Source organism: Seriola aureovittata, chromosome 2 (assembly GCF_021018895.1).
Source record: "Seriola aureovittata isolate HTS-2021-v1 ecotype China chromosome 2, ASM2101889v1, whole genome shotgun sequence".
Lineage (NCBI taxonomy): Eukaryota > Metazoa > Chordata > Actinopteri > Carangiformes > Carangidae > Seriola > Seriola aureovittata.
In genome coordinates this window covers 28,323,073-28,395,161 of record NC_079365.1, presented here as the reverse complement: position 1 = coordinate 28,395,161, position 72,089 = coordinate 28,323,073, and the positions used below count along the sequence as shown (strand labels likewise).

Genomic DNA, 72,089 nt, shown 5'->3' with positions numbered 1-72,089 from the left:
CATAGTATAGTAAGGCATAATAATTCATAAAAACGTCATAGTATAGGAAGGCATAAAAAGTCATAAAAATGTCATAGTATAGTAAGGCATAAAAAGTCATAGAAACGTCATAGTATAGTAAGGCATAAAAAACAATAGTATATTGAGGCATAAAAAGTCATAAAAAGTCATAAAAACGTCATAGTATAGTAAGGCAATAAAAAGTAATAGAAACGTCATAGTATAGTAAGGCATTAAAAGTCATAAAAACACCATAGTATAGTAAGGCATAAAAAGTCATAGTATAGTAAGGCAAAAAAAGTCATAAAAACGTCATAGTATAGTAAGGCATAAAAAGTCATAAAAACGTCATAGTATTAGTAAGGCATAAAAAGTTATAAAAACAACATAGTATAGTAAGGCATAATAATTCATAAAAAAGTCATAGTATAGTAAGGCATAAAAAGTCATTAAAAACGTCATATTATAGTAAGGCATTAAAAGTAATAAAAACGTCATAGTATAGTAGGCATAAAAAGTCATAGAAACGTCATAGTATAGTAAGGCATAAAAAGTCATAGAAACGTCATAGTATAGTAAGGCAATAAAAAGTCATAAAGACAACATATTATAGTAAGGCGTGAAAAATCATAGTATAGTAAGGCATAAAAAGTCATAGTATAGTAAGGCATAAAAAGTCACAAAAACGTCATAGTATAGTAAGGCATAAAAAGTCTTAGTATAGTAAGGCATAAAAAGTCATAAAAACATCATAGTATAGTAAGGCACAAAAAGTCATAGTATAGTAAGGCATAAAAAGTCATAGAAACGTCATAGTATAGTAAGGCATAAAAAGTCATAAAAAGTCATAGTATAGTAAGGCATAATAATTCATAAAAACGTCATAGTATAGGAAGGCATAAAAAGTCATAAAAATGTCATAGTATAGTAAGGCATAAAAAGTCATAGAAACGTCATAGTAATAGTAAGGCACAAAAAGTCATAAAAACGTCATAGTATAGTGAAGCATAAAAAGTCATAAAAACGTCATAGTATATAAGGCATAAAAAGTAATAGAAACGTCCATAGTATAGTAAGGCATAAAAAATAATAGTATAGTAAGGTATAAAAAGTCACAAAAACGTCATAGTATAGTAAGGCATAAAAAGTCATAGTATAGTAAGGCATAAAAAGTCATAAAAACATCATAGTATAGTAAGGCACAAAAAGTCATAGTATAGTAAGGCATAAAAAGTCATAGAAAGGTCATAGTATAGTAAGGCATAAAAAGTCATAGTATAGTAAGGCATAAAAAGTAATAAAAACGTCATAGTATAGTAAGTCATAAAAACGTCATAGTTATAGTAAGGCATAAAAAGTCATAGTTATAGTAAGGCAAAAAAAATAATAGTATAGTAAGGCATAAAAAGTCATAGTATAGTAAGGCAAAAAAAATAATAGTATAGTAAGGCATAAAAAGTCATAAAAACGTCATAGTATAGTAAGTCATAAAAAGTCATAGAAACGTCATAGTATAGTAAGTCATAAAAAATAATAGTATAGTAAGGCATAAAAAGTCATAAAAACGTCATAGTATAGTAAGGCATAAAAGTCATAAAAACGTCATAGTGTAGTAAGGCATAAAAAGTCATAAAAACGTCATAGTAAAGTAAGGCATAAAAAGTCATAAAAACGACATATTATAGTAAGGCATGAAAAATCATAGTATAGTAAGGCATAAAAAGTCATACTATATTGAGGCATAAAAAGTCATAAAAAGTCATAGTGTAGTAAGGCATAAAAAGTCATACAAACGTCATAGTATAGTAAGGTATAAAAAGTCATAAAAACGTCATAGTATAGTAAGGCATAAAAAGTAATAGAAACGTCATAGTATAGTAAGGCATAAAAAGTCATAGTATAGTAAGGCATAAAAAGTCATAAAAACGTCATAGTATAGTGAGGCATAAAAAGTCATAAAAACGACATAGTATAGTAAGGCATAAAAAATCATAGTATAGTAAGGCATAAAAAGTCATAAAAACGTCATAGTATAGTAAGGCATGAAAAATCATAGTATAGTAAGGCATAAAAACTCATATTGTAGTAAGGCATAAAAACCTCATAAAAACGACATAGTATAGTAAGGCATAAAAAGTTATAAAAACCTCATAGTATAGTAAGGCATAAAAAGTCATAAAAACGTCATAGTATAGTAAGGCATAAAAAGTCATAAAAACGTCATAGTATAGTAAGGCATAAAAAGTAATAGAAACGTCATAGTATAGTAAGGCATAAAAAATAATAGTATAGTAAGGCATAAAAAGTCATAGTATAGTAAGGCATAAAAAGTTATAAAAACAACATAGTATAGTAAGGCATAAAAAGTCATAGAAACGTCATAGTATAGTAAGTCATAAAAACGTCATAGTATAGTAAGGCATAAAAAGTCATAAAAACGTCATAGTATAGTAAGGCATAAAAAGTCATAAAAACGTCATAGTATAGTAAGGCATTAAAAGTCATAAAAACACCATAGTAAGTAAGGCATAAAAAGTCATAGTATAGTAAGGCAAAAAAAGTCATAAAAACGTCATAGTATAGTAAGGCATAAAAAGTCATAAAAACGTCATAGTATAGTAAGGCATAAAAAGTTATAAAAACAACATAGTATAGTAAGGCATAATAATTCATAAAAACGTCATAGTATAGTAAGGCATAAAAAGTCATAGAAACGTCATAGTATAGTAAGGCATAAAAAACAATAGTATATTGAGGCATAAAAAGTCATAAAAACGTCATAGTATAGTAAGGCATAAAAAGTCATAAAAAAGTCATAGTATAGTAAGGCATAAAAAGTCATAAAAACGTCATAGTATAGTAAGGCATAAAAAGTCATAAAAAGTCATAAAAACATCATAGTATTGTAAGGCATAAAAAAGTAATAGTATAGTAAAGCATAAAAAGTCATAAAAAAGTTTTGGTATAGTAAGGCATAAAAACGTCATAGTATAGTAAGGCATAAAAAGTCATAAAAACGTCATAGTATAGTAAGGCATAAAAAGTAATAGAAACGTCATAGTATAGTAAGGCATAAAAAATAATAGTATAGTAAGGCATAAAAAGTCACAAAAACGTCATAGTATAGTAAGGCATAAAAAGTCATAGTATAGTAAGGCATAAAAAGTCATAAAAACATCATAGTATAGTAAGGCACAAAAAGTCATAGTATAGTAAGGCATAAAAAGTCATAGAAACGTCATAGTATAGTAAGGCATAAAAAGTCATAAAAAGTCATAGTATAGTAAGGCATAATAATTCATAAAAACGTCATAGTATAGGAAGGCATAAAAAGTCATAAAAATGTCATAGTATAGTAAGGCATAAAAAGTCATAGAAACGTCATAGTATAGTAAGGCATAAAAAACAATAGTATAGTAAGGCATAAAAAGTCATAGTATAGTAAGGCATAAAAAGTCATAGAAACGTCATAGTATAGTAAGTCATAAAAAATAATAGTATAGTAAGGCATAAAAAGTCATAGTATAGTAAGGCAAAAAAAATAATAGTATAGTAAGGCATAAAAAGTCATAGTATAGTAAGGCAAAAAAAATAATAGTATAGTAAGGCATAAAAAGTCATAAAAACGTCATAGTATAGTAAGTCATAAAAAGTCATAGAAACGTCATAGTATAGTAAGTCATAAAAAATAATAGTATAGTAAGGCATAAAAAGTCATAAAAACGTCATAGTATAGTAAGGCATAAAAGTCATAAAAACGTATTGGTATAGTAAGGCATAAAAAGTCATAGTATAGTAAGGCATAAAAAGTCATAGAAACGTCATAGTATAGTAAGGCATAAAAAGCAATAGTGTAGTAAGGCAAAAAAATTCATAAAAACGTCATAGTATAGTAAGGCATAAAAAGTCATAAAAACGTCATAGTTTAGTAAGGCATAAAAAGTCATAGAAACGTCATAGTATAGTAAGGCATAAAAACTCATAGTATAGTAAGACATAAAAAAGTCATAGTATAGTAAGGCATAAAAAGTCATAAAAACGTCATAGTATAGTAAGGCATAAAAAGTCACAGTATAGTAAGGCAAAAAAAGTCATAAAAACATCATAGTAAAGTAAGGTATAAAAAGTCATAAAAACGACATATTATAGTAAGGCGTGAAAAATCATTAGTATAGTAAGGCATAAAAAGTCATACTATATTGAGGAATAAAAAGTCATAAAAACGTCATAGTATGGTAAGGCATAAAAAATCATAGTATAGTAAGGCATAAAAAGTCATAGTATAGTAAGGCACAAAAAAACATAGTATAGTAAGGCATAAAAAGTCATAAAAACGTCATAGTATAGTAAGGCATAAAAAGCCATAATATAGTAAGGCATGAAAAGTCATAAACATGTCATAGTATAGTAAGGCATAAAAAGTCATAAAAACGTCATAGTATAGTAAGGCATAAAAAGTCATAGAAACGTCATAGTATTGTAAGGCATAAAAAATAATAGTAAGGCATAAAAAGTCATAGTATAGTAAGGCATAAAAAGTCATAAAAACGTCATAGTAAAGTAAGGCATAAAAAGTCATAAAAACGTCATAGTATAGTAAGTCATAAAAAGTCATAGAAACGTCATAGTGTAGTAAGGCAAAAAAAGTCATAAAAAAGTCATAAAAAGTCATAAAAAAGTCATAGTATATTGAGGCATAAAAAGTCATAAAAACGTCATAGTATAGTAAGGCATAAAAAGTCATAAAAAAGTCATAGTATAGTAAGGCATAAAAAGTCATAAAAACGTCATAGTATAGTGAGGCATAAAAAGTCATAAAAACATCATAGTATTGTAAGGCATAAAAAATAATAGTACAGTAAGGCATAAAAAGTCATAAAAACGTCATAGTAAAGTAAGGCATAAAAAATCATAGTATAGTAAGGTATAAAAAGTCATAAAAACGTCATAGTATAGTAAGGCATAAAAAGTAATAGAAACGTCATAGTATAGTAAGGCATAAAAAGTCATAGTATAGTAAGGCATAAAAAGTCATAAAAACGTCATAGTATAGTGAAGCATAAAAAGTCATAAAAACGACATAGTATAGTAAGGCATAAAAAATCATAGTATAGTAAGGCATAAAAAGTCATAAAAACGTCATAGTAAAGTAAGGCATGAAAAATTGTAGTATAGTAAGGCATAAAAACTCATTGTAGTAAGGCATAAAAACCTCATAAAAATGACATAGTATAGTAAGGCATAAAAAGTTACAAAAACCTCATAGTATAATAACGCATAAAAAGTCATAAAAACATCATAGTATAGTAAGGCATAAAAAGTCATAAAAACGTCATAGTATAGTAAGGCATAAAAAATAATAGAAACGTCATAGTATAGTAAGGCATAAAAAATAATAGTATAGTAAGGATAAAAAGTCATAGTATAGTAAGGCATAAAAAGTTACAAAAACAACATAGTATAGTAAGGCATAAAAAGTCATAAAAAGTCATAGTATAGTAAGGCAAAAAAAGTCATAGTATAGTAAGGCATAAAAAGTCATAAAAATGACATAGTATAGTAAGGCATAAAAAGTCATAGTATAGTAAGCATAAAAAGTCATAAAAAAGTCATAGTATAGTAAGGCATTAAAAGTCATAAAAACACCATAGTATAGTAAGGCATAAAAAGTCATAGTATAGTAAGGCAAAAAAAGTCATAAAAACGTCATAGTATAGTAAGGCATAAAAAGTCATAAAAACGTCATAGTATAGTAAGGCATAAAAAGTTATAAAAACAACATAGTATAGTAAGGCATAATAAGTCATAAAAAAGTCATAGTATAGTAAGGCATAAAAAGTCATAAAAACGTCATAGTATAGTAAGGCATTAAAAGTAATAAAAACGTCATAGTATAGTAAGGCATAAAAAGTCATAAAAACTCATAGTATAGTAAGGCATAAAAAGTCATAGAAACGTCATAGTAAAGTAAGGTATAAAAAGTCATAAAGACAACATATTATAGTAAGGCGTGAAAAATCATAGTATAGTAAGGCATAAAAAGTCATAGTATAGTAAGGCATAAAAAGTCACAAAAACGTCATAGTATAGTAAGGCATAAAAAGTCATAGTATAGTAAGGCATAAAAAGTCATAAAAAAATCATAGTATAGTAAGGCATAAAAAGTCATAGTATAGTAAGGCATAAAAAGTCATAAAAACGTCATAGTATAGTAAGGCATAAAAAGTCATAAAAAAGTCATAGTATAGTAAGGCATTAAAAGTCATAAAAACGTCATAGTATAGTAAGGCATAAAAAGTCATAAAAATGTCATAGTATAGTAAGGCATAAAAAGTCATAGAAAGTCATAGTATAGTAAGGCATAAAAAACAATAGTATATAAGGCATAAAAAGTCATAAAAACGTGATAGTATAGTAAGGCATAAAAAGTAATAGAAACGTCATAGTATAGTAAGGCATAAAAAATAATAGTATAGTAAGGTATAAAAAGTCATAAAAACGTCATAGTATAGTAAGGCATAAAAAGTCATAGTATAGTAAGGCATAAAAAGTCATAAAAACGTCATAGTATAGTAAGGCATAAAAAGTCATAGTATAGTAAGGCATAAAAAGTCATAAAAACGTCATAGTATAGTAAGGCAAAAAAAGTCATAAAAACGTCATAGTATAGTAAGGCATAAAAAGTCATAAAAACGTCATAGTATAGTAAGGCATAAAAACGTCATAGTTTAGTAAGGCATAAAAAATCATAGTATAGTAAGTCATAAAAACGTCATAGTATAGTAAGGCATAAAAAGTCATAAAAACGTCATAGTATAGTAAGGCATTAAAAGTCATAAAAAGTCATAGTATAGTAAGGCATAAAAAATCATAAAAACGTCATAGTATTGTAAGGCATAAAAAGTCATAAAAACGTCATATTATAGTAAGGCATTAAAAGTAATAAAAACGTCATAGTATAGTAAGGCATAAAAAGTCATAGTAAAGTAAGGCATAAAAAGTCTTAGTATAGTAAGGCATAAAAAGTCATAGAAACGTCATAGTATAGTAAGTCATAAAAAGTCATAAAGACAACATATTATAGTAAGGCGTGAAAAATCATAGTATAGTAAGGCATAAAAACGTCATAGTTTAGTAAGGCATAAAAAGTCACAAAAACGTCATAGTATAGTAAGGCATAAAAAGTCTTAGTATAGTAAGGCATAAAAAGTCATAAAAACGACATAGTATAGTAAGGCATAAAAAATCATAGTATAGTAAGGCATAAAAAGTCATAGAAACGTCATAGTATAGTAAGGCATAAAAACCTCATAAAAACGACATAGTATAGTAAGGCATAAAAAGTCATAAAAACGTCATAGTATAGTAAGGCATAAAAAGTCATGAAAAATGTCATAGTATAGTAAGGCATAAAAAGTCATAAAAACGTCATAGTATAGTAAGGCATAAAAAACAATAGTATATTGAGGCATAAAAAGTCATAAAAACGTCTAGTATAGTAAGGCATAAAAAGTAATAGAAACGTCATAGTATAGTAAGGCATAAAAAATAATTGTATAGTAAGGCATAAAAAGTCACAAAAACGTCATAGTATAGTAAGCATAAAAAGTCATAGTATAGTAAGCATAAAAAGTCATAAAAACATCATAGTATAGTAAGGCACAAAAAGTCATAGTATAGTAAGGCATAAAAAGTCATAGAAACGTCATAGTATAGTAAGGCATAAAAAGTCATAGTAAAGTAAGGCATGAAAAATTGTAGTATAGTAAGGCATAAAAAATCATAAAAACGTCATAGTATAGGAAGGCATAAAAAGTCATAAAAATGTCATAGTATAGTAAGGCATAAAAAGTCATAGTATAGTAAGGCATAAAAAACAATAGTATAGTAAGGCATAAAAAGTCATAGTATAGTAAGGCATAAAAAGTCATAGAAACGTCATAGTATAGTAAGTCATAAAAAATAATAGTATAGTAAGGCATAAAAAGTCATAGTATAGTAAGGCAAAAAAAATAATAGTATAGTAAGGCATAAAAAGTCATAGTATAGTAAGGCAAAAAAAATAATAGTATAGTAAGGCATAAAAAGTAATAGAAACGTCATAGTATAGTAAGGCATAAAAAGTCATAGTATAGTAAGGCATAAAAAGTCATAAAAACGTCATAGTATAGGAAGGCATAAAAAGCATAAAAAGTAATAAAAAAGTCATAAAAAGTCATAAAAAGTCATAGTATAGTAAGGCATAAAAAAAATCATAGTATAGTAAGGCATAAAAAGTCATAAAAACGTCATAGTAAAGTAAGGCATGAAAAATTGTAGTATAGTAAGGCATAAAAACTCATTGTAGTAAGGCATAAAAACCTCATAAAAATGACATAGTATAGTAAGGCATAAAAAGTTATAAAAACCTCATAGTATAATAACGCATAAAAAGTCATAAAAACGTCATAGTATAGTAAGGCATAAAAAGTCATAAAAACGTCATAGTTATAGTAAGGCATAAAAAATAATAGAAACGTCATAGTATAGTAAGGCATAAAAAATAATAGTATATAAGGCATAAAAAGTCTAGTATAGTAAGGTATAAAAAGTCATAAAAACGACATAGTATAGTAAGGCATAAAAAGTCATAGAAACGTCATAGTATAGTAAGTCATAAAAACGTCATAGTATAGTAAGGCATAAAAAGTCATAAAAACGTCATAGTATAGTAAGGCATAAAAGGTCATAAAGACGTCATAGTATATAGTAAGGCATTAAAAGTCATAAAAACACCATAGTATAGTAAGGCATAAAAAGTCATTAGTATAGTAAGGCAAAAAAAGTCATAAAAACGTCATAGTATAGTAAGGCATAAAAAGTCATAAAAACGTCATAGTATAGTAAGGCATAAAAAGTTATAAAAACAACATAGTATAGTAAGGCATAATAATTCATAAAAACGTCATAGTATAGTAAGGCATAAAAAGTCATAAAAAGTCATAAACATGTCATAGTATAGTAAGGCATTAAAAGTAATAAAAACGTCATAGTATAGTAAGGCATAAAAAGTCATAGAAACGTCATAGTATAGTAAGGCATAAAAAGTCATAGAAACGTCATAGTAAAGTAAGGTATAAAAAGTCATAAAGACAACATATTATAGTAAGGCGTGAAAAATCATAGTATAGTAAGGCATAAAAAGTCATAGTTAGTAAGGCATAAAAAGTCATAAAAACGTCATATATAGTAAGGCATAAAAAGTCATAGTATAGTTAAGGCATAAAAAGTCATAAAAACATCATAGTATAGTAAGGCACAAAAAGTCATACTATAGTAAGGCATAAAAAGTCATAGAAACGTCATAGTATAGTAAGGCATAAAAAGTCATAAAAAGTCATAGTATAGTAAGGCATAATAATTCATAAAAACGTCATAGTATAGTAAGCATAAAAAGTCATAAAAATGTCATAGTATAGTAAGGCATAAAAAGTCATAGAAACGTCATAGTATAGTAAGGCATAAAAAACAATAGTATATTGAGGCATAAAAAGTCATAAAAACGTCATAGTATAGTAAGGCATAAAAAGTAATAGAAACGTCATAGTATAGTAAGGCATAAAAAATAAAAGTCATAGTATAGTAAGGTATAAAAAGTCACAAAAACGTCATAGTATAGTAAGGCATAAAAAGTCATAGTATAGTAAGGCATAAAAAGTCATAAAAACATCATAGTATAGTAAGGCACAAAAAGTCATAGTATAGTAAGGCATAAAAAGTCATAGAAACGTCATAGTATAGTAAGGCATAAAAAGTCATAAAAAGTCATAGTATAGTAGGCATAATAATTCATAAAAACGTCATAGTATAGGAAGGCATAAAAAGTCATAAAGATGACATATTATAGTAAGGCATAAAAAGTCATAGAAACGTCATAGTATAGTAAGGCATAAAAAACAATAGTATATTGAGGCATAAAAAGTCATAAAAACGTCATAGTTATAGTAAGGCATAAAAAGTCATAAAAACGTCATAGTATAGTAAGGCATAAAAAATAATAGTATAGTAAGGCATAAAAAGTCACAAAAACGTCATAGTATAGTAAGGCATAAAAAGTCATAGTATAGTAAGGCATAAAAAGTCATAAAAACGTCATTAGTATAGTAAGGCACAAAAAGTCATAGTATGTAAGGCATAAAAAGTCATAGAAACGTCATAGTATAGTAAGGCATAAAAAGTCATAAAAAGTCATAGTATAGTAAGGCATAATAATTCATAAAAACGTCATAGTATAGGAAGGCATAAAAAGTCATAAAAATGTCATAGTATAGTAAGGCATAAAAAGTCATAGTATAGTAAGGCATAAAAAACAATAGTATAGTAAGGCATAAAAAGTCATATTATAGTAAGCATAAAAAGTCATATTATAGTAAGGCGTAAAATCGTCATAATTTAGTAAGTTATTAAAACGAAATAGAATAGTAAGGCATAAAAAGTCATAGTATAGTAAGGCAAAAAAAATAATAGTATAGTAAGCATAAAAAGTCCATAGTATAGTAAGGCAAAAAAAATAATAGTATAGTAAGGCATAAAAAGTCATAAAAACGTTCATAGTATAGTAAGTCATAAAAAGTCATAGAAACGTCATAGTATAGTAAGTGATAAAAAATAATAGTATAGTAAGGCATAAAAAGTCATAAAAACGTCCATAGTATAGTAAGGCATAAAAAGTCATAAAAACGTCATAGTGTAGTAAGGCATAAAAAGTCATAAAAACGTCATAGTAAAGTAAGGCATAAAAAGTCATAAAAACGACATATTATAGTAAGGCATGAAAAATCATAGTATAGTAAGGCATAAAAAGTCATACTATATTGAGGCATAAAAAGTCATAAAAAGTCATAGTGTAGTAAGGCATAAAAAGTCATACAAACGTCATAGTATAGTAAGGCATAAAAAGTCATAGAAACGTCATAGTATAGTAAGTGATAAAAAATAATAGTATAGTAAGGCATAAAAAGTCATAGTATAGTAAGGCTTAAAAAGTCATAAAAACGTCATAGTATAGTAAGGCATAAAAAGTCACAGTATAGTAAGTGATAAAAAATAATAGTATAGTAAGGCATAAAAAGTCATAGTATAGTAAGGCAAAAAAAGTCATAAAAACATCATAGTAAAGTAAGGTATAAAAAGTCATAAAGATGACATATTATAGTAAGGCGTGAAAAATCATAGTATAGTAAGGCATAAAAAGTCATAGTATAGTAAGGCATAAAAAGTCATAAAAACGTCATAGTATAGTAAGGCATAAAAAGTCATAGTATAGTAAGGCATAAAAAGTCATAAAAACATCATAGTATAGTAAGGCACAAAAAGTCATAGTATAGTAACGCATAAAAAGTCATAAAAACTTCATAATATATTAAGGTATAAAAAGTCATAAAAACGTCATAGTACAGTAAGGCACAAAAAGTCATAAAAAGTCATAGTGTAGTAAGGCATAAAAAGTCATAAAAACGTCATAGTAAAGTAAGGCATAAAAAGTCATAAAAACGACATATTATAGTAAGGCATGAAAAATCATAGTAAAGTAAGGCATAAAAAGTCATACTATATTGAGGCATAAAAAGTCATAAAAAGTCATAAAAAGTCATAGTGTAGTAAGGCATAAATAATAATAGTATAGTAAGGCATAAAAAGTCATAGTATATTAAGGCATAAAAAGTCATAAAAACATCATAGTATAGTAAGGCACAAAAAGTCATAGTATAGTAAGGCATAAAAAGTCATACTATATTGAGGCATAAAAAGTCATAAAAACATCATAGTATAGTAAGGCACAAAAAGTCTTAGTATAGTAAGGCATAAAAAGTCATACTATATTGAGGCATAAAAAGTCATAAAAACATCATAGTATAGTAAGGCACAAAAAGTCTTAGTATAGTAAGGCATAAAAATTCATAAAAACGTCATAGTATAGTTAGGCATAAAACGTCAAAAATGTCATAGTACAGTAAGTCATAAAAAACTTCATATAACTGGACATGAATCTGTCCTCACATTGATAATCCTTATTTGGTATTGTCTATATAAATTCCTCATCAGGTACTATGGATCTGTTCTTACCTGTGCACTCGTTATTTGGTACTTTCTGTTACAAACTAGGAGGTCTTTGTCCTTGAGCACGCAGCTGCTTCTTTTGACAGTTAGCTTCCATAATTGTTCACACACACACACACACACACACATATCCTGACCACGCCTCCTTCTTCACTCTTTATATAAAATTCAGGTACACTCTTCGTTTGATATCAGTCTGCAATTATACTCTGTGTGACTGTATCCTTTGCAAAGCTCTTATTAAAATATATAAAGAAAACTTGATCATTTTGTCAACTGTTCATTTTCAGATTTCTATCACAGTATAACAAGGAATAAAAACATCATAGTATAGTAAGGCATCAAAAACGTCATAAAAACGTTATAGTATAGTAAGGTATAAAAGAACGTCATAGTATAAGGCATTAAACCATCATAGGCAAAAAAACGACACAGTAAAGTAAGCAATAAATACATCATAGTATACAAAGGCAGAAAAACGTCAAAGTTTACATAGTATAGTACGGCATAAAAACTTAATATCATATAAGGCATAAAAAGCGTCAGTAAAAATTCATAGTATAGTAAGTTATAAAATCGCCATATTATAGTAAGGTAGAAAAATGTAAAAAAAATGCTATAGTATAGTAAGGCACAAAAACGTCATAAAAACGTCTTGGTATAGTAAGGCGTAAAATCGTCATAATTTAGTAAGTTATTAAAACGAAATAGAATAGTAAGGCATGATCTTCCAGTCGTTTTTGCCTGTATTAATGCTTTGGTGTCCTGTGCTCCAGAAGACTTCCTGATTTGTGGGCTGCTGATTCTGCCACACTCCACTGTCGCCACCCCACACCACCTACCTGCTTTTGGTCTCCAGCTGTCCCTCGTGTTTCCAGAGTTGGTAACTCACCTGTCTCTGGCCTCCTGTGTCTTTCATACTCCAGCTTCATGTCAACATCGGACACGAGGATTCCCTGGACCCACTCTCCCTCCAGATTCACCATCACCACTGCCTTCTCCCCAATAAACTCTGTTGCATTGTTATTGCTTGTGTGTTTTGTGTTCTGTCTCTGCTCTGGGTTCCAACATCACTTCTGACAAATATGTACCACATAGTATAGTGAGGCATAAAAAAAGTCATAGTATAGTACGGCATAAAACCGTCATAGGCAAAAAAGCGACACAGTAAAGTAAGTAATAAATACGTCATAGTATACTAAGGCATAAAAACGTCATAGTATATTAAAGTACAAATCTGACATAGTATTGTTTTAAAAAAATCATATTCTGCACTTTGTATTACCTGGTTTTGCCCTTTGTATGGTCTGACTTAGTATAACTGGACATGAATCTCTCCTCACATTGATAATCCTTAATTGGTATTGTCTATGTAAATTCCTCATCACGTACTGTGGATCTGTTCTTACCTGTGCACTCGTTATTTGGTACTTTCTGTTACAAACTAGGAGGTTTTTGTCCTAGAGCACGCAGCTGCTTGTTTTGACAGTTAGCCTCCGTAATTGTTTATACACACACATATCCTGACCACGCCTCCTTCTTCACTCTTCATATAAAGTTCAGGTACACTCTTTGTTTGATATCAGTCTGCAATTACACTCTGTGTGACTGTACAATGATCCTTTCCAAAGCTCTTATATTATATATAAAGACAAATTGATAATTTTGTCAACCTTTCATTTTCAGATTTCCATCACAGTATAGTAAGGCATAAAAAACTTCATAGTATATTAAGTCCAAAACATCATAGTAAGTCATAAAAACAAAATAGTATAATGAGGCATAAAATGTCATGGTATAGTAAGGTATAAAAACATCATAGTATAGTAAGGCTTTAAAAAATGTCACAGTATCATAAGGCATATAAACGTCATAGTATAGTAAGTTATAAAAATGTAATAATATAGTAAGGTATAAAAGACGACATAGTATTTTAAGGCTTAAAAAAATCAGATAGCCTTCTATTTAGAAGCAAGCATGCTAGTTTGGTCTCGTCCACACTCATTACTCCAGGGGACTCAGGGTCACAGGTGAAATGCCTCCACGTCTGAAAACAAACTTCATGGTTTATAGAAACACTGGAGAAAGTTTCATGCTTTAGTCATACAATTCACAATACCCTCCATATACAAGGTCATCTGCTGCACTATTATCCTTTGTTGCAGCCATAGCCCACATCTAACGACCAGAACATAAAGGTAATTCAATCAAAAGCACTGTGTCACAAAGGCATCAGAACAAGTGAGTGAACACCACAACTCCTCTTCAGTGTCTGCTTGTCCTTTATCTTCGCTTTGCTTCTTCCTTAAAACATAATTAAGACATCCAGGCTTGTAACTGCATGACGTTACAAGAGAATGATATTTAACTTCTAAAATTAACGCTCCCACATCATCTTCAGACTCAGTAGTGAGTATTGTGGATATGAATTCATTGACCATCTAAGGTGTTAATTGAGACATTTCCTCAAACGTTACTGTACAGTCTGTACAATCCTGTGTCCCTCCTTATCCATGTTGAGTTTAATCATTATCTAGTATCTGACAAGAGGAACATTAGAACTGGGTATCCAGGGAACATGGAGTCAATGTTAAGTGTTCATGTGTCATGTTGACTGATAATTGATCCTACTCTATTCTGAGAAGTATTCCTATTCTTTCCAAGAATAGTTCTGCAATTCTGAATGGCTTCAGAAAGCACAAACCGTAGTTCCCCACAGAAACCTTGCAATTGTGCTGCAGCCTTTGTAAACTGTAACAAACAGCTGTCATTGCTGCTTGTGTGCAGAGAACATATCAGGTGCCAGATGCAACTGGGTGTAGATTCATGACTATGTGTAAGCGCAAAACCAGAAATATGTATGAAAAATTGGACACAAGCCGTATTTCCACTCCCACGATTAGCCATGAATGGATGAAGACACTCCCTTAATCAGTTTATGTACAAAAACACTGTCTGCGCCTCAGGTTATCAGGCATGGCACAGAAAAGAATGACAAAAAAGGAGGGCAAATTTGAACGTGAAATTGAGACTGAAAATTGAAAAAAGGAAAATGTGTGTCTTTTGGTGGACTTAGTTCTGGGATCACGAACAGGCACAAAAACAGGTACAGCATGGCAGAGGTAACAGAGATAATCAATTCAGTGAGTTCCAAACAAAGGATTGTGAAGAAGTAAAGAAAAATGGTCAGATTGCAATCGGGAGGCAAAAAAGCGCAACAGTATACACAAAGAAAGATCTGATCTTCACCACTTATAGTTTTCATTTTACCTCAAATTCTAGAAGAAAGGAAGTTGACTTTTAGAGATGTGATGTCGCTGCAGGATGCAGACTACATGGCACTACAAATCATTTTAGCACCGTCCCTGTGATAGATTGAGCTTGTCTGGCGCTTTGAAGGCGACTGATTAGACCCTGAAAACGCAAACTCAGCACATCCGTAATATGCCAGAATCCCCAATCAGATTACCTCTACATTTGAGATGAGAAGTTACTCATGCAATCCTAAACTTACTGCACTCCCATTGTAAATGGAGTTATGCTATAGGTCCAGATTCTTAAATGATCAAACTGGTCTGTAGGATTTCAGTACAATCCAATACATATAATCAGTTTTCATAAAGACTCAGGCCTGACGTGTTGATTCAACCCCTTTTACCTTGTAAATGAGCATATTGCTGATTTTATTTAGAAAAATGAGGACCTTGACATGTAAACATTCAGCCACCACAATCAATTAATCAATCATTTACTCATCACTATGATCTGTTTATCCACTTTAGCAACTAGCAGTGTCTTGGGAATACATTGATCATTGCTTCCCCTACTTTCAACTTCCACTGTGTCATGAATTATAACAGAGGTACAACAGTGCTGGCAAATTGTTTACATCTAATCAATATTCTGAGCAATCAATGCAAATTATCTGTGTGCAATGTGTGGACAGAGAGATGGAGCTGAGAGACTGTTTTCACAGCATAGCCTTTTTAATGGGCAGAGCTTTCAAACTGAGTTGTCCAACCAGTCATTCAATAGCAGAATAATTTAGTACAAAAAGGACAGCAGTACGACCGTTCCAATGAGTCCAAAGACCAAAGATGGTTGCCAGGCAGCAAGCCGTCTAGGGAGGTAAAACCTCTCATGGACTTGAGACGGATTGATTTATCAATTCAAGGCTAAGTGGGAGCAGTAGAAAAGTGACAGTGACCAAAAACCTCATCAGTCAGGTTTTGATATGGGGGGGGGGGGTATGACAGGATAAGACATTTTGCACAGGCAGGAAAACTCCCAACAGAACCAGCACGGAGAAGTTAAATCAGATACATGAATGAAGAAGGATTGATTTTTATCGTACCAGTTGGTTTTATTATGACAATGCACACTTGATAAGCAAAAGCCTTGGCATCCTGCAAAAAACCAACAATATTATGACAATACGAGTCACTCGCTTTGAGCCTGCATCGACCAGTCACTGAGCGGACTGAGCCTTACATTATTATTGCAAAGGGTCACTTTCAGTTGAAACTCATCAGCAAACATAAGGACATAAAAATAAAATTTGTGATTACATAAAATATGGGTCATTTCATCTTTTTATAGTGGGAGATACATTTTGATATGCAAACACACACAATAAAATAAAACACTTGAAATATGTGACCCATGACAAAAAAAAAGAAAAAAAAAGAAAAAAGAAATGAAATAAAATAAAAGTGTACATAATTGAATCATAATGGAACTTCTAGGCTAAGATTTTACAAATCACAGAAGACTAATCATTAATCATGTTTTCTTTTAATAATCAAACAATTTGAGGCTGTATAAAAAACTTTGTAAAAAAAAAAAATATTCGAGGGAGATTTTCTTTGACCGCTTTTCTGTGAGCTAATTACTGGAAATTTGGGGTTCTTTCTCTGCCTCCATCTTCTCCTCTGTGACCTCTAAAATGTGAATATTTGTACAATCCCATCTGGGACAGACTCCATTGGCACACAATGTTTTCTCTTCAGACTGGAGAGAAGAACTGCCTCGTTACACTAAAACAAAATAATTATCCCTGGACCAAAATAAGCTGTCGGGCTCTTTTTTTTCCGTTCAGGTACATGTTGGAGGTGGAAAAGGGGCAAAAATGGCATTCCACCGAAGTCTCACTGTGGTTTTGTTAACTTGGAGTAACAACGGTGCCACAGTGAGGTCAAATTGGATGAACGGAAATCCACATACAGCTATTAATTGTGGATTCAAATCCACATTAAACTCTGCATTTACAAGTTAGTTAACTTATTTAAGTTCGTCATGAAAACAGTAGCTCATTATTTCCTTGTTGCTTATACCTTATTGACCCTGTTAGATCTGTTGAGGAAGGTAGGCATTTGAATCTAATGACCTGTTATTGACATATTATCAGAACAGGAATAAAAAGCTCCTGCAGGTTACTTTAGTGAGGCAGTCTCTTTCCTCTCTCTTTCTTCCACCACCAAAAAAATAAAACACAATCTATCAGAACATCTTCCAGTGAATTTTAAAAACCAATGAAACAAACAAATTATTTATTATTCATCTCTAAATCTTTTTTTTTAGGCTACCTTGTTATTGTCATCTTTACTAGACATTGTGAATAAGGATAGAAACAGACAACTAGTGTTAAAAGGCAAACCGTACTGAATCTGAATAAACACACCCACTCATTCACACACGCACACACCCACCCACCCAGACACACACACAGACACACACACACACAGACAGACACACAGACAGACACACACACACACACACCTTGGCCTCCGATTCTCTTGTGTCGTCTGCAGGGGTGATTTCCTTGTGATAAGCTTTTTTTTCATATTCAGAGAATCTCACTCTCATTAAAAACACGAGTTGTCGCCTGCAGTGGTCTGATGGCAGTTCACTGTCTTCTCGTATTATTTAAAAACAAGACAAAAGACGAGTTGTTAGGCAAACGATTCAGTCCAAAAAAAAAAAGAAAAAAAGAAAAGAAAAAGAATAATAATCTTGGGATAAAGATGAATTCAAAATAAAAGCCTGTATCCAAATAAACAGAGGGAAAAAAAATGAAATGCTGGGATGGGAGAGCACGTCTCCCAATTGTCACTTCTGACCAACTGGTCGACCCGAAAAGCCAGTGTGATGAGAATTTGTTTGTCTTAGGCCACTGTAGTAGCTGGGCTACCACTAAAACAGTAGTCCCTCCCAGCTGTTTCAACCAATCATCCCATCTGTCTACTGTAAAACCCCACCCGACTCATCGCTTCCCCCTCCCCAACCTAAATCCCTTGTAGCTGTTTTGTACTTTAGCACCTCTTGTCATCTCTCCCTGTAAATGTCCAGACAGACACCAGAATGGAAACCGTTACAGTTCCTCAGGCATCCTCTCCCTCCGCCCTATGAGGGGAGGGTTAAACAAGTCTTAGGGCGGCACGTAGGGGGGTGGTGATCTATAGGGAGTCATGTTCTTGGGACGGGAGCCCTTGCCCTCCATGGGAGTTGTGAAAGGAGGCGGTGGCTGGTAGGGAGGTGCGTTGGGGTCCTCATCCCGCAGAGCTGTGTACTCCCCAAGCAGTTCCTGGTTGAGGGGAGTGGTCTCTGGTGTGGCCATGTTAGGGTACTCAGGGGGTGGAAGTGGGGGCTTTTCTTCCTGGAGGATCAGGGGCATACTGGAAGAAGGCGGCGGCTTAGAGTCATCTAGTTCGTCAGCAAAGATAATTGGCACACCTTTTTTGATGAAGGTGGCCTGGTCTTCAATGGTCAGCTTGCCCTTTCGCTTCTTCCGATAGCAGATCATCGCAATGATACCTGCTATTAACAGGATTGCTGCAACCACCACAGCAGGAATGACTGTGTGGAGATAGACATCATCTGTGCTTTGCCGCCCTGTTCCCAGAGCTGGAGTGACCGCTGGAGGTTCTGTTGTGTCGATCTCTTCTGGTGGGATGAAGGAATATGTTTTGCAGCTTGCCCTTCCCTTGACCATGAGGTCCAGTGCTCTAAATTCAGGCTCCATAGAGTACCTGAAGGTCGCCGTGGGCCTCCCATCAGGAGTGGCGAGCCTTTTGCTCATGGCCGTGATTTGCTCCTTTGGACACGGATGCTGAGGGAGGCTGGTGTTCGTCCACTCCACCACAATGGAGCCTTTGCTGATATTCCGTAGACTCACTGTACTGCTGTTGCGGTCCCCCAGGGCATATGCCAGCTTTTTGACCAGAAGGATTTTCTTGTGGATGTCATTGGTTACGGAACGTGGCTCCCCTTCGAATCGGGCTGTGAAGATCACAGGGGTTTTGTCATTGATGGGCCAGCGGTTCACACGGACCTCAAAAGCATCGATTGCATTCAGGCCTCCTTTATCAGTTGCGTGCATGAAATATTCATGTTTTCCCACATGCTGGACATCAGGCAGGCCATAGAGAAGTTGGCTGGTGGTGTTGAACTGGATCCAGGAGCCCTCTTGAACCACGTCATTGTGGTTCTGTCTCAGGGTGAGACGCAGTTTGTCTGTTGTCCCATCCTCTGTATCAAAGAATGTATCAGGAGGGATCTTAACCTCGAAATATGTGCCAACCAATGCATTGACCTGGTCGATGGGGTTACGCAAGACAGGCTTCTTATTGTATGGATCCGGAATTACACCAGGTGATGGGGTGGTGCGCGTGGGCGGCTTCGCTGTGGAGGTCTTTGGCTCTCTGGGTACCGGTGTGGATTTAGGCCTCTTAGGTTTCTTGGTAGGTCTTCTGGTAGGTGTGGGTGGTGTGGCAGTGGCTTCCACATATATAGGCCTGGTCATGGTTGGCTGGATGGGAATGGTGCTGGTGGTCTCCATTACCCTTGTTGGTTGAGGAGGTCCCAAGGTTGGAGTGTGGGCGATAGGGTCGCGGACTCTGATCGTAGGCTTGCCTGGTAGAGGAACGGGGCCTCTTACAGGTGGAGCGGAGCTTTCAGTTGGTGCGGAAATAAAGGGAGAGGAGAGGGTTGGAATAATCCTCACTGGAGGCTCCACTACTGTTGTTGGAGGAAGCACTGCCAGAACAGGTGTTGGAGTATTGGTTAATTGGCGCCTCACCCGCTTAGGGACATGGGGTTTCTTGTTGGCAATGTGCCATCCCACTACGGGGTAGCCCAGCTTGGCCGACATCGTGCCTTCCTTTGCAGGACCCTGGACACTGCTGATATTTGGGACTGTGCTCTGATCCAGCGAGCAGCCAAGCTTCCAGGACAACAGAGCGCCATTCTCTACCACCTAGAGACACATTGAGACATTAATTAGCCGTCAAATTAGATATATTAAATAATTCACTAACAAGTATTTATTTATCCACAAAACCATATGTGCATGAATTTATTAACACTCATTCTCATTAACTCTCTCACTTGTTTGTACATTCACTCACCTTTTTAGCATTCCCTGGCCCAGCCATGAATGCAGACATGTCAAACAGCCTGTTGTTGACCACGGGGAGTATCTTCATGTGTTGGAGCCCCACCCCAGAGAAGCTCCTCATGTGATCCAGGAGCCCCACCCTCTGTTCTGAGCTCATCTTGGTTAGATCGGCATCCAGGATCACCGTCAGTACTGTGACCGGTTCCTCGTTGCCACACATGAATGGCTGGACGTCATCTTCAGCAGAGGCTTGGCTGGATGTCAGCTGGGCCGAATCTGTGTCCAAATGATCTTCTGGGTGTACCTCAATGGAAAACACCTCAGAAGAAGAGGATTTTGTGTGGTTTGAGATGGACACGGAGATGTAATGGACACCTTTGTCCTCCTCCAAAGGTAGACCCTGCAGGATTCGGCTGCTGGCATCCCAGTGCAGCCAGGCAGGGAGGGAATCCTTACCCATCTCAGTAATCTGAAACAGAAAGCAAAATGACGTGTGAGTCAGGAAACAGTTTTAATAGGACAAAACAATTACAGAAAAAATTTCAAACGTTGCTCTTCAAGCAAATAGTTTAAAGAAAGAAAATAAGTGAAGGCTTCATAGACCTTAAAACGCTTTCATAAGCAGAACGTTTGGTAACTTAATTATGAAAATGGTCATGCTCTGCTTCTGAAAGGTAAAGCAGTTGACAGCTGCATGTAAAAGAAAGGGACTGATGGAGGCTGGATTAAAAAAAAAAATACGCAAGGGAAACTTTTACTCCAACAAGGTATGAAGCTTTTTGTTGACTGCACAACAATTTAACAGATTCAAGGGCAGGTGCTTTTATAGCAAAGGCTGTGGAATGCACCGATGAAACTTTGCTTTTGTAGCTGTTAATCTTTAGTTTAGTTGCCCCTTTGTCTTTTAGAGGTGTCACCCACACAATTTGTATTTCTCATTTCTCGTTTTTGTCTCCTATTTTTATCGTTTGACTAAATTTAACTAATTTTGCAAGGGAGGGAAGATGGATGCACACACGGGGTGAATGCTAAAAACAATATGAATAGGTTCATAAAAAACAATATGAACAGGATTCACTGCTGTGGCTATAAACTGCCATCCACTAAGCCCCTACTCCTTACACACAAAGACACATACAGACGTGCTCAAAAGCAGTGCTCTGAATTGTAATTTAAATGCGACTAAAATTAAAATAACTTGGCCAATTATACGGCTGGGGACGCCCCCATGGCAGGAGGCTGATGGAGAGAAATGGATCACAGGGGAGTGACAATGCATCCACACACATAAATCCAAAAACAAGAACAAATGCATCCTGTGCTCCCCAGCCCCTACAAGTTAATTCTGCGGCTAATAAATCCTGGTTGATAAATTATGTAGAGGCAGTGCTCCCTAGACACATCATTAATGCTCTAACCAGCACACAGGCAGCACCGGGGGAAAACACACACACACACACACACACACACACACACACACACACACACACACACACACACACACACACAAGCATGCAGTCATAGACCAGAAATGGACACACGCACATATACAAGGCCACAGACAGACACACAAGGCTAAACATAGAAAGCTGTGTGTGCATTTTCCCTCGGACATACTGTACACATGGCCACCTAGACAAAATCAAATGCACACACACACACACACACACACACACACACACACACACACAAACAATTATCCCCTCGAGGAGAGCAATTCCCTTAAAAACCCTCCCCCCTGGATAAGCGTCCACACCTCCTCAAGCCTATTCCCTTTTTTTTTTCTTAGAAATACTTGGATCTCTCCCTTTTCCAGAAGCAGAGGAACATAGTGGAAACAAGCTATCACAATGATTTTAATTATTTTTTATTTCCTTTTTCCTATTTTCCCATTTCACGTTCGTCTTTCCCTGTTCCTCTCCCTCTTTCTTCTTCTGACACCTCGCCCCTCCTTTGTGCCCCTGCTTCCGTCTTTCCTGCTGCCATTATTTCAAAAATGACATTATCAAAATGTGACAGTCTTTTTCAGTGGTAGATAAAAGCTAATTTCAGGGGCGGTGATGTACGAAGATGTCATGATTCTTGTCTAAGATTATAAATCTGGCTTGAAAATTAGTTTCAAAATAGTGAGTTTCCACAATTCAATTTGATTACTGGAAAACATACAGGACCGTTATAACCAAGGTCAATCTCTTTTTTCAACAGCCATTTATAGTACTATCTGTTACTGTCCATTACTGGGAACTATGGGTGGGCGATCTGGTCTTTACTGTGAAGGTCCTGACCGGGAAGTTGTGATTCGTATCTTTCCGCCGCTTCTTTCAGACATTTGTGAGCTCCGCCTACTACTTATCCTACTTGCTGGACTGTCGCTACGCCAAGGTCACCAAGGCTGCAGAGCAGAACACAGCGTGCCGTGCCGTTAGCGGGCTAGCTGTAGAACAGTTAACAATGGGCTGGTTAGCAGTTAAATACATGAATATAGCACCTTTTAATGACACGATCTGTACGATTCATCTGAGAAGCAGATCATATGCCAACGAATGATCGTCAACGCCTACTGGGATCTAATACTGTCCACTACTGGGAACAGAAAAAAACCCAAAGTATCACAGAAAGTGTTGATGACACATATTTGCCTGTACAGAAAAACCAAGAAACAAAAATCCTCTGTCTTCAGATGTGGGCTCCTCCAGCAATGTTTGATTTAATTTGTCACAGTGTTCCACTGCCTCAAAACTTCAAACTGAGTGCCTCTTGACACGGCATTGCAAATTAAATCACAAAGAGACAATGAAGGACAAGTGAGTTGCCAGGCAGTAATCTCATCATAACTGTCATAATTGCTCTGTAAATTACTCAATTGTGTCCTGAAAGCACAAGGATGATCGCTTTCTTATCTGCTGCCAATTAAATATGGGTAAGAGGGAAGAAATAGGTGACATGTGTATTCGTATTTTCACAATATCGTAAGCTTCCAACACAGCTGTTCCACACGACGACGTTTGGCTCATAGGCGGCGACTTCTAAATAACTAGGGGAAGACAAAAATAAGCAGGCCTTTGAATCCCTCCTAAAAGATAAATGCAGAAGCGATGCATAAGAAATGGTCGCTCCTGAACTGAACAACACAGGACGACCTCTGGGCAGGACTGGATAGCTTTCAGTTGCAAAAGGCTGTATCTAAATGTGACTGCAAATTCTTTAGGCTCGCCAAATCTATGGACCCAAAGCAATGTTCTCTAAGTCAATGTCCCTGGCTCAGTAAGTGTTAACAAACAAAAACACAGTAGCGCCTTTTAAAAAAACCAAAAAAAACACTCCTACATAAACCCAGCAGAGAGCTTGTCTCCTGCCTCCCAAAAAAAGAACATGAAAAATACATCAAATCCCCCCAAAATGTCAAGAAAAATATTTCATATCTTTTCCTGGCACAAGGCTTCAGCGCAAGAGAGCTTGATGTTTTGGCCCTAAAGGTTATCGTGTGCTCTCACAGACTCCTCTAGCCTCCCTTTCCCTCCCATACAACATATACCACTGGCAAGGTTACAGCGGAAGCCCTTCTAAAACAGCCACGAGAAAAAAAATAAAAAACCCTGCATGCTGGAAGAAGCACAGAAGAGCCAGGCTGTAAGAATGAAGGAGTCTGAACCGCTTTCTGGGAAGCTATTAAGACGGTTCCGAGGGCAACTTAAGGGCAAAGGCGTAACATATAGAAGCAACAATCAGAGTAACTTTACCGAGCGGTATGATAATCTTTCAAAGCACCTGTTAAATGGCTTGTTCGAGAACTTTACAGCAGGGAAATCACGTCTTATTCACCTTCTGAAAAGACTCCAAGTCGGACCAGTTTTGAGTAATATGGCTTTTGAGGAGGAACACAATTACTTTAAGTACCATGTACAATGAATGTTAGCGTTGACGGCATTAAAAACCCAAAGCACCGAGAGATAAGAGCCTTATGGATGGTTTTAAAGAATGAATTGCTGACATGTATAAAGAGGCCTGAGCATTGGCTGTCACCCACAGTGCCAGTACAGCAGAAAGCCAAATCCATTTTGCCCGTCCAACCCCCCCCCCCCTTGACATAAAAGACTTGTTAATTAGAATCAAATAAATGATAATCTCATCAAAGTTAGGGCTTGTTTGATCATCTTTTTTTTCTCTCTCTCTTACTGATGCACACGCACGTCAGCCGTAAAGCCACCGTGACTATCTGCGCTGGGAGATACAGCGATGGGCACTGTGGTGCAACTCGGCTGAAAACGTATTTGAAGTCTATATGAGCGACAGGCATGAAACACTAGGAGACAGTATCACATATCACTGGCATCATCCTTGTTTCACTCTGCATCACTGGCCCCGCTCTCTCTGCCTTCTCAGCTATTTTGTTTAGAGTTACAGTCCTCACTCGCTGAGAGTAGCTGCTTTTTGAAGTAAGACAGGATTACAGCCCGGACAAAAAAAAAAAAAAAAACTCAGACAGATTGCAAAGTAGCCTCAGTGCTGACGGTTAATGTAATAGATGGTGAGTCCAATGCCAAAGTGTTGAAATGTGTAAGAAGCTTTTGGTTATGGAAGTTTTTTTTTTTTTTTTTTAAACCACAGTAAAAATCAAATTTTAAAGTTCTAATTTTATGATATCCTTGATGTTCTTTGACGTTCAAACATGGACGTCTTACTGCATAATTAACAAGTCTTTAATTAAAAAATTATTTTTTTCTTCTTCTTCTTCTTCTGTTGGTTTGGTGCGACATATATCTCTTATTCCTACCATGAGATCAGTGGTTGGATGTAACTAAAGCAAATTGACTCAGGCACTGTGCTACTTTACATTTTTATGCTAGTTTATACTGTACTGCTACGTCTCAGGGTGAATTATTGTACTAATTACTATTCTGACAGAATAAAACATATGATCAAATTATAAAAATACAGCAAATTGTTTCAGATAAACTACCCAGCAGTCAAAGAGCTCAGAGCTCCACCTGCTACAAATTATTATCATTATAAAATGAGAATGGCCCTCAATAGAGCGTACACCTCCACCAAGACAAATCAATCCTACCACCTCTGAACGTGATCGGATCTCAAATGTGTTCCCGATGCGTCTTGGGTGCGTTCACACCTGTACATAGAGCTGCTGGCTTGTGACACGATCACCTGAGGCGGATGTTAACGCTACGTCTGAACAGATCTAATCTCATAGATCTCGACACCACGTCTTAATTTTAAAATCAAGATCCAAACATTACTCCCCGAGAAAATGATGAAAAAACTTCCTATCGTGCGGGATTGAAGACAGTGATCACATTCCTGGATTTGCATCCTTTACCGGATTTGCACCAAAATGTAATGGGCGACATCCCTCCACCAAGTTTAGTGTGAATTGGTTCCGTAATTTGGTGAAATAAAAAGTGGAGGTATCAATATAACACTGATGGGAGCCACTCAACTACATAATGAGTACATTTTGAATTTTAAGATGAAGCCCATGCAGGCATCATTTAGCCCCATGTGTGATGATTCACCTTCACAAACACACACACACACACACACACACACACACACACACTTATTATCCCAAGAGACGTATAATCACAGAGCTCTGTCAATGAGAGAAAGTGTGAAGAGTCAGAGACAGTCAGCTAGACTTAGATATTGACAAAGACACGGAGGCAGAAGTAGGGATGGAGAGAATGAAAGAGGGAGGTCAAGCAAGAAGAATGAGAGAGAGAATGAGAGAAAGATCTCCTAAACATAGAGAAATTACGAGGAGGCGTCGAGTCTCTCAGCCTTCAGGGGAAAGAAAGCAGCTCATTGTTGCAGCAAGAAGAGAACATGGAGAAAGGAGGCCATTGTTACCGGGCTGACAGCTTAACAGATAAGCCTCATATTTTGGAGGAGGCGAGGGAGGAGGAGGAGGAAGAGGAGGTGCAGGCGGGGCACACCGTTGTGATATGACTTGGGGTGAAATGAGACTCGGCGCGAGTGAGGGAAGGGGAGGAAGGAAAAAAGAGGGAGAAGGGAGAGAACGGGGAGGCACGGAGATAAGGAAGAGAAAGGGAGGATAGGTTTTATGTATGGGAGGAGGGAGGGAATGATGGACAAGGAGGGAGAGAGGGCAGATGAAAAGAGAATGATGGAGAAAAAAGAAGGGGAAATGAGAGACACGTGAAACAGGGGAGGTGAGAAGTGGAGCGAGACAGAGAGAAACCCAGTGCTGGGCGAGTGAGAAAGAGGTAGCATACAAAGAGAGAGAGAGAGAGAGAGAGAGAGAGAGAGAGGCGAGAAACAAAACCTACAGAGAGAAAGAGAGAGGGCGTAGAGGGAATTGCTGGCATAGTCAAGTGTTTCCAGTGGAAAATGTGAGGCGAAGAGGGGAGGGATGGATGGACGGAAGAGCTATAGAACGAGAGGATGGGTGGGGGCTCCGGGTGGCCGACAGGCGGATGTTTATGAGGGAAAAATCCATCTTACAGCCCATTTTCTACCGTTAAAAATTCATCCGTGGCCCAGGTTCACAGCAGGCACATTCACACACTTTAACGGTGCAATCTTGGAATGGGAAATATATGACCTGATCAGTGACGGCTGCGAACCACGCGATTCTCAAATGTCAACTTGGTGCAAAAATAAAAACAAAACAAAAAAAACAAACCTCGAATTATTATTATTATGTTGTTGTAAACCTCCACCAACCAGTCAAGTTGCAGGAAATATGGTCAACAACCTCCCCTTCTGTTCCTGAGTTGCAGCTTTGAATAATGGCCAGAGGTGGTTTTGTCATTTAAACCAAATCTGAAGAAATTCCTCCGAGGTGTTACTGAGAAAATTTCTCAACAAGCAAAGCAAAAGATTTGACAGTGAGTTTTGGAAGAGATTTGATTTGATTCATGTAGATCCACTTTAACTCTGCGACTCACAGCACCACCTTTATCCCAACAATAATACTACATTCCTTCCATCACACTAAAGGGTCAGTTTTCCCAAATAATCAAAGTACATATAAATATACACTTTCACTGGTATGTGGTTCTCAGCGCTGGTAATACAATATACACACTGTATATCTAATTGGACTTTCTATAGACCTCACTGTAAGGTTTTTTTTGTGACTTAAATATGACCTTAAATACCTCGACATAAACCTGCACGGTCTCAAGGTAAGTAAAGAAAATATGTTGTGAGTTGGGTGAACCGTCCCTTTAAGAGGAGCTTAGCGTTGATAATGGTGTAGGTATAATATTGACCTTTTAACCCTATTCTTCAATAAGAGCATCTGCCGTGCAGTAATTATATATTACCTACACAGTAAAGAGTCATTTTATTATGCATTAATGGATCCTCCAACATAAAACCCATAATGCGTTTCCAAAACTCTGCGCGCTTCCCAGTCCACGTCCGACATAAAAGCACATCAGTGGAACTTGAGTTATGAGACTTTCACTCCACAGTAATACAGTTGAATGGAAATGCAGATTGCCAGAGATGAAATACGTTCCAGCAAAAATATACCCTTTCTATTAATAGGCCCCATTGTAGGACGCTGCATTGTCAGAAATCCACAGGAAGCGGCTGCATGAGGAAGACATTAACAAAAAAAAAAATGTCATTCAAATGTTTGCAACTGCTGCACAATACAAGGGAGAACTTTGCAGATGTATCCGGAAGAAAAAGCAGAAAAAAACAAACATTCAGTCAGGCACATGTGCGTCCATTAACTCACACGTGTCTCAGATCCACAAATACAACCCTGTTATACTGTCATTAAAGTATGATGATGGAGAGGGCTCTTAGCTGTAAGATCTGTGCTATAGTTCTCTCTCTCTTTCTCTATTACACACACACACACACACACACACACACACACACACCCCCTTTGGTTGCCAAGACTTGCTGCAAAACTTATAAATCCCCCCACCCCCCAATCTCCTTCTATGTCTCTACCTCTCTCTCTCTCTCTCTCTCTTTAGTTTGCAGTTTACAACGATGAGCAGATTCTCAGGAGCCAACAGGAGCTGTTCATCTCCAGCCACAGTGTGAAGGTGTGAAGGCAAAAGACTGGGAGGGTACGCATGTGTGAGAAGAGGACAATAATCGTAGAAGAGTGTGTGTTTGTGTGTTTGTGTGTGTGTGTGTGTTCTGTTATGACAAGGACAACTAGAAGGCAAGCGAGGAGACGAGCGCACAGCTTGCTGCCTCTGCAGCAGTCATCCAAGGACCAGTTTTTGGCTTTGCAAACACAACGATACCTCACTACCCACTGTGCTACGCTGGACACCGGGAGGAAGGAAAATAAAGCGGAGCCTAAACAAAGTTCCGGCGAGACAGATGTTGTGTGTGAGTGTGTGTAAAAGAGAGAGAGAGAGAGAGAGAGAGAGAGAGAGAGAAGGAGTGTGAAAAGGAGAGAGAGTGGTAGAGAGGAGAAAGTGAGGAGGATGGACGAACATACTGGAGGAATAAGGTGAAAGACACGCACACAGGCAATAACACACTGTGTATACTATTTTTACATGTGTGTATGCACGAGTATATTTGTATAACCCCTGCTTGGAACAATAACACAGTGCGAGTGTGTGTGTGTGTGTGTGTGTGTGTGTGTGTGTGTCTGTGTGTGTGTTATCTCTGTCTCAGCACGTGGCTCGTTTTCCGCAGACTCTCAGCTTCAGCTCTGACTAATGCTGCAGCCCCACCAAAATTACTCACTATCATCAGCATGCGCGCACACACAAACGCACAAACACACTCACACACACACACACACCAAATATCCTCACTAGTAGAAAATGTTCTACTATATTTTAAGTCTAAAGGGAAACCTCAGCTTTACTAAGAAGGTAGAACAGCATGTATATATGTACACACTCACAGACAGAAACACACATACACACACACACACACACACACACACACACACACACACACACACACACACACACACACACACACACACACACACACACACACACACACACACACACACACACACACACACACACACACACTCTGTTTTTCTGGCATGCCCACACAAATACTATTTCATTTCCCAAGAATAAAGACTGGTGCAAATTTCTGAGCTGTGCATCTGTTGCAGTAAACGAGGACAAACTAATTGGTTTGTTCACAATTAATTCTCTTCTGCTTTTATCAATGTGTTTTTCTGATTTTCATTTTTGCTTTATGGCTCAGCAAATTATCTCTCTCTCTGCGGATCTCTTCCATGTCTTCTGACAGAGCTGATTGTTCACACAGTATGTTGCAAACTAGGGCTGCAACTGATGATTATTCTCCACCATCAATTAGTCCTCAGATTACTTTCTGGATGAATTCATTATATTTGTTGGGTTTCTTGTTTTGTACAAGCAACAATCCAAACCCAAAGTTACTCAGATTTATTGATAGGATTGATTGAAACATCAATCATTAATTAATCAGTCATTAAAATAGTTACCAGTTATTTGTTTCAACTTTCCTCTGGTTCATTTTCTAAACTGATTATTTGTTTGATCTGAAAAATGGTTTAAATGACTGAAAGATCAACCCTCAAGTTACAGTACGGAAACTGAGAAGATCAAAGGAGTTGAAAAATACATTTGGGCAATATCCAAAATGTAATATCTTGACACAGTCCAGCCCAAATATATTGTTATATTATTGTATTTTATGGTTCATGTATAAGTGATGCTGCCACTTAACAGCAGTTCTAAGTTTTAACCTGCTTAATGTGCAACCCAGGAAGTGAAATGAGGGACTCAGCAGGAGGGACTCTGCAAAACTGTAAAAAAACGATTCATGTGAAAAATATCATGATATTCGATATTATCACATATTGGCTGAAGCCTAGTCGCCAATTATGTTTCTATCCATCGACTTGTTGATTAATCAAGTAATAATTTCAAATGTTTTGCAGAAGAATTGATCGGTCACAATCCCTTTACACTTCACTGTAATAGCAAAATGTCTTGGTGCTGAGATGTCAGCCCCTCTCTGCTTTGAAAGTTTGCAGTAATGACAGGACTGTGTATTGTTCTGTGCGAGCAGTGGAGCAGAGGCAGATGCACCGGAGAGTGATGTGAGAAGCAGGGAGAGCAGACTGATACACAGTCAAAAGAGTACAGTAGAAGAAGCAGCTGCAGGCCATGTCAGAACACTGTTAAATCCATTGTGACACAGCTACAATGGAGGAAAATTTGACAATTAAGCACATGTCATCCAAAGTTAAGTTCCCACCATTTCTTCTGACCAGCGAATAAAAAGAACTTAACTACAATTGGATTTACTCCTCCTTACATTAAGATGTTTGACAGACTCACTTTCCCCTCCAATTGTCTTCATCAGCGGAAGCCGACAGGCTGACAGCGCCCTTAAAGAATAATTTCTCCTCCTGACGCAGGACTCGGCCGGGCCCTCGCTTGTCCCTAGGTCAGCAATTATCCCCCCTTTTTTCTTTGATGCCGTGTGAATAAAACATTAGCTATCTTTATCCGGCTAACGAGCCATAGTGCCGACACAAACCATTAAATCTTAAACACATTGCTTTGGGATAATGAGAGACATGATATAGAAGGGCCCTTTCTTTCTTTCTTTTTTTTTTTGAAGTGGTGGAGATGCAGCGGCAGCTACAGCCTGAAGAAGAGATGGAGGCTGGTCACAAAATCAATACGGTTTGAGATGAGAGGAATAACATGGAGAGTTTCATTCCAAATTGAGACTTCAAGCGTTTTGAACACACAACTCTTGTAAGAACAATGTTACTGTAGGAAAAATGTTTGATTCTGTATTGACACAGCAGTGTAGTTAAGACTCATTCAGCCAGCTGCCTGTGTATTATGACCTTTACAGGATGTCCGCAGCTCTTGAAAAAGGCTTAAAAAGTATTGAGTTCCTGAATAAAAGCCTGCTTTTCTGCAGCAATACATCCGGTAATGATCAACAAACTGCTCTGTGAAGAACTGCCTTCCTTAATAGGCCAATCTTTAATCACAGGGTCCAGCATCTAAATATAATCCGCTACTGTAACCTTCACACACCAAATACGGCCTGCCTCACTAAGCCTGGAAAACCAATGAAAAGCAGCCTGGCGCGCTGCAACTCCTGCTTCCCCATTTGGGTGACAACCAAGCGTGCTTGGAGGATACTGGCTGGTCCAAAAAGCTGCGGTTGCTAGGCTACAGTAGGGACACACCATAACAACATCAGGAGACATCCTCTAAAATGTTGAACAGTCGCAAAACCACCAAATTAGCACCTTTTTTTTCTTTTTAAATTTTCTTATGGAGGATAGGGAGTCAAACAGTGGCTGTTTGGCAGTAATTATGTGTGCTAAAGGTCAAATGGAAATTACACCCTGAAATCCAACACTGACATGAAGGCATCAGCGCGACTCGGAGCAGAAATCGCCTTCTTCTCGGGGACGGGGGGGACGGGGGACGGGGTGTTTTTCCAGTAGAAAGTATGTCAAACACACAACCCTTAGCTAAAAACTGAGAAACACCAAAGTATGAATGAATTTTGCGGGAGCATATAATTTGGAACATATGAATCAAAAAAGGCCTCGCCTGCTGTATGTTTAATTACATAGCAACATGGCCACCACCAATCTGGTGCCAGTAAACCGATCGCAGCATGCTAGCTCACAGCTAGGGTGACTCATATGTTCTGGTGTGTGTGTGTGTGTGTGTTTTTATCTTTGGGCTGCCTCCTCCCTCCTGCTCTCTTAATACCAGTTTTCCACTGCTACCCTGCCAGCTAACAGCTACGGAGCTGCGGGGACTCGTAGGGTGAAGCTCGCTGTAAAGAGGGATTTCTTGATACAGGACAAAAGAATAATTCCTCTCTGCATTATGAGAAAAAGAGCCTTGAGAATCAGAATCAAAAAAGTTTTTAAAAATGTTTTACAAACTAAACTGTGAGGGGAGATGAAGTGAATGGAAAGAGGGAGGAATAACAGAATGATGGTTGTGGTTTAATAAAAATAAAAAAAAAGAAAGTGTGGAAGGAGTCCTGGAGAAAAGCAACAAGTACGGAGGAAAAGAAAGAAGGAAAAATAATTGTTGCTTATGTTGCAGAAAAAAAAAAGAAGCCAGGCTGTAGCAGCTGAAAACAGAGACAGACGGCTTGCTGATGTGGAAGAGGAAGGAAGAATGACAGTGATAAAAAATAAAAAACAAAGAAAAAAGAAAAGGAAAAGAAAGGGGGTTCCTTCAATTAGAGGCAGAGAACGGAGGAGGAAGAGAGAAGAGTGGAAGTTTAACGAGACGCCGGGAAGACGGGGAGAAGGAGGCAGAGAGACGGTGAACGACAGAGAAGCAGAGGAGGAGCAGCAGCAGCAGGAGGAGGAGGAGGAGGAGGAGGAGGAGATAATGAAGTGAGAGGAGAGGGGAAAAGAACGCAGCGGGGAGGAGAAGAGAAAGTTAGTTTTCCCACCAAAATGCCCCCGGGGGGAACAGCCCTTTACAACAGCAAGCTACTGTCTCCATTCATCAAGAGGGGAGTGATCCAAACAGCTAGTCAATGTGTTCTGACAACCACACACACACACACACACACACACACACACACACACACACACACACACACACACACACACACACACACACACACACACACACACACACAAACTCTGTTTTCCTACTAATATGCATATATGTATGTGCATAAATGTATTTTTATGTACATGTACATACACACACAATATTTGCCATAGTGTCATAGCGACTCACCCACACCGCACACACACACACCGAACACACACACACACACACACACACACACACACACACACACACACACACACACACACACACACACACACACACACACACACAGACAGTTTAGAGCAGAGTAGCGGGAGAGACGTGTTTTACCAAATAAACTGTTTGTTATCCAGGGTTTTTGCTTTGGGGTGTGATGTTACATAGAGAAACAGGAAGATACAGACAGTGGAGGAGGGTGTGTGTTTGTGTGTGTGTGTGTGTGTGGGGGGGGGTGTGTGGGGGTGGGGGTGGGGGTTTTACAGAAAATAATTACAAACCGGTTAGCTATGAGTATCTCTCTTTTTAATCTGCATGCAAACACACAGTCAAAAAATATTCACAAAGGAATATGCAACATACGCTCATAGGCACATCCACAGAGAAATACACACACACACACACACACACACACACACACACACGCACACACACACACACACACACTGAACACAATCGCTGGACTGTAAATTTGGCTTTTTCCGAGAACTAAAGTACAAAAGAAATTTTCAGCTAGCGTCAGTTATTTCCCAGAATGAAAGCCGGGGAGGGAGGGGTGGCCGGGTGGGTGGTTTGGGGGGATGGGGGGTACGATTGCCTGCCAGCCAGCCCATCAGCCAATCAGCTAATTACGCTGGTAATTGTGGTAATGAGGCTATGGAGGGTACTCATCTGTTGGCCAGAAACCCCAGTTCTAGCGGCCACTTCCATTAATAACAGTAGACGGAGCAGCCACCACAGGCGCTCCGAGTCCCAGCAGCACCTGCATACAGATGCTGCCGCCGCAAAGGTCCTGCCTCTTCACCTGAGTGAATTATCACTGCGCCGCTGTCTCTCTGCCCCCCCCCCCCTCAGAGCACATGGTTTCCTCTGCAGCTCTCTGGAGTTGGGTGTTTTGTAGTTGGAGCACAGATTCAAACCTTTTTTATTTATTACCAGACTAAAAAGTTTCAAACCATCCACTTTAAAAAATATTCAGACAAGGTTAACTGGCCACAAGGAGGAGTGCACCAGACATCACATTAGAAAAACAGTTTTGGATCAAAGAGAATACAAAATAATTTGCCTTAACTTTTCTGGTGAAGGATTTTCTGCACAACAACATCTGAATGATATTTTAACTCAATGCCACCATTCACACAACCTGTAGGTGTGTGTTCACATACAGGTACTCCTACACCTCTGGTGACAAAATAGACTGAAGACGTCAACCTCAACCCCAGGTACATGTGCCGACTCATTTTGACATTTCATTTGTATATTTTTTTGATCCGTCAGATCGATGAACTATTCTCTACTCGCGCCTCTGTACGTCTTCGTTCTTGCTGAAGCGCAAAGACAAACAGAAAGAGAGAAACGGGGAAAGAGGGAGATGCTCGTTACTTCAGAAGACGCGGACACGGTTGATATTAAACGGACAAGTCAGTTCTCAATTTCAGCCGGCGGTCAGTGAAGCTGCTGCCACATGATGAAACAAGTGAGGGAGGGGCAGAAGCAGCAGGTCCCAGCGTGGTAAGAACAATATGTCACTGAGCAACATTAAATAAATGCAAATGTTGTGTTAAATAAACCTTAAAAGGCTGCACCCATAAAGGCTCATACAACAGGCCAAGGCAAAAAGCCATTTATCACAGATGTTATTGTGTTTAAATGATGTGTTTGTAAGATTGTGCGCTGTACTTCCTGTCTCTGTTCTCAGGTTTGTTTAATCGCACTGCGACCTCTTTAAAACCACCTCTTCCTCCTCCCCCTCCTCCTCCCCCTCCTCCTCCGACGTTGACGTCTCTGCCCACCCCGGCTGAGAATCCTCAGCTCTACGCGGTGTGAATGGATAAACGGCGGTGTATTCACTGACGGGGGGTTGGGGGGGCAGACTGCTCAGCAAAAGGTGAATGGGCAGGCCGGGCTGTCACGGAGCTAGAGACCTCTCAAATTCTGGCAGATTTTCATAAGAAAAGGCCATTAGTATGAGTGCAACGCCAAGCACAAAAATTGATTTGGCCTTTCGCTCCACAACCTTGAGCACCGACCTTCGAAATACCTGAGGGGGCGACTCACAGTTAAAGGGGGGGGGGGGGGGGGTATTTTGTAATGGAGGACGGGAGCAGCAATGGAGGGGAAAGGCAGAGAGCGCTGCAATTAGAAAAAGGAAGGGGAAATAAACACACTCTCTTGAGGCAAAAGGAGGAAGGAGGTGTTGAGTCTTTCACAAGGACACTTGAACAGGACGTATGGACACACTGTCCAGATCTAATCTCTGACCTTTCATTTGCAGGATGGTGGATTCTCATAAAAGCTGTTTCCTAAGGTCATGATCTTGTTCTCTGTTCAAGCCTCTTTTCATCTCTGCATTTCTCTCTCTAAAAAAAAAAAAAAACACCTCTATGTCCTCCATCTCTCCTCCTCCTCCTCCTCTCTCTTCATTATTCCTTCCCTAACACTTCGCCCCATCCTTCTGGCTTCCCTTTTTTTTTGCCCACGCTGTCAACTCCTATTGGCTCTAATAGGAGGCCCCGCAGCTTACAGTGTGACAGACATAATCAGGTTTGGGTGAACAGCTTTCGTCTGCGGGACAAACGGAGAAGGAGGGAGGAAAGACAGAGGAAGAGGTGGAGGCAGAGATGGAGAGGGTGAGAGGAAGATGAGTAGCAGGATTAAAAAAAATAAAAATAAGGAGAAGGGGAAGAGGAGGAGGAGGAGGAGGAGGAGGAGGAGGAGGAAGTGTGGAGCATGACTGCAGTGTGGCAGGTGGAGACATATCAGGAGGAAAAGAGTCAAGAGGAGAGGTGATGAGATGTGATGACAAGCGAAGGAACAGAGGGAAGTATGTGTGAGGAGAGAACAAGAAAAGATCAGAGGAAGAAGAAGAAGAGCAGGCTTCCACAGTAACGGTTACATTATAAAAACTAACCTCCACAGCCTCGTTTTATCTGCATCTCCACAAGCTTACATAAGCCGAGCGACTGACCCAGTGGGGTTTCATGTCAACCGTCGCATGAAATATACATCATGTCCCTTTAAATTCCCAGACAGAAAACACATGCCGCACGCCGCGTGCCAGGGAGGCTGAAACTTCTGCAAATAGCCTCTTACTTCACCCGTGTAAACTGGATAAAAACATTTACGATGAGTGAAGATCATTCCCCTAAAAACCTAACCGGACACACCCTTTGGAAAGAGACAAAATAACCGCTGCTGATGGAGGCCTTCCTTTTCAAAAATGATATTTTTTCGCGATAGCAGTTACATCTTTCCGCAGAGTTTGTGCGTAAATGATCCGGGTCTTCTAATGGCAGTTTCAAGTACGAGTTGTATTTTCATGCTGCTCGTCACTGGGGAATTTGATTGATATGATCTGATGTGATTTGACAGGGGTGGAAGAAAGGAGCAAGAGGAGGAAGGGATGGGGAGGGAGAGATAGGACTTAAAAGCAAAAAAAAAAAAAGGGGGATGGAGGCCAGGAGGAGAGGAGAGGAAGTAAGCAGGCAGGATATGAAGCTGGAATGTGATGGAGGGAGATAAGGGAGGAGATGATGATGATGATGATGAGGAGGAGGAGGAGGGTGAGAGAAGATAGGGGGTTTAAAAGTGAACATGTGATGAAGAAAAGGAGAAAAAAGAGGGAGGATGGATAAACAGGAAGGTGGGAGTGATGACTGGATAGAGGAGACGGCGATGGTGTGAGGAGGGGGAGTGTACGATATTAAAGGAGAAGAAGGGGTGAAATAGATAATGTTGGGTGTGAAAAAAAAAGTGTGTCTGGAACAATCGGGGGAGGGGAGGGGAGGTGGGTGATGGAGAAGGATGAGTTCAATTTGTAGCTGGAGGTAAAGTCTGAGAGGGTGGTAGGAGGAGGAGAGGAAGATAGAGGGAATTAATAAGAGAGAAAAGAGGGGGAATAGGTGGGGTTAGGAGACAGAGAGGGAAGAGATAGACAGAGAGTGTGTGTGTGTGTGTGTGTGTGTGTGTGTGTGTGTGGGGGGGGCTACATATATTATAGAGAATTGGTCATCATGGAAAATGCGGTGCAATTAAGAAAAAAAGGGCGTATTGCTCTGAATGGCTTCTGATGCTCGTTGCCTCGGGGCAGGTTTTGAGCGATGGCGCACGGTCGCATAATTTCACTGACATATTTTCTGTTTTTGGGGGGAAAATGGCTCCTTTCTGATTGTTCTTGGAGTTCATCTGGAGTCAACCCACTCATTTAGGCTGAGACACCTCGACAACCCCCGCCCCCCCTCCCAGATGCTCGTCTCCAGCCGTCTCCATGTGACTGCTTCTTTTTATTTGTGAGTGTTTTTTTAATATAATCATGGGTCGCTGATTATAACACGGTATCTTTTAGGATAATGTAAGAGAACATATCTTAACCGATGTGTTTACTGGCTAGAAGAGGGCTGGGAATGAGGCCTGTAACGTGAGTCAGTAACAGACCTGCTGCTGTTTCGCGCTGTGACTGAACTGTACAGCTGAGCAACCTGATCTGAGTGATAAAGAATACCTGGGGGGGGGCTGCTTTTTCTTCATGTTTACATTTCTGTCGTTTTATAATTTCTACGTTTTTTTTTTTCACTTCTGAAATAAAAGTGACACGTCATTTGTGATCTGACAAACAGCACCCGTCACACCGGGCGGGAATCACATCACACTGAAGAAAGTGAAATCTGACAGAACATTTTACATCTTCATCCACATGAAGAAAGTTACTCTCAGTGACTCCTGAACACAAGGAGCCAGATCCTGCTCTATACATCACACAGTCTGACGAACCATCAGCCAATCAGGACAAAGGTCTGACGTCAAAGTTGAACGAGCCTATTGCCTGGTACGTATCCTGTGTGTGTGTATGTGTGTGTGTGTATTTATCACAGTAACGACACACAGCAGTGACACTGGTAAACCAGTATACCGCCCACCCCGATCATAACCTGTTATCTGATGGTGGCCATTACCCCGAATGTTGGAATAATAGACAGCTTAAAAAATATACTTAACATACTTTTATTAGCTTCATATTTGAGGGTTTTCCTGAACTGTATGAAAATATCTTTATGTCTCAAGAAGAAGCCTCTGTTTGAGGTTTTAGAGACCTGAGCTGAAAAACATGGTCAAATAAGGAATCTCACACGGTCTGTAGCTGTGAGCAGCGTTGACAGGAGTCTTTACTCAGTACTTCCTCGCCCAAACCGAAAAACACCCACAAAAATCTCTGTGGGTTTCTGCGATGGGAGACGGTTTGTTCATAAGGGATGTGACAGCAGGTTTGACCTCTCCGAACCCTACGTCAATGCTCTACGTCTGCTTCTGTGCCTTCATCAAATGTGCGCCCAGTTTGTGTCAAAAGGAAGTGTAACCGCTTTGATACTTTTCTACAGGTTCAGAAGAAAACGATCAGAAGAAAAAATAGATTTAAAAGGGAGAAATTGAGTTGACTTTGCCGCAGTGGAGTCTGCAGGACGCCAGACAACGAGAAGGTAAAGCTAATTTTACCAAAAACACAAGAGCTGATGTGGAAAATAACGGCGGCGAAAAAACAAGCCGGTGATGCTGAGGACTCACCTTGACGATATCACCCAGGTAAACATCCTCCATCTTGTTTGGCACCTTCATCTGGAAGATTCGACCCACCACTGCTGAGGAGTCCGGGAAGGCAGTGGGCGCCGCCGCGTTCTGCTGAGTCGCTGCCGTCTCGTCGCTCTGCGCGGCGACGGCGGAGGCCTCCATCGCCCGGATACCTGCCGTCACCTCCTGGAAATTCCGCAGGAGCGAGGACTGCATGGAGGCCTCCAGCTCGCTTCTTCCACCCACACTCTCGCTTCGTTCACCCGCTTCCATTAACACCATCTCGCCCAGCACGTCGATCTCCACCTCTGCGCGCACCGGCGGATGGAGGCAGCCCGCCGCGGCGAGAAGCAAGCCCAGCAGCAAGGCTCTAGTCCTGGGTAGTCTCACATCCAGGCCCCTGCTCGCCCCGAGGCATCCCAAACTTAGTTTATTGTGCATTCTGTTGCCTTTTGTCGGCCTGTCACTGCAAAAAAAAAAAGACGGAGGAGGATGTCCAAGTCGGAGGGGGGGACTTAGGGGGGAGCATGCACCCCTGACAGATAGAGCAAATCCTTCCTTTCAAATCTCCCTCCCTCCCCTGTCCTTCTCCGCCCACTCTTCTGCCCAAAGGCTCTTCTTCTCTTCTGGCGCCGGGCAAAGAATCTTCCCTCCTTCTTCTGTTCCACCTCCTCCTCCTCTTTTGTCCTCCTTTATTCGGCCTCTTCCCCTTCGGTCTTTTGTGCTCACCCCTCAGAGGTTTAGGAGTCCCATTGCGCCGGGCACCTTTGAGACCTGTAAGGAGACAGACAAGAGGGAGAGACACAGAAGCCACGGTTAGGGGAGTTGCTTGCGGAGAAAAATTGCAGCTTCAGTCTCGTCCTAAAAAACGAAACACCTCGACTTTTAAAAGAGCCTCGCACTGAATCTAAAGTCAATCCTCTCGATAAGTTCAGAACCTTAAACTGATTCGTGCCACGCAAATCCCATTGTCTATAGAAATCCATCATGAATGGGGGGAAGTGGTGGTGGTGGTGGTGGGGGGGGGGTATTATCAATGCTGTTGGGTAATCTGATTAGTTACTTACAACAATTCTGGCTCTCTCTTCCACCCTCTCTCTCTCTCTCTCCTCTCATAAGCTCACATATCTTTTCTTTTTTGACGTCAGACTAGAGAATGAAAGAGAGAACAGGGAGAGAGACGGATGTAAAGAAAGGGAAGTGATGGAGAGAGAGAGAGAGTAAGATGGATAGATGGAGGGAGGAAAGAGTGAAGGTGATATACGGTGGGACCTTGGATTAGCCGAACAATGCCGAACCAGTCAAAGCTTTCTTGGAACCGCTAATGAATGCATGCCTTCGCTATTGTGAGAGGGGTCAAACTCAATGTGTGTGTGTGTGTGTGTGTGTAGGTGTGAGTGGGGGGAGGATGAAGAGAGAGAGAGCGAGTGAGCATGTGTTGATGTGCAAGCTACTGAGTGCGTTTGAGTCTATTGTGAGTGAGGAGGGCTTGTGAGTGAGGGGTTTGTTATTCATTCAGCTCTTTCATGGAGGAGAGGATCCCTGTGTGTGTGTGTGTGTGTGTGTGTGTGTCACAACACAAATGATTTCCCCTGAGGGCTTTCGTTAGGGAGAGATGGACAGAGAGCAGGAGAAAAAAAAAAGAATGAGAGAGAATGAGAAAGAAAAAAGAAGGCAAGAGAGAGACCCCCACTGTGACTCCATTTTGCCCCGTAGCAGATGCCCGCTGGAGAAAGTGAAATCACCGCGGGAATTCCCCCGGCAACAACAACACGGCCTCCCAGGTAGCTTTTGACCAAGTAGAAAAGACTCTTTCTTGCTGCTCCCTCGCCCTTGCCGCGCTTCACCTTTGGACAAAACTTTGTTTTTAATCACGAGCACCGCTGTGCTAGTTTCCCTGCTGCTACAGCTTTTATCCCAAGAGTCAACTTTCAGGAAGCTTTGACTCAAAATAATGTTCCTTCTTTCCTCTACTACTTTAGTTTTTTTTTTTTTTACCTTTTTAGCTCTTGTGAAAGTCAAGATTTTTTTTTTTTTTTCCCACTCTTTGAATGTTATTTTTCATTGATGTCACCTTGGAATTTACAGAACTATTTACAGCGTTAAACTTTTACCAAGCCCTCTCAAAAGTAGTCCAAGATGGCTGCCAGGGATAAACTCCATCCCTTTCATGTCGACTACCTTCAACTGCATTGCCACGGGCTACATCCCTCCTATTTCCCCTTTCCCCTTATTGCTTTTTCCACTGTTGTTCAGTCTGTCATCTGCTTCCCTTTTCTTTTTAAGGCTTTCACTCATCCTTTCATTGCTACTCTCCGTCTCTCCTGCTGTCAAGATGTTTTTCTAGTTCTTCTTTTTGTCTTCCATCCCTCGCACAGCTTTTCTTTTTCCAAAAAACATTTTCTTGCTTCTTCCTGTCCTCCTTCTTCCTCCCCCTTCCTCCAGAGACCTAAGGTACGCCACACCTTCTCTCTCTCTCTCTCCACTCTCTAAACCCTTCAAGGCCGTTTTTCTCTCTCTCTCTCTCTCTCCTCCTCGCACTCTCTCACCTATCAAAAACACAGCCCTGTCTATTCATCGCGTGACAATAGGGCTGATGATGGCGGAGGAGTGTCGCTATGAAAGGGCCCGCTGAGCTGTCTGTGCCGCTGGATAAAGAAGCACTGTCATCGCAGAGAATGAGGGACACACACACACATACACACACACACTTTACGGAGAAGTAAAGAAAAGGCTGGGAGAGACAAGAAATCTTCCAACTCGAGAGCAGGACAGAAAGCTGTCATTAACTTGACACCTACAGCACCCCCACCCCCCTCCCGCCCCCCCCACCCAAAAATGCTCTCCACCCACCTGGCGCCACTGATCACTCTGACACAGATGGAGAGATTGTTGAGGGAGGAGGACAAGGATATTTAGGATGAGTGGAGAGAAGAAAGAAAAGAAAATTAAAATTTTTGTTTCTATGCTAAAGAAAGTAGAAGAGTGAAGGAAAAAGAGCTGTTTGGTCGAAAAATATTAAAGCATTACCAATAATATTGTGTAATGTGTGAGTGTGAGTGTGTGTGTGTGTGTGTGAGTGTCCATCATCCACGGCTAAAAGATCACCATTTAGCCTCGGGGCGCTGAGGCCAATTGTGGGGAGTTATGTGTGTATGTGTGTGTGTGTGTGTGTGTGTGTGTGTGTCTCTCAACTGAAACTAGTTCACCGGGTGCCATGGTGACACCTTTGTTCTGAACAGGCACTTAACGATGTCCGTGTGACTCACTCCCTATTGGTCAGGCTTCTTTCGGGAGCCTCTCTTTGCCCTGCAATTACTAAACCAGCGAGTGCTGAGATTTATGGTGGAACTTCCCCACATGTTGATCATGTTTGGGAGCTGAGTGGGCGGGAGCATGGGCAGGGAAAATTAAAAGCCTTATTTATTCTGGCTGCCGAGATGCACTAAACTGCTGCTCGTGGAAATATCCAAGCTTTGCGCCGATGTGATGTCTTTAGGATGACTGATTTATTGATACGGGTCACACAGGGTAACTCTCACTGACACAGCGAGCTGAGCACTGTGTTCAAAAACTAAATCTTTTCATAATCGTCCACACGTTATCTTTGCTTCACAAAACCAAGGGTAATTAAATAGGGGGGGGGGGCTTATCAGACTAATAGTGTAGGTTTCTGACTGAATATAAAAGGTAGTGTGTTCACTGCAGGAGCTTAAAGTCACTCCCTAACGCTTTTGCAGCTTGGTTTTTATTAATGCAAAAGTTAATGTGAGGCTAAGGTCGATGTTTTCTACTGCTTTTTTTATGTGAGATGATGATTTTTCTTTCAAAAAATAAATAAATAAGTAAATAAAAAATCCTGGAGGTTAATTTATTCTCTCTCAATCAACAGCAGCTGCGCAAAAAAAAAAAAAAAAAAAAAAGAAATGAAGCAATGCTGTGCAAAACGAGCCAAAAGTAATGGAAGCGTAATGACAGCAGGCTGGTGGGGTAAATGAGATGTCACATGAAATCCACTTTTAAATGTAAAGATGGAGTCTCAGACTGTTATATGTTGGTTTCTATCCAAAGAAGGTGTCACGATGTTCTTTATGAGAGCCTCAGTTATTAAAAGTCCCATATTATATAAAGTGAGACATCCATGTGTAGTGTGATTATAGATCAGCTCTAGCTTCTATATTAATACTGTGAAAGTATCAAAGCCTCAGTCCACAGAGAAATGCACACAGCCTGTATTCAGAAACTGAGCCTTAAAACCAGCCGTCAGGACTTCCTGTAACTTTGTGATGTCACAACAAAGAAGTCACTGCTCTCAGCCACGCCCCAAGCCCCGCCCTCCTGGACCCACCATCCAAACCTTGCAGGATTTGATTTCTCTGAGTGTTTTTACCTGAAATCTGCTATATTTTTATTTGATCACTCAGAAATCAGTCAGCCAATCAGACAAGAGGCTCCTCTCTTCTGATTGGCTCACTGACCTGTTGTTACTAGAGCTCCAGAGAGAAGCCTGAGAGAGGAGACGTAAAACTACACTGAGATGGTTTTTGATTCTTAAAACCACAAATATATCTTCTAATGGATCAACACTTTAAATAAAACACAGGAAAAGTGTAAAATATGGGACCTAAACATTAAAAGATCACAGCTTCTGTACATAATTGGGCTTTTGTTGGTACACAGTATTCCTATATCTCAGCAGAGTAGTCAGAAAATATTGAAAATGTCTGTGACAAGGTCTCAAAGCCCAAGATATCATCTTCAGATTGCCCAGGCAACAGTCCAAACCCCAAAAGTACTTAATTTACAACAAGAGAAAACAGAGAAAATCAACAAATCCTCACATTTGAGAGTTTCCAAAGGTTCCAGAAAACGTTTGGCATAATACTGAAGAAATAAACTTGTTAATAATTAATAAATTGTTTGCTAACTTTCAGTTAACAGTGAAAAACGATTAACTAATCACACAGCAGATATGCTTTGCAGACTGGCTGCAGAGATGGAGAGCAGCCCAGCAGACTTTTATTTGGAACGGTGGCACAGATTATTACTGCAGGATGAACAGGGTGTGGTATCACCATTGCCAATTAGCGAGACATTTTGCAGGCTGTAAATGTTGGTGGGTAACGAGGCATAAAACACACTTCAGCTATCTTTGGGGATGAAAGGGGGGGTGGGGGGGAGGGGGTGCGGCATTTAGCCTGTTATTAACACAGAGTATGAAATGCATCTGCACTTTGGTAACTATAGATTTCACACAGCAGTTTTCACATTGTGTCCTGTAACTGATAAGAAATCATCATCTCGCAAGCCTCCCATTCCTTCTCCACTTTTAGCCCCAGTGTCTCATCCTCCTCACCCCCCCCCACCCCCACCCCTGCCCCCTTTTTCTCTTTTACCTTCCCACCACCTATCATGTCTCCTCTGCCCTCTCCCCCTATTTCCCCGTCCAAGCCCATTCAATAAATACCCCGCAGAGGGAGAGAGGCAGTAAAAGCACGCGAGTGTCCGGTGTACTGTTTATTTATAAAGATGTCCTCGCAACCTGAGAGCGGAGATGGGGTGCAGGGGAGTTGGTGTCGTGTCTGGATATTTATTTTTATCGCTGAGCAGCAGCTAGTGTACGACAGTCTGAAAGAGAAAGATGAAGAGATGTTTTAAGGTATCAGCTTGGGTCGACCTGATGATAACAGACAGTTGTGGCATATACTGTATGTAACCCGCTGCTGTACACCGTAGTTACGTTTCAAAATAACTCAGCCTTTGGAAGATTTTCAAAACTCAAATGTTCTGTTCGGGGGGTTTTAACTGTATAACATAATACCACTGGTTCTCAGCCATTTTGCCTCGTGACCCATGAAAGCAAAGCTATGTCCAGTTATTTCCAACCATATGCCACACATTTCATCCTTCTCAACAAAGTGGTTGATAGTCTCTGCTCTTTTCCTTTCTTCTTCTTTTTGTTTGGATGGGGGATAAAGGAGACATCCTGGGCGGTACCATGAGGCTTGTGAGAGACTTTAATGCCGTCGCTGGGGTATGATGAAGAAGGAGGTGATGGAACGGAGGACGAGGACAGGAGGAGGGAGGTTTTGGAAGCACCAAAGGTAAAAATTCTGGAGAGGCTTTGATTCCTTCCCATGGGAGGAAAACACACACAAAAAGGCTCTACCCAAGGTAGGAGGAAATTCATGTATCAAACACACACACACACACACACACACACACACAGTTTCTGACTTAATAAGCCGAGTACACTGTAAGGATTTAGCGTTTTCTCAACAGAAGGCAAACAGCAAGACGTCCAACATCTTAAACAGCCGCTACAATCTAAACACAGCAACACAAGAAGTGCACCAGGGACACAACATCATCCTGCAACAAATACAGTAACAAAACCCTCAACATATCCATCTGCTGACTGATCCATATGAATCTGTGGTGTCTTGTGTTGGTCAGACTGCGGTAACAAAGTTTTAAAATTACACAGCACTGCAGCTACGAACTTTATAACCCATGTTGTGTGCTTTCCCTGGCTTCCATACACAAGTACAAAAGTGGCACAGCGCAACAGAGACTGTTTAAACCTCTGAGGAAATTCCTTCTCTGGAATTCCCCTCATCAGCCAATAAGGAGACAGAGACGCCACTCAGAGGCCAATTAAAGGAAAGGAATTCCCCAGGTGGTGGCCAATCAGAGAGATAGACATCTCGTCAGAGGAAAGAAACATTAGCACTTCGGTGGCACTTTAAACTTCTGTTACTCCCTCCTTCAATCTCGCTTTCACTTCACGCTCCTCTGCTTTCTCTCTCTCTCTCTCTCTCTCCCCGTTCCTCTCTCCTCCCGTCACCTTTCAGTCGCCCCAAAGTCACAGCTGATGCCTCTATTATTGGCTCAGACAGGACGAGAGAGGCCCGGGAAACTGAAGGAAAGGAGGGGGAGAGAGAGAGAGAGAGAGGGAGAGAGAGAGAGTTTCTAAAAATGGTCGCATTCCTGAGGAAGCTCCACCAGACTGACAGGTGACACTGACGCCATGCAGCACACAAATATTACTGCACACACACACACACACACACACACACACACACACACACTGACTTCTAATGCTAATCTGCAGATTCACAAAAAACAAAAAATATATTTCTTAAATTTCTTTCGAAGAGGAGCGGGGTGCGTCTGCGCTAGGAACAGTGGATACAGAGTTCCCCGCTGTGACACGCCGCAGGTTGTATTTGCATTGCAGCCATTGAGCAAAAAAAAAAAAACTGGGATTACAATGCGTCTACCTTTACAATAAGATTTAGATATTTAGCACGGAGATTAGGCACTCTTTAGGCATTTAGCTGGCTCTCGCACCCAGAGTGATTTGCAAATGTGTAAATAGGAGAGTGAGATTATTCTTGCGGTGTGAGGATAGAAAAAGTCAGCATTGTTCTTTTATAGTGAGTGTGGGAGAGAGAGAGAGAGAGAGAGAGAGAGAGAGAGAGAGAGAGAGAGAGAGAGAGAGAGAGAGAGAGAGAGAGAGAGTGTCTTTGTGATGATTTCGACCTCATTATTGGAAACGCATGGATGAATTTCAAAGCCACAGCGTCAGGAACAAAACTGTTAAACTGTGACCTCAGTGACTGCACAATCTGTGCAAACTCATGTTCGCTCTAAAAACAAACTTATTGTGGATGAATTCAGATTCCTCTGTATTCCCACTCATAATGACATTTCTAATTAGCTTGGCTGCGTTCACGAACGAAGACGATCCAGCTCCAGTATAATGCAATACAGTCCCAGAAATGCAATCAATCATGATGCAAATCCACCATCCAGTCTTTGGGGGGGGGGGGGGGGGGGGGGGGGGGGGGCCTGGTGCACTCACTGTTAGCAGCTACTAAGGCGAGCGGATGGGCCATATGTGTGAACATAAGGCGGCGAGGAGAAGGCCTGTGTGTCATGCCAACACTGAACCAGCTCAGCCTGAAAACACTCCCAAACAACCCAGTGAATTAACAAACCGCGTTCACGGAGGAGAGGAAAACAGGTAGTGGAGGGAGAGAAGATGACTGGAGGGGGAGGAGGAAGGAGGAGATAACAGAAATACTGATAATGAAATTATAATTACATGTTAACTTCATTTTCTCTCCCACTTTCTAATCGGTAAAAACAGATCCACTTTCTGATTAAGCTTGGGCGATATCCAAAATTTAAAGGTCCAATATTTTACACCTTTTCTGGTGTTTTATTTCAAGTTGAATTGCCCATAATGATGATATGTTGGTGGTTTTAAGAACCAAAAACCTACTTAATGTAGTTTAACATCTCCTCTCTCAGGCTGCTCTCTGAAACTCAAGTAATAACAGGTCAGTGAGCCAATCAGAAGAGAGGAGGCTCTGAACCTCTCTTCATCCTGCAAGGTTGGATGGTGGGTCCAGGTGCTTTGTTGTGACATCACAAAGTTACAGAAGTCCTGACAGCTGAATACAGGCTGTGTGCATTTCTCTGTGGACTGAGCGCTTTGATACTTTCACAGTATTAATATAAAACCTAGACCTGATCTATACGATATGAGACCTTTTAATCCTCGTGATGTTTTCAAGCCAAAATGTCACGATATCCAAAACATATCGTGACATTCAATATTGTTAAATATCGCCCAAAGCCCAAAGCCTATCGCTTATCCTGTGAGTTTTTGAATAAATTGCAAACTACTCACTTATTAATTCTACAAAAAAATGAAAATATCTAATGACACAAATAGGCCACAGAGGAGATAAGAGCAGAACAAAAGAGCAGAGCGGTGGGTGTGAGGAGAACAAACACATGTTACGGAGGTTGAAAAGTCCGGCGATAAACAAAATAAAAAAAACAGAGAGTTCTGAGAAATTACAGGAACGGCAACAAGAGAACCAGCGGAAATTTCCGGCCACTCCTCAGTCAGCTCTGGCTTTGATACCAGAGTTGCTGAAATCTGTGTGTGACACGACAGTTGGAAACAGATGTGAACCTGCCTCATGAAACACAGGGGGTTCTGGGAAAAAGACACGGAGTGGGTGAAAAAACATGACAGAAGGACAAGAAAACACCAACATCACCTCAGACCGGAGTCTTGGGTGGGGGGCGAGGGGTGGGGTGGGCGTTCGGTGGCTCAGATGTAAATATGATCTATCTTGAAATTAACACCACACATGAAGGTGTAGCATCCATTTTGGGACATGCAGATGTTGAATCACGCTGGATGATGAGAGGCACAGATGTATATGCATATGTATAAGAAATCTGAGCCAGTGGAAAAAAAAAAGAAAAAGAAAAAGGGAGCCGACGTGAAATGAAAGTCTCGTTCATGTTTATTGGAACGCCAAGCATATGAAAGTTACATAAGTGAGGCAAAACCATTCACTGTTTTTGTTTTGACTTACTTCCTGTGTTATCAGTTCCACTCTGCTTCAGTAGACGTATGTAAACAAGTTCGGGTTTATTTCCTTAAAGAAATAAAAGCATCATTTAGGTGTGGATGATATTTTGAACTCCAGATGTACAAAGACACAACAGGGAAACTGTGACCTGACATGGGTGTAGGTTTGGCAGCTTTTCCGGACCTCCCAGTGTTCCCAAAAACACAACGGGGGGGTGGGGGGGGTTTATTGTATTCTAGAGTTACACAGACGACCCGCAGCGACTGGGACGCCATTTATTATCTTCAAAAACAAGATCCTTATCTATCAAATAATCCTTTTCATCGCAAAACAGGATTGTCTTTCCACAGTCGGCGTGGCAACCAAACCCCACTTTGTTGTTTCAACTGTGACATTAGGAGGCAGTTCGATGCAACATGTGAACGTCGCTGAGATGAAAGACACAGATCAACATCCCTGCTGCTTGAAAATATTAGTTCATATATTTTTGTGTAGGTTTCAGTTTCCTATAGTGTGGAGCTGTGTGTTCCCTCCTGTCGCTGTCGCACGTTTACAAAGCCTGTTTGTGCCCCGCAGGGCTCAGTCGTGCTTTAAGTTCCTCGAAATGAGGATTTAATTTGAGGTGAAGCAAAAAAAAAAAAAAAAAATTAAAAAATTAAAATGAAACCAGCAGGGCAGAATCATGGGAATTGCGGTTTCTTTTGCGAACGCAGCCAAACACACGTCCACTTTGATTAGAGTTGTGTTTTGGAACGTCGAAGCATCAGCGCTTTCGCTCGCTCGCTTACAAGGCTAATAGGCTTTTGAGAGAGAGGCAGTGCGTGTGTGTTTGAGTGTGTGTGTGTGTGTGTGTGTGTGTGTGTGTGTCCGTGCATGTGAAGGCTAACAGCTCATGAGGGGAAAGTGCCGCGATGCTTTGCGCATCTCAGTAGGCTAATTATAACACTGCAATCGCTGCAAAAATGAAACATGAAAGAATTAACAGTCCGAGAGAGAGACAGAGAGAGACAGAGAGAGAGAGAGAGAGAGAGAGAGAACAGGGGGAAACACAATTGTTGTTAAAGAATGTGTAGGTAGCAGGAGTAATTACATTTCACTCCAATTAGACTGCTGAAGTTGTGTTTTCTCTCTCACACACTTATCTCTCTCCCTTTGTGTGTGTGTGTGTGTGTGTGTGTGTGTGTGTATGTGTGTGTGTGAGACTAACCTGTTAACTCAGTATGTTTCTTGTGCAAAAAGTAGCCAAAAGCTCTCGACAATAACACAAAGATGCGTCACTCTCATATCGTGCTCCATAATTCAAGGTCTGTGCGTGTGTGTGCGTGTGTGTGTGTGTGTGTGTATTTGTGTGACCCTTGTCCTACTGGGACCACCAACTAAGACTTGAGATACACTGACAGCTGGGGGCAGCTGGTCACGTGTGTGTGCGCTTGGTGTGTGCGTGTGTGTCTGTTAGATAGACAGCTGGGGACAGTTGCTTGTGTGACAGAAAATGACAGCCGGGCAACAAGAAAGTTTCTATATGCTCCAACACACACACTCTCTCTCACTCTCTCTCTCTCACTCTCTCTCTCTCACACACACACACACACACACACACACACACAGACAGACACACACGAATGCCCTTCCCCTCTTCGACTCCTCACCCCTTCAGACAGTACTGCAGACTTGCTAATCTGTGCCCTTTAATCCGAGGGTGCGCTTCAATCCGTGAACTTCCCCTCCCAGGTGCCATCCAATTCCCTCCGAACGTGCCCTGCCTTCCCTCCCTTTGACAGCTCTGATAGGGGTAAATAACCTAAGAGTGACTATTTTTAGACTTTGACTTAAATACAGTCGGAGGAAGTTCCGGTGAAATAAAAACTCATCCCAGTTTGTAATTCATTCAAATGGAGCCATTTTTAAAACTGACTGACCTTCGCTCATCGTTCATTTCAGAGGCACAAGCAGCTCTCTGCTCAGATACACAGCTATTTCTGTGAGATGAGTAAGCTGATACGCTTTATTTTGATATTATGAATCTGATTATGGGGATATGCGTCTCATTTTAGATTAAACAGTCTGACACAGACAGAGTAATGCATCCTACACAAAGTTAAAACTCCAGAGGAGCTATGGACTCTCACTTTCACTTTATATTATGAAAGTGTTGAATGAGGATAATTCAACTGGATGTAAAAGTTTGAACACTAGTTGTTTTTTTTTTTTTAAATGTATAGTTCACTTGAACGATCACTAGAGCTTTTAGCAAACAGCAAACCCACAAAACAGAAGCTGGGTTACGTGTTTGTCTGGCTACATGCATCTGTGTGTTGTGTGTTGTGTGTGTACGTGTGTGTGTGTGTGCACGATGGTGTGATGAGTTTGCAGTGATAGCCATCGCTTTCCATCCCCCGGTGATGCAGGTCATCAATTCTCATCTCCGTGTCTGTCCTATCCGGCTTACACCACCGAGTTATAAATACACAACCAGGCAGGAAACTAACCAGTCGGCAAAATCAGCTCATAAGCCAGTCGGAAACGAACATTGATAGATACTGACCGTACTGCGAATTTGAACCCTCTTACAACATGTATTAGCCAGACGACCATATGTTGTTATTTTCAGAAACGATATTCAAAATTGAAAACCTGGGTACAGATATGGATGGCAAATATCATGATGTGATATATTTTTTTAAATATAACTTGTTTTTTTTAAATAATACTTTGTGAAATTGTTGCATTTTAATGTTTCAGTTATTTTTTTAAATAATTAATATAATTCTCTAATTGTATTTTATGTATATTGGCCACATGCAAAGGTACAATGTACAGTAAGCGAAGCGGGGGGGGGGGGGTATTGCAATATTTGATATCCTTGAGTATCAGCCCAAGCATATGACTGTCCAATCTATATGCAAGTGAATTATACTATACATGTTAATACAAAATAAAAATAACAGCAATTTGAAATTTTTTATCTGCATGTCCCCAGGTTTTCAACAGGTTAAATATCAGTATATGAATGGGGAGAGGAGAGGTGTCAGGGGTCCAAGAATTTAAGAACCGTCTTGATGAGACATCCCGCACTTAAAGACTTATTTATAAGTAGAAATAGAATAAAATAAAAGATAAATAAATCGGTGGAAATAGAAGTAGAGTGCCATTTCTTCCCTGCCAACTGAGTCACTCTGTGGGAAGAGGTTACACACCGTCAATCAGAAATCTACTTCTCAGCCAGTCAGCCACCATCTTACTGCCAAGTGCCAGCAGCCAACAGGTCAGTAATCAGTACCGACATTTCTTCATGTATCGAGTCAGCAAGGAAGCATATCATTCACACACTAAGCCAGTCAGTCTGTCAGCATGTAAGCCACTTATTCACTCAATCAGTCCGTTAGGCAGTTACACATTTAGTGTTACTGAGTCACACAGTAACAGCCAGTTGTGCTGCGGGTGATACAGCCAGGCAGCAAGTCATTCACACCTACAGCATTTCATTTTCCCCTGCCAGAAGTTAGTCAGTAAGTTTTATTTTTTTATTTTATTTATGTATTTATTTATTTTTTAACCCACAAAGCACATAATTCACTGCAGCCATCCAGTCAGTATCTGGCTCCCTCCAGCTCTAAGTCCCTCCACGGTCACTGCAGATGTCTCAGCTCCGAGGCTCCATTCTTTATCTCTATGATAATAGCAGGCCACGGCTGATAGCCTTATGGACTGAGCAATGTGACCTCCAACTCACTGACAGGGTTTTAAAAGGTACCATGGCTGGGATCTTTCTTTTTTTTTTTTTTTTTTGCCAGGCTAAAGATGTCCCCCGTCTGCTAAATTTATCACAGTCAAATAGACCGAGACAGCGAGCGCCGCCGCCGCTGCTACGTTCAGCAGCCTCACTGAGCTGATATTTATCACTCGATTTTATTTTTCACCTCTGCGCTAAATGTTACTTAATGCTCCGCTGTAAAGGGATTTAGGTAAATGCCACGAGAAATCAAACTTGAAAGCCCTCTAAACTGTTGCAAATGAAAACACAAGAGGGAACACCGGGGTTAGTGGCTGTTCTGAGCACCTGGCTTTTTTTCTCTGCTCATGAACACACCGCTGGTAATGACATGGCAACAGTTGCATATCATTAACAATGGTTATGAGGGTGAGAGGAGGAACAATTATAAAGGTCCCAGGCTGAGATCCTCTCCTCTGATTGGCTGACTGTTTTCTGAGTGACTGAATAAAAATATAGCAGATTTCAGGTAAAACCAACCAAATCCTGCTAGGTTGGATGGTGGGTCCAGGTGGGCAGGGCTTGATGCATGGCTTAGAGCGGTGACTGCTTTGTTGTGACATCACAAAGTTACAGAAGTCCTGACGGCTGGTTTTAAGGCTCAGTTTCTGAATACAGGCTGTGTGCATTTTCTCTGTGGACTGAGGCTTTGATACTTTCACAGTATTAATGTAGAACCTAGACCTGATCTATAATCAAAAAAGACATGGAAATCTCACTTTATACAATATGGGACCTTAAATATCTTGATATAGTCCAGCCTAAAGATTGCGATATACAATATACGAAATATATTCTGATGTTCAATATTACTGAATATCTGCCCAAGCCACTGATCCTGTGAGTTTTTAAATACATTACTAGTTCCTCTCTCATTAATTCTAGAAAAAAATAATTTAAAATGTTGACTAAATCTCACTTTATACAATATGGGACCTTTAAAGGTTGGTTGTAATATTGCAGCTAGTTTGTTTCTGACAGAACAAAGAAAATGATAAAAGAGAAAATTATGCTGCAAAACAAACTCAGGGAAGAAAAAAATGGGTGAGAAAAATAACTTTGCACTTGTGAAAAAATAACAAAAATGTTTTTGAGTTAGGTCATTTTTCTTTGTCCCTGCAACCTCAGCTTTTATGCATTTTTGTGTGAAGTGCAAAAAAAAAAGCTTCTTTGATGCTAATGAGTCAATTAAAATGTGATAGTCTTTGCAGACTTACACTGTGTTTTCATCTGAAAGCACTGCGCTGCAGAAGGTCGAGTCAAGGCGACACTGCACTTGTGCTATTAGAAAAAAAAAATGGACATACAAACAGAAGAAAGTGATAAGATTAAAGTGAATGTGAGAAGAGAAGGTGTAGACGGAGGGGAGAGAGAGAGCAGAGGAGAGGTTGAAAGCTTGAGTCTGAGTATCTGGAGTTTTAGATGCTCATCAGAAGAAAGGGAGGGGGGCGGTGGGGTGCAGAGACTTAGGGCAAGTGAGGACAGAGATGCAGTTTGTACTGTACGTGGAAGCAGCTGAAGGCCCATCTACATTCAATCAACACTATCGCTGGCTAGTCAGATAACGCCAAGGATGGGGGAAGGATAAGCCGAAAAGGAGCGCATGGGGACATGGATGAGAGATTTAAGATAGACAGCGAGACCCGTGGAAGCCATGAAAAATGAGAATGGCGGGGGAGGGGAGGGGAGGGGGGGCAGAGAGGACGAGACAAGAGCAGTTTGACCAAGATTAATGCTAATGTGCCGCTAATATGCTCACGATTACAATTTTACCAATATTAACACGCCGGTGTTTTCGCAGCTACCTGTGTTCTCCATCTTTGATCATCACATTAACATTACAGCCATTAGATTAGACGCTACATGTTGGCGGATACGTAACAAGATACTGCAGCACAGAAATACCAAAGTAGGTCTGAGGGCATTCAGAAACAGTGAGAGCACTAACAAGTTTGTTTTGACACTGTAAAACATCCTGCATAGAACATGCCTTGGTCTTGATTCTTCTGATTTTTGAAAGTCAGTATTAACATCAAAGATGGGGCAGGTTGCATGCTAACATTTGCTATTTGGCCTGCGAGCAAAAGTACAGCTAGCAATGATTAAAAGTTATGCAGGCATTTGATCGTAAACCAAAGAGAAAAACCAAAAGTCACAGGACAACCACAGTCATTAGGATGCACCCTGAGGAGACAGACTTCCATCAATAGAGAAGTGCATGCAACAGTGGCTAAAAAGAGATGCACAAGTGGATGACGCATCCAGGTGGGGTGCAACAGTGCTTCTTACCTGTACAGGCAGAGGAGATGAGTCAAACAGTGAAACCAGGAGAGAGACGGAATAAAGAAAAGAAAGAGAAAGAAAGAAAAAAAAAAACATGTGAGAGAGGGGAGGTGTTGGTGTTTCTAGTTAACGTGCAGCAGCAGAGGGAGAGACGGGGAGAAGCCGAGGGATTCAAAGCATCAGGAGACTTCCTGCAGGCCCCGGGATAACAACGGTATTTAATATCGTGTAAAGCAGCGAGCCTTACACACAGACCTGCAGATACTCACACATGCATACATATGTAAACACACACACACACACACACACACACACACACACACACACAGGAACACTGTCTGTCTGGTGTCTTGAGGGACTGTAGGCGCGAGCCATGCAGTTTCAAACACACCACTGCTCAGCACAATAGCTCGCCCGCTCCGTCTTTTCTACTCTTGCTGCCCTAATGACTCTCTCTCTCTCTCACTCTCTCTCTTGTGACTGGGTGACAGTCTTTTAAAGTGCAGTCCTGTACCTTCTGATAGCACTGGGCAAACAATGAATGTATTAGCCATGCTAGCGGGTCCGCTAGCATCTCAGAAAACGAAACAGAAGGAGGACGCCATGGATGAATTACTGTACTTCAAAGAAGAGTTTAGCAGCCTCTCTCTCTCTCTCTCCCTCTCTCTCTTCTTTCAAAACAAACCGACTAAAAACAACACAGCACAGCGCCTTGTCTTCCTCCTTCACTTTACTTCTTCGGTTCTTTCCAAAGGATTTTTCATTCAATTATTCCATTCAAAAATATTAGATTTGTTGTTCATTTTGAAATTGACGGCACCTTATCAATCCCTGCATGGATGATAAGTACAATTATATTTGGTCATGCTGCAACAAAGACAGAGAAGAAAGAATGTGTCAGTAACTAAAAATGGCATCCGCACCCGATTCTCACTTAAAAGAACAGAAAAGCTCAAAAAACAAGCCTTATACTTTACTTCATCACAAGGCTGTGAGGGTCTGAGCGTCGTCCTGAATGTTCAAACAGAATTCATATCATTCCAGTCGAGCTCGGCTGATTACAGGCCGAGCGCTGCAGAGGCTAAACACCTGGTTTGAGGTGAACTTCAAGAGAAGCTGTGGCTCAGCAACAAATCCACCTGATGTCTCAGGACTTAAACACAGAGCAGATGATGGCAGAGCGCCTTCGGGCTCCTCCAGTGAGGCTGGCTTTTTTTTTTTCCTCTCTCCCGCTCTTTCATTTTCCTTGATGCAAAAGCATAACTCATTTTGAAGGTTATGAAAATGTTTTTCTCTGAGGTTACTCCTGGTATTTCTGTGGTTTTATTGACCATATTTCCACCATTTCTGCTGTTAAAAGATGCTGTAAAGTGACTTAAAGCATACCGTCTTTTTGACTGGTCATACATTAAAATTCAATTGGGCAAAAGCAGGAAAATAACCATCCTCTAAAATGTTCATATCCTGAAAGTGAGAACTCGTCAGACATAAAGAAATTCAGGGCGAGTTATCAAAAGAGAACTTCAGTCTCATCTTTTCGTGAACATTTCAACGCAGCTGCGAGAAAATCCCCTGACACATGCCACCCACGAACGACCTCTGTGGACCCCCCAGGCCTTTCTAGAGAAAATCACATTTTCTTGACATCCTTGATGACTTTAACATTCTTACAGAAAGCACAGCTGGAAAGAGTCCATATCTTACATCCCATATTTCTCACACTAAAAAAGAGACTGAACCCAAATTGCACTTTGCAGTAACTTTGAATCTCCTGAAAGTGAACTTTGCAGGAGACGTTCACTGTAGACAAATTTAGTCTGTAATAACAGATTTTATGAGTTACTGTCTATAACCTGCAGGCGGCCGTCGCCCACAGTTAAGAAACGTTTTCTGAGCTGAGGTGTTCGCCGTTTAACAAAAGGGACACCGACTGTTCTCATTTCTCTTCAGTTCAATTCAAAACGCTTTGCATTCATCCCTCGAGTGGCGATTTGAGACAAGTTGAGTTTGCAAACACAAACACACATCAGCAGTTCATTCACATAAAAACTGTCTGAAAATACAAATAAGTTCAAGTAAGAGAAGAGTTGAAACACACAAGGGTGTTTTTCCAGAACTTCAGTATAAACTCGTGTAAGGAATATTTTGGGGCGATATCCAAAAATATTGCGTATCGCCGCATTAAATATTATCGAATATTCAAGTCTGGTAAGGAATGATTTTGTTTTGTCAGTGATCTTAGAGCTGAAGTTCAAAATATCTCACAATCACCTCCTGTCCTTTAAACAAAAGGGATGTCAGAAAATTCAAAACTAATATTTGTTGCTGCTTTTTTTTTAAATTTTTTTTACATCAGAAGCTGCAGTAACTGAAAGCTGAGTACAATGTGTTGGCATGTAAACAGGAATAAGCAATGATGTAAAATCAGCAAATCACAACTGGTACGTTCTCTAGCGTCTTTGAACCAGAGGAACAAAGTGAAACATCTCATCATTAGTGAGTCCAGCTGCCGTTGAGACGACAATTTGGATTTCACTCTTCAGCTCTGACACGTTTTGAACTCGGTGTGAACAACTACAGTAAAAGGTTGCATCCTGAGATAAGAATGAAAAAATTCTGGAAAAGTTATTTTTAAAGCCTGTCTAATAATAAACTTCAGATGATTGTTACTTTTGATAAACAGCTTCAAGCCTTGGAAACAAACTGTTCCAGCTGCAGTCAGTGATGTGAGGCTTTCCAGTAGTTCTGCCTCTGTATTGTGAACAGCAGGGATCTGGGTGTGTTCTCCTTCTGCATCGCCGTCCATTTGCCCTTGAAGATTATTGCCTTATTAAATTGTAATGCTCTTTGAAGCACAACTATGTAAACAATACCCCTGCCCCCCCCCCCCCCGAGGTCCAGAGCTGCGAATGGAGGTCAAAGTGAACACTTGAAGGACGTTCAGGAACAGTAAACTGCTCCATTTCTCCTACCTTTACTCACCTGTCCTTCCCTGCCCAGCTTCCTACTGTCCCCCTCCCTCCCTCCCTCCCTCCCTCCCTCCCTCCCTCCCCTCCCTCTGTGCTCATTTTCTCTGTTGCTCTCACTCCCTCGCTTTCTATTAACCCCGTTTCTCTCTATCTCACCCACCTCCCCGCTTTCTCCCCGTCTCTGTGTATTTCTGCAGTCTCCAGTCCTATCAATCAAGACATCCCATTACTACATCCCCTGTCACTCCCAAATTCCTCCTGTCCCCACAGCCTGCACACACACACACACACACACACACACACGGAAACACAGAGCCCCTCCTCTTGGCTTCAGACGCACTCATACTAACACACACACACACACATTATCTCCCAGCTATGGCGTCTGCAGGACGTGAATCATCCGAGCACATTGGCAGACGACAGCCCTCGTCCCTTTGAATGACTGCCCATCAGAAAAGACAGATTGACGGATGAATGGGTGGGGTGAATAAATGGGCTTGATGGGTGGATGAGTGTGTGGATGGTCGGGTGGGTGGATGAATAGAGGGATAAATGGGTTGGGTGAATAACTGGATGAATGGGTGACTCATGACATCCTGATCCGTAACACAAATCTGCAAATAGGCTTGAAGATGAGCATTCATGCCCCGTGACACATTTCCTCGAGTGTTTACTTCCTGGTGCATCAGCTGTTAAGCAGCACTTTGAGCACTTGGAAGTTTTGGTTTTTTATTTTAGCTTTCACAGAGTCCTCGTCTGCTGCCACGTCTATATGAAGTTTGTTTCTTTATGTTTATCATCACAGAGGGCGATTTTCATGCTGCAGCCACATTATAACTAATTATCAGTGAGTTTAATTGATTTGGGAAATAGAAGAGCACATCACAAAATAATCATTATGTACTTACCCGGTGGAGAAATACAACCGAGTAATTGCTAAAGTGGTAAAACGATTAAGCTAGTCAATATTATTGATGAATGATTAATCATTCACAAAATCAATCAAGACGAAAATGTCAAAACTGACTGTTTGCAGCTTCTCTAATTAGCGGATGTAATGCTTCTCTCTGTTTTATGTTACTGTAAAGTGAACGTTTTAGTTTGTGACTGTTTATGACTATTCACTGGGAATTAACCAACAGTTGTGGTTAATTAAAAATGATCATTAATCATAACTGTTTCTGATTTAAGTACATTCTTTATGAACAGGATTCTCTGGTTTGCGATATGATATTATCGTATATAGTAATATCATTATGTTTTTGAATTTTATGTTTCAGGTTTTTTTAAATAACATATAATTATATTAAAAAATATATATATTATGAAAAATATCACATATGGCGGGAAATATCGCAATATTTGATAATATCAATATATATTAATGTTCCATATTATGAAATATCTGGCGAGGTTTCAGCTTCTCATGTGAACATTTCCTGGTTTCCTTGGTCTTCAGCGACAGAAAAGTGAACGTCTGTGGGTTTTTTCGCCCCCAGGAAGTTGTGACCGATATTTTTCACTATTTTTTATCAGCAAACACTAAAATTAATCAAGAAAATAATCAGCACATTGCAGCCCTATATCCAACTCTGTTGTCGTCCCATCGTGACTAACGTGATCAATCTAAATCTTCTCACTGTCGGAGGAATGTGTCACTGTTTACAAAACCTGTTGACTCGTCCGAACTTGTAGAATGTGTGTAACCTGAAGCCTTTTTACTCTTGTTTGTCCCAGATCCTATAGTGTGTGTGTGCGAGTGTGTGTGTGTTTGTGTTGACACGCACCACCCTGATGTACGTGTCTATGCCCCTGCTTGTGCAAGTGTGTGACTTTGTGTGTGTGTGTGTGTGTGTGTGTGTTTGAATCCACGCCAGGAACAATGTCATCTATTGAGAATCTAACCCAGTGCCCTCCCACCTCCACCCACACACACACACACACACACACACACACACACACACACACACACAGACCTGGTGATGTTTGACTGTTAGATTTAACATGTCAGGTTCTCTCAGGTCTCATTTCCTTGGCCTTCTGTATTTGTCTTCCACCAATGCTTCAAAAGCTCCCGGCCGGGTGGAAGGGCCGAGCCGTTTCCTGAGTCAACACAATATACACATGCACACACACAGAGACACGTGGAAGGAGACAGATGAAACTGTGTCCTTTCTGAAATAGGTTTTGCTTCCAGCTCGTCATTTCCTCACATCTCCAGTCTCTTCCAGTTCTTTGACTTACTCCGCTGTTATTAATTTTTAATAACGAGGCACGCAGATAGTTTTAAAAGCAGCAACACCATGTGTCAGATCAGATTTCTCTGTCTTTTTCATGTTTGTCGGCGTTAACGCCGCGTGGCAGGGACGCCAAAACAAGCGCTCAGCATTTTACTTTAACACGTCTGACTTATCAGACGTCTTCAGAACCGCACACCAAGAAAGTAAAAGCAAATATTATTCAAACATCTGTGAGTGTCTCACACTTTTATGTTGCCTCTTAAGCATAACTGCTTAAAAAAAAAAAAAAAAAAAGACCCCCACCAGCCCCCAGTCAGTAAACCAGACTCAGAGTCTCCATGGTTACTGCACCAGTAATGCTTTGACGGTCTGTGGCTGTTGTGGTGAAGCCTGAATTCCTTCATGGATGACCAAGCAACATGCCTCTACATGCGAGTCTGTTTCCAGCGGTTGAAAAGAACTAAACACACACCATGAAACGGCAAATTTTAGAATAAGAGTCTGGACTCAGGCGCGTTGCACACATCACTTCCAGTGGATCCCTCCTTTCTTTAACTGAGTGTAATGTTGAATTACAATTGTTTCCTAGCATAGAGTTACAAAAAAAAGTATATAGAAAACAATCTGAAAATGCTGATAGGAGAAAAATGCTTTTAAAAATATGATGATAAAAAATGTTGTTTTGAGTCTCTTCATCATGTGTGGCACCGGGGTGAAATTCCTCCATGTTTGGTTAAACAAACCCAAATGGTTTTGCCATTTGGGGAAACAAAAATCTGCAAAAAAAACCAAAGCAACAAACAGACTTTCAGGGTTTATTTTCTCCCTTTATACACAGACTGCTGGTAGTACTTTGGATTAAAGGACGACATCTTAACGCTGTAATGAGTGTTTAACATTTCACAGCATGTGGCTGCTCGCGACGGCAGTGAAGTCGAATCGCAGCTCAGCCCGGTCGTCCCCCTCGCTGCATTAAGGGGTTCTGGCGTCGCAGTGAAATTCCTCCATGGTTGACCGGGCAACTCAGAGCGCCATTTGGCTCCATGTCCAGAAGGCTAACCAGCCAAAACAAGGGGGCTAATAAAACTGTCCACTGATAAGCAGTTAATGCCCCAGAACTAATTACTGCACTGCCACCCCGTTTTCTCTCTCTCTCCCAAATCAGTGGTGTGACATGCAGACCCACACACACACACACACACACAGAGCTGTGCTGTGATATCTGCTTCTTACACAGTTTTAAACGACGTGACGGGACAACAGAGGAAAGCTTTAAGTGAAGGGGGGAAAAGCAGAAGTAGAGACAGGAATTCTGGGAACTCAGTGGGGGTTGTGCAGCAAGAAAATTAAAGATAAAGTTTTAAGTTTAAAATGGGAAAACAGAAAAGCGTGTGGAGAGGGGAACTGAAAGAACTGAAAGTCAGAAGTTTAAACCAAATTCTAAAATATATCCAACAAATATGGAGCTGGTCCCAGTGTCAGTGTTAATAGCTAATACAAAAAAAAAAAAAAAGTGTGAAAAGCAGAGCCACAGGTGACACCACTGAGCTGCGTGCATCAGAACAACAACAATCCCCCCTCACCGTCCCTGAGCTCCGGCGCTAAAATGGCCTCTGTATCAGTGACATACAGGCCTGATGCAGTTAGCTACACTGATCGCTGATAATGGCCTGGCCAGCGTGCGCCATCTCCCGCTGCAGCAGTACACAGCTATGTCTGCTGCAATTACACAGGAAAACTGCAACAGTAGGAGCAACAACACCCTAACGGCTGCACAGACATATGCACATGGCGGAAAGTTTGTCACGCTCACCTCGTGTTCACCGTTTGAGTTCTGGATTTTCCCCACACACACACACACACACACACACACACACACACACACACACACACACACACACACACACACACACACACACACACACACACACACACACACACACACACACACACCGTCTGAGCCTGTGACGGTTGGCTGGTCTGCGGCTGCCGGCAATTTACCGACACCACTGTGCTGCCGTGTGTGACTTTCCAAATTCAGCACATTTCAGGGGTGTGCTGATGATACAGCGTGTGGCGCAGATATTTGTTGTCGGGTCAATTTAATCAATAATGGAAAAGTCGTATTTAACATGTCAGATATTTAAACTTTTGGCAGGTAGCTGTGCTGGCAGGTGGATTTCAAGGGAGGGAGGATTCTTCCTGTCGCTGGGTGGGATCACCGTGAGGAAACACCCTCGGCTCAAGCAAGTGTTCGCACAGCTGAGCTCACTGTGGAAGAGAACGTGCCTGTCAATCAAGACTCCTTTCATTACAAGAACAACCTCCACTGCTCCCATTACACCTCTTGTTTGATGCCTTTTGTAATTGCATTTTAGCATCAGGGTCAATTCAATTTGAGCATTGATTATCTTCTGTGTAATGATGATCTGCTGTGAGAGATATATTTCCAGTGTCTGTGAAGACGCAGCACTTTTTGCAGCATTGATAAGATTTTCAGTGACGGTGGTTGGACGTTGACAGGTTGTGATTAGAGCATTGTTTGTTCTCTCACAGGATTGATATGGGTTCCAGGCAAAAACTCAAAAAAAAATGTTAAATCAACTCTGATGGCTGTGGACTTTTATAAACATTGACAGAGCAGAAATTTGACTGGAATTAACTGTGACAAATGTGTAAAAGACGATGGCTGAATCCTATACAAATGATTTTCTGCAAAACCTAAATTTGCCACCTGCACATCAGCAGTGCAGTGGAAATCCACCTCTGGCCTGGTTTATGTTACATCTGGTCAGGCTTAGGCCAATATTTGATATTGATATTGAACATCCCAATATTTCAATACAATTGAATATAGTGATAGTTCAATAATATCAAATATCGCAATATTTCACTAATATCGAATAGTGCAATATTTTAAATTATTGAAATATTGCACTATTTCCCATCATATGCAATATTTTTCATAATATTGATTTTTTTATTGCATCCTGCCCTGCTGCTGAGTCTGGGTTGCTTACTGAACATTGTACTTTGGTATCTGCTGCTGCTTATACCGGAAACATTAAAATACAATAATATAATTATGTATTATTAAAAAAACAAACTTCTGAATCATAGAATAAAACAATATTTTTATATTATACAAAAAATATCGTGATATTTGGGCAGGATAACATTGAGATATTAAATTTTGGATATCGCCCAAGCTACTTCTGGTTGCTATCGTTTAAAAATGCTGTTGATTTCCACAGCACCGCTTGTTTTCTGTGACGTTGACTAGCTCCCAACAGGTGAGTGAAAACAGCAGCTGGAGATTCCTCTGCCAAGCGGGGGAAAAAAACAAAACAACATAAGCTCTGACAGGATCTGCACTGAACACTGTAACACACAGGAAACACGTTCTAAGAGAATTACAGCTCGTGTAGATTGCATCAGAAGAAAGCGGCACAGCATAAAGATCCGGCGTCCAGTCAAAAGTTAGAAGACAGGTGCCGAAGCTGTGAGCTCTTTTTCCAGGTCATACAGGTACGTTGTGGTTTAACCCTTCAAACAGTGACGCAAGGAAAATCAGAAAGCTGTCTGTTTTGGCCTCTTTTTTAAACCATGTTGAAACCATGACAACAGCAAAAAGACCAACTTTAGCTCCATGTCCCAAATGCACTCTCAATTTACACACAAAGACCCTCCGGTTCTCTGAATCTGCCGGCCAACGTCATCAACTGAAGCACAGAATCTGTTTTGATTATTATCTGTTGTCATGCAAGACTAAGAATAGCGGCAGCAACAGCCCAGTCCCACACCTTTTTAAAGCCTGCGAGGCTCTTTAAACATCCTATGACTGTTTTATTTTCGAGTTCTGACAAATGTGCCGTATGTGCATCGACAAGTGGTGTTTCAGTCATGGCGAGAGCATGACTCACAGCGACAGAATTGTAGCCAACTGTGGGCAGAGAAACTCTGTAGATGCCTCATCCCCTATTTTAGCCCAGAAGGGCCGAGGGAGGAAGAGGAGAGAGACAGAGAGAGAGAGAGAAAGTGCCTAAAGGATCTAAATCTCATCTCCCAGTGTGATAAAGTAGACTCATTCCACAACATATTTTTTTTACCTTCCTCCCATAGCTTCCCAAATAGAAAAGAAAGAAAAAAAAAAAACTATCCTGAGCTCTAAGCTGGAAAAAAAAAAAAAAAAAAAAGAGTCCTCCTTTCCACTTGTACCTAAAGTTTGAAAAGCAGGCAGCCAAAGATTAGACTCATCATTTGGAGGATACACGGGGCTTTTCATAACAGAAGAACTCAATCCTATTTCGGATGATATTGATTTCTGAAATAGGACGTAGCTCAGACGTAGACACCCTGAGAGAGGAGGAGGAGGAGGAGGAGGAGGAGTGTGTTTGACTCCAATCTGCCTCTGCCTTTTTGGTTAAAATTCTTTTTGCCAAGATGGAGTTGGGCTAAAACTAAAGCTGTTGTTGGATAAAATATATGTATTTCCAGGAAGTGAAAGCTTTGTTAGCAGAGTGATTGGCAGAGGTGTAAAAAGAAACAAAAAACAAAACCGTACGCTTAGTTTTGAATGGCGTGCTTAAGGCCACCTGTGAGCTACTGAGCACTTAACGGATTATGTGAGTTTCAAACATTGTATCTCACAACACAAAAGTTATCTGTACTTCCTGAAAAACGCTGCTTCCTAAGTAACAGAAATTAGTCTGTGCTGTCTTTATAAATGACATGCAGCGCTTTGAAATCCAGCAGCAAGCCTGTACTGGACTACTCAGGGTTCGTTTCAGGTCAAAAGTTACTCAGCACATTAAAGATTATGTAAGATCCAAGAGGGACAAAAATACACAAAGACAAAAACCAAACCAGAGTTCCAGGGTTGCAAGAAAAAAAAGAAACCACAACACAGAGCCACAGACTTTGTTTTCCTCCTCTAAAAAACACACAGCAGGCCAAACACAAAGTGTGTGCTACATCTCGTGCAACGGTGTTCAATACCTATTAAGCTGACTATCACCTTGAAAAGATGGTCACAGTGGCAGCACAGTTGCCTTCTAGAGGTAATTCAAACCTGTGAAGCCAAGACGCACACCTTTTCCTTTTTTTTTTGTTTTTACTGAAGACTGAGGCGCCTTTCAGAGGCGAGCTCTGCTGATGTCGACTCTTTGATACATAAATACACACACATATACATAAGCAGGGGGGCAGGAAACTACCCGAGCTACACGACTACACACACCCTCGCTAATGCACGCTGTTTATTTAACTCTTACAAAAAGGTTAAATGATAGAAAACATTATTAAAACTCAGGGCACGAACAATCAGACCTCTTGTCACTGCAAAGGTGGAGACTGCATGACACACCGAGTGCTTCTCACCTCTCTGTGTTGATACAACTCTCCTTCTAACAGTGCAGGGCGACTAGATGCTGCACATATAAATCCAGTCGAATACGCAAACAGATGATTCCAGTGTGTGTGTGTGTGTGTGTGTGTGTGTGTGTGTGTGTGTGTGTGTGTGTGTGTGTCTGTGTGTGTGTGTGTGTGTCTGTGTGCACTGCAGGCTGTGTGTAGCTCTGTTCCTCATCAAAAAAAGACAAGATGAGGTTATTTACTGCAACTGCCTGGGACACTAATCTGTTTTTTAATCCTTTTTTTTTTTTTCATCCGAGCTAAAGTCGAGTGAACATTGCTCTTGCCCTTTTTTTTTTTTTTTTACAGCAAGACTCGAGCTTCATATTCACACACTTTCACATTTGAGTGCTGCAGAAGGCAACAGTGGCGGCTCAGCTAAACTGAAGCAGTGGGGGGTGGAGGAGGCGGAGGAGGTGGAAGGGGAGGTGATGCGTTGCTTTAGGGAACTTTGACAGCGATTGTTGAGCTTAGCACAGAGCCACACCGACAGTTTGCAGTCACCTAAAAGTCACGCAGGAGTACGCACATGTGCCCAAACTTCATCCTGCACACACACACACGAGGCAGTAGAGTGTAGAAACAACACACACACACACACACACATACACAAACACACACATACATACACAAATATCACCATCATCAGTGGAGGTTGTTCCTGCTGCTCCAAGGGGAGCAAACACTGTTCTCTGTGTGGAGGATTAAAGACAGCCTGTCTACAAAACACACCAGTCCTATCAACATGACGCCTGTTTACACACACACACACACACCAACACACACAAGCAAGTGTACTCAGCTGCAGGTCTGGCTGATTTACGTCACTACAGGCTGAGTAGGATGGAGTAGGATAGAATAAAATAGAATCCAGTGTGATATCCTGAGAAGGTATTGATTTACATCCATTGGGGAGGGGATGGAAAGGAGCGGAGGGGAGGGGGGGGTAATAGGAAAATAGGTGATCCTTTAGGCCTCCTCTACAGGGCTGCAGACAGAGAATAATGGCACCCATGGGACCACTCAAAGCCCTCCAAATTGCCCATTACTGAAAGGCCGAGTCCTTTAATTTATTTAGGGCCTGTGGGATAATAAGAGCAGCCGAGAATTTCTGAACAATCAAATGATAGTAAAAAAAAAAAAGGAAGAGAGACATGGCTGAGACGTGCCACTGGAGAAGCTTCCTCATAAAAACATGAGGAATTTCAGCAGCACACCTGCTACTGCCACACACACACACACACACACACACCACACACACACTTTCCGAATCATACTCGGGGATAGCAGCCAGACATGAATCGAATCGCTACCAGGACCTTAAAGGTCAGGTTGTAACAGCCAACTGTCTGAAAAAAGAAAACAGCTTTGTAGTCAAGCCAGACCCCATAAGCCTCTGCCCTCTGACGCCCCAACAGAAGAAAGAAAAAACTACACTGGTCCCAGTAAAACCATTATGGGGACACCTGAGAAGGTGCATATTCATTTAAAAGTCCCATTGAGCATCCGCCTCATTACATTATGAGACTGTAGGCGGTCCTGAGTGGCCTCTCAAAGCTCAGGCTACAACAGCTGAAGTGATTTTTTTTTTTTCCCCACACACTCCAACTCAATAAACAGCCTTACTCAGCTTTAGTTTTCTTCCTGGGACTTCATCCTCTCCATTTCACACAGCAGACCCCCCCCCCCCCCTCCCTTCTCTCTTTTTTTTTTTTGTCTTGTCCCTCGGTCAAAGGAGACATACCCAGACCGCAGCAGGCTGTCAAACGTCTCCATGGCAAAGCATACGTGAGAGGAATCACGACGAGGTGGGCGAAAACATCCTCCGGTAGACTCTTTCACTTCACCTCCGAGGATGAGGAGGTTATTGCCGCACTCATAGGGGGTTTGTGTTGTCTACGTGTTGGCTGATTTCACTGCTCATTACCGGGAGCTGAAATGCTCATAATGAGGTTTGTGTCCATGTCACCCCCCCCCCCCCCCCCCCCCCTCCCCTCCTCCCCTCCTCCTCTCTATCTGATAGCTTCACTGTAGTCAACTTCAAATCCCATTGGACACACGCGCGGGCACGCATGCAACAGCACGAGCAACACAGAAGGGAGAGAAAATAGTACCAAGAACGATAAGGTCACTAACTCACTGTGGATGTTTCCGCCGCACTCGCAGCGCACATTACGGGGGGCGGGGGGGGACTTCTCCAGTCTTAGGGGACACTGGTGCCAAAAATAGACCCAGAGACAGTCTGTGAAATACAGTCAGTCCACATTATAAAGAGGGCCCCCTTGGACTTACAGCATGTCCCGGCCTGGCTTTTTACATGCACCTGTTCGGGTTTTGAAGCCAGAGGAGGGAAGGAAGGAGCCTGGTGGGCTCCAGGGCAGCTTCAGCTGTCCAAAAGAAAAAACAAAAAAACGCCGGGGCCACCGAAGGCGGGCGGGATAAGGGGATAAGGGAAAGACGGAAGGGAACGAGGAGAGGAGGGTGAGGACTGAAGGGAGGGAACAGGGGCGGAGAGCGGTAGCAGGGATAAGTAGCCCAGAGAGCCAGCTAATAACACAGCGATTGCCTAAAAATATCCTCGACCACAGAGCTGCCGCTGCCGCTACTGCTGCTGCTACCGCTACTGCTGCTGCTGCCGCTACCGCTACCGCTGCCGCTGCCGCTACTGCTGCTGCTGCCGCTGCCGCTGCCGCTGCCGCTACTGCTGCAAATCACGGCGCCTTGCTACACACAAACCCCGCGGAGCGCACCCGGATGTATTATCAAACGCACCGAATTTCACGCCGGTCTTGAGTGTGCACAATAATATTTCAACAGTAACCATACAGGGTGCAGGAGATAGTTCAGCGCTACATCGCTGTTGAGTGTGAAGGGGAGGGAGGGAGCAGAGAGTAGGGGGGGTTATTTTTTTTCGCTCCGCCGGTATCTCCTTGAATGTCTGCCCCAGTCCGACAAGCACTTTCTCTTTCCAGCAACACAGACACACACACACACACACACACACACACACACACACACACACACACACACACACACACACACACACACACACACACACACACACACACACACACACACAGACCCGAGCAGGAACAGTCAGGCTGCGTTTAATGCCACATCCCCGGGAAACTGACACACACACACACACACACACACACACATACAGAGAGCGAGAGAGAGAGAGAAGCAAATGTCACACAATAAACAGCCATGGTTAAAAAAAACAAAAACAAAAAGAAACTGACCGTCAAATCTCCTCCAGGTTTATATCCCTCTCCGTTATCCAGGCTAAATCCTCCTTCTTCCTCTTCTTCTCCTTCTTCCGTACGGTGGAAAAAAGGGGAGGCTGGTGGCGGAGGTGGCGACAGGGAAGCTCGGTTTTCCTCCTTTCTTTTCACACGGAGTCAAGCGGACAAATATAGGCTCGCTGCTCGGTGTCAAATCTCCTCCTTCTCGCTCCTCGTCCACCCCCCCCTCCTCACTGTCGACAAGCTGCTTGCGGTGGTCCAAAGTTTGTAGTCTCAGCGGAAGGTGGAGGTTTATTCACAGTTAAAAAAGAAAAAGAAAAAAAGAAAAAGTAAGCACCGTACGTGAATAGTGCCCGGACTTGAAATTAAAAGATTCACAAGATCCTACAGTTGAAGAAAAAAAATATATATAAGGTGTTAAAAAAAAGGAGGCAGAAAAAGAAATGTTAGGGTTGAGCGATGAGAATAAAAATAAAAAAATAAAAAAATAAAAATTAGAAAATCACATCATTTTCTGTGGTGGTAAAAAAAATAATCACCACGCGCTACAGCTGAGCTGTAGAGCCACCGGCCATTCACCCGGCTGGGGAGGTTGTTTCTGTTTCTGCTGCTGCTGCTGTCGGACCTCAAGCCTCCACGACTGAACACGTCCCGCACTCCCGAGGTCCTCCACACAAATGTCCGCTACAGAGGCTGAAGGATGAATTTCCACCCGGAGGAGGAGGAGAGAGAGAGAGAGTGTGTGAGCGAGCGACAGAGAGAGAGAGAGAGAGAGAGAGAGGGCAGTGCCTCGCATTCTCTGGATTACTCCACCCCTCAAAATGCCTTCCCCCCTATCCCTTTTTTTTCTCCCAATCCCTCCACCTCCTCTATACCTCCACGTCCATTGCCCCTCGTTGTCCCCCATACATTGAGCTGCAGCATATTCACTTCCCATAGTGCGGGGCAATGGCCCTTAATTGTGTCTCTAAAGGCACGCGCCCTAATCAGGGGCAGATAAATCAATGTTTACTCAAAGCCTCCTCAGATTGAGTTGTGATGATGACATTGATCCAGAGGTTGAACGATCATCATGCAGATTTTTATCCATATCTGTGCATTGCAGTGAAGTGGCCTTTAAATAAATAAATAAATAATAATAATAATAATAATAATAATAATAATAATAATGGTGATTGAATAGTGATAACAGTGAGCTGAGCTGCTTTTTCAACATTTAACAAAAACAAACAAACAAACAAACAGCCTTTCAAATGTGTGTCTTTATAAGGTGTAAGATTTATTGAGTGTGTGTCTTTATTCGTATTGACTTTTTGGATACAGCACCTGGAGTGGCTTTACATGTGGTCATGCATATGGCATGAAATAAGACATGATCGGATAAAAAAAAAGAAAAGAAAATAAAAAAGCTCAGCTAAGTGTGTTCCATGAATTCATAAAATCACCCTTTGTCTCTAAAAGCCTCATTATTTTAATGGTTTTCTGGTCTTTGTGTGAGGGAGAGGGGATTCATGGTCACCACTCAAGCCTGAACTGTACACCCTCATGCTTTCATTTGGTAACTTTGCCAAGAATTGTGACCAAGCATTTTCTTTTTTTTCCCCACAAGCTGTTGTTCCTCATATAGCGCATGGCGTTATTGACATTGATTTCACTCCATTTGCCAAGCTGACGGCAGGATTAAAGAAACAGAGGTTTGACTGGAAAGGTCACCTACTTGGTCCAAAAAAAACCTCAGACACGGTCGTGAGCAGTGAATGGAAAAACACTCTTCAACAACAATCACCGCGAAGGTACGAGCGAAGCACTTAGCATGCAATTGTTCTGGTGAAGGTGGAGATGTGTGAATTCATAATATGCAATAGTCTGGGTGTGAAGGATGGCGATGGTGAATGGTAAAACGGACTGCATTAATATAGCATCTTTAATCCCCAAGAGCATTTTGCAAACAATGGTGCACGTTCACCCACACAAAACAAACGCCGATGCATACACTTACTGTATGTGGCAGGGTGGCCATGCAGGGTGCCTGGCTTGTGGTGTCTTGCTCAAGGACACTTGCATGCTGTTCGGAGGATCCAGGAGTCGAAGCAAAAGCACAAAAACAAAAAAACATGTCCGTCTGAGCCATAAAAAAAAGCTTTACCTTTATCGACTCATACTGTTTGTCACCGAGAAGGTTGAGGATCTGAGACAGACACGATTTTCTATTTCTATCTTTGTGTCGGTGTCAACTGTAGACATATGTGGCTGAGTGTCCTCAGACAAAGTGCTTTAATTGATTCAGCTTTGTTCTATCAAATCCTTTCCATGAGTGTACGTGTCATTTTTAAGTAATGTATGTCTAGTTTCTAAATGCTCATTACGCCTCTGTGCCGGCGGCAGCCAAGATATGTCAGCAATGCGTTGAGGAAACCTTCAAGTTTGGCACAAGCATTAACTCAAGGATGGCCTGATTAGATTCTGGTGGCAAAGGTCAAGGGTCAAGGTGACCTCACAAAACACAGTTTTGGCCTCAAAACTCAATCTATCTCAGGAACACCTCGAGGGGATTTGTTTAGATTTGGCACAAACTTCCACTTGGACTCAACGATGAACTGATTATTGGTGGTCAAAGGTCAAAGGTCACTGTCACCTCACAAAACACAAATTCATACATTAATTGTGGCACTATTTAACTCAAGCGTCCAACAGGATAAAACAAAGTGATGACGTTTTATATCCAAATGGTCAAAGGTCAGCTTCACTGTGGCGTCGTGATTCTGGAAAATCACATCTGACTGTTATTCGATGCTGTAACTCAGGAAAGGGGAGATTGTGACCGTATTTCCTGCAACTTGGCTGGTTGGTGGAGGGAATTCTAGTTAAATTTGTTTCACGTCATTTAGGTTAAAGATTTCGTTGGTCAAACAAATAAGAGCATAAGGATGAGAACCTGTGTCGGGGATCGTATGTAAAGAGCCAAGTAGAGAGGTACATGTAGCGTGGACAGTTAGATAGGAAGGACACATATGTAGATAGCTTTGGCAATGTACAGAATGTCTGTGATGCCATTAAAGCCCCCACTGAGCTGAAGAAGAGAGACAGGAGAGATGGATATGGGTTTGAGGAGAGGGGTGAAACATATCTTGAAAATTGCTGGTATTTTAAAAAAGAAATAAAAACGTTCTGTGACTCTGGGGTTGAGTCAGATAATTGAAAAAGTGTTGTTAAATGTCACAAACGAAAAGAAAATTGGACAACTTCATCGTCAGTTTAAAAAAAAAAAAAAAAAAAAAACTTTTGTGGCCGTAGAAGGTCTCTGTAGGACACCGGGATTTCAGTTGCATTAAGGGACCAATTAAACGGAGTAGAACATGAAACCCTGCCTTCGAAACTTTAGCATTAATAAAATACAAAAAAAAAAAAAGACAGATAAAAGGCAAAAAAGAAAGTGCACTGCGAAAGAACTTCTGCATCTGTAAGAACTCTATGCAATACCCCATCATGGTCTGTTGAATAAATTATTAAATTATTTACCTGAAAAAAATCTTTTCATAGTTGAAGATGAAGGCAGTTCACCACCCGTGAAAAAGAGCGTTACATCGGCGCTGAGCCGGTCTCACCTCGTGAGGTTCACGGTTGGAGCGGATCCTGGTAGAGGGCTCTGCAGGAGGGCGTCTGAGACAGCCGCCGTGGGGAGTCTTGAGTCATCTGATGGAAGGTGGAGATGAGGTGGTGGAGCGTGCCTGCCAGATGAGCAGCTCACAGAGACGTTACAGTATCCCAGTAACTCAGGCTGTGACCGGCTGCTGAGACGAAGTGGGAAGAGGAAAAATAAAATGCTGATACTAGAGAGAATGATGCAGATACAGGATATCTGCTCTCTATTTATACCACAAACTCCAAATCATAAAACATTAACTTTTAGTAAAAGCTTGATGTGCGGCAAGTTGTTCATTGAAAAATCT

General features: G+C 40.6%; 1 protein-coding gene across 1 annotated transcript; it reads right to left on the bottom strand.

Annotated features, from left to right (window-relative positions):
• Nucleotides 1-16,064: 16,064 nt before the first annotated feature.
• dag1 (dystroglycan 1) lies at nucleotides 16,065-68,826 on the bottom strand. The gene is made up of 4 exons (XM_056391889.1): nucleotides 68,137-68,826; nucleotides 38,809-39,585; nucleotides 20,505-20,963; nucleotides 16,065-20,353 (listed from the first exon to the last, which is right to left on the bottom strand). Exons 2-4 carry the CDS (start codon nucleotides 39,250-39,252, stop codon nucleotides 18,527-18,529), a joined length of 2,730 nt encoding a protein of 909 aa, XP_056247864.1. The 5' UTR covers nucleotides 39,253-39,585; nucleotides 68,137-68,826; the 3' UTR covers nucleotides 16,065-18,526.
• Nucleotides 68,827-72,089: the final 3,263 nt, after the last annotated feature.

What these genes read in the sequence shown, in the direction of transcription:
- dag1 (XM_056391889.1), bottom strand. Translation starts at nt 39,252, where the DNA reads ATGCACAATAAACTAAGTTTGGGATGCCTCGGGGCGAGCAGGGGCCTG. An exon ending in ACCTGGGTGATATCGTCAAG is followed by an intron (nt 20,964 to 38,808) that starts GTGAGTCCTCAG and finishes TTTCTGTTTCAG; the next exon opens with ATTACTGAGATGGGTAAGGA. An exon ending in GGCCAGGGAATGCTAAAAAG is followed by an intron (nt 20,354 to 20,504) that starts GTGAGTGAATGT and finishes ATGTGTCTCTAG; the next exon opens with GTGGTAGAGAATGGCGCTCT.